This window comes from Lycium barbarum, chromosome 3 (assembly GCF_019175385.1).
Source record: "Lycium barbarum isolate Lr01 chromosome 3, ASM1917538v2, whole genome shotgun sequence".
Taxonomy (NCBI): domain Eukaryota; kingdom Viridiplantae; phylum Streptophyta; class Magnoliopsida; order Solanales; family Solanaceae; genus Lycium; species Lycium barbarum.
In genome coordinates this window covers 15585725-15657813 of record NC_083339.1, presented here as the reverse complement: position 1 = coordinate 15657813, position 72089 = coordinate 15585725, and the positions used below count along the sequence as shown (strand labels likewise).

The 72089-nt window shown below is 36.4% G+C and overlaps 2 protein-coding genes and 3 long non-coding RNA genes across 5 annotated transcripts; 1 reads left to right on the top strand and 4 right to left on the bottom strand.

The window, feature by feature from the left end:
- Positions 1-15204: 15204 nt before the first annotated feature.
- LOC132633758 (uncharacterized) lies at positions 15205-17860 on the bottom strand. The gene is made up of 3 exons (XR_009579788.1): positions 17372-17860; positions 16385-16435; positions 15205-15591 (listed from the first exon to the last, which is right to left on the bottom strand). It is a non-coding gene; the product is annotated as an uncharacterized LOC132633758 (long non-coding RNA).
- A 20093-nt stretch (positions 17861-37953) lies between these two features.
- On the bottom strand, positions 37954-43117 carry LOC132633757 (uncharacterized). Its single transcript, XR_009579787.1, has 3 exons — positions 42804-43117; positions 41815-41889; positions 37954-38253 (listed from the first exon to the last, which is right to left on the bottom strand). It is a non-coding gene; the product is annotated as an uncharacterized LOC132633757 (long non-coding RNA).
- A 9370-nt stretch (positions 43118-52487) lies between these two features.
- On the top strand, positions 52488-56662 carry LOC132630511 (uncharacterized). The gene is made up of 2 exons (XR_009578597.1): positions 52488-53065; positions 56303-56662. It is a non-coding gene; the product is annotated as an uncharacterized LOC132630511 (long non-coding RNA).
- Positions 56663-64429: 7767 nt separating this feature from the next.
- Positions 64430-66017, bottom strand: LOC132630514 (F-box/LRR-repeat protein 14-like). Its single transcript, XM_060346083.1, has one exon. It carries the CDS (start codon positions 66015-66017, stop codon positions 64614-64616), a length of 1404 nt encoding a protein of 467 aa, XP_060202066.1. The 3' UTR covers positions 64430-64613.
- A 2459-nt stretch (positions 66018-68476) lies between these two features.
- Positions 68477-70355, bottom strand: LOC132630516 (uncharacterized). The gene is made up of 2 exons (XM_060346093.1): positions 70217-70355; positions 68477-69617 (listed from the first exon to the last, which is right to left on the bottom strand). Exon 2 carries the CDS (start codon positions 69368-69370, stop codon positions 68477-68479), a length of 894 nt encoding a protein of 297 aa, XP_060202076.1. The 5' UTR covers positions 69371-69617; positions 70217-70355.
- Between the last annotated feature and the right edge of the window lie 1734 nt (positions 70356-72089).

Sequence of the window (72089 nt, the reverse complement as noted above, 5' to 3'; positions counted from 1 at the left end):
GTGTGGCTCCTAGGAAGCTGGGTCATCTCCCTGCCTACCTGTGGGCATGAACACAGTGTCCAAGAAAAAGAGGGACGTCAGTACGAGCAATGTACTGAGTATGTAAGACATGTATCATACAATAACAAGGAACAGATAGAAAAATAAAGGTAAGAAGATAACTGGTGTCTGCTTGCCTCTTAAGGCGAAGTCATGCATGCATGCTCGTAAAAATATCATCATATCATGTGTTGTTGCGGAGCGTGCAACCCGATCCATATATCATCATATATCATTATATTGTCGCGGAACGTACGGCCCGATCCATTACCCATATATCCCGCGTCCGGGATGATATCATAGATACCAGCTGATCAGGTGGCTATGCGTCTATAGCGCCTCACCTTTCCCCATGTCCCCGATGTACATATACATATCATATACACATATAATATATGTAGCATGCATGAGAGCCCAAACAAAAGTGCACCTTATCGGAGTGACGTAAGGTCGTGAACCTTCGATTACATTATGGCGTCGTCCTCACCGTAAATCTCACTTTGAAAGAACTAATATTTTGAGGTGAGGCAACAAGGGCAAATAGTATCAATGAAAGCATAAGCATAAAAATATCTGCATCATGAAGTCATCATCGTCATATTTATCGTTATGGAACGTAACTCGTAAGAAGTTTCCAAAGTTCTTCAAACTTCATCTTTAGGGATGTAAGAAGGTCATGGAAGTATAGGGAAGAAATTATGAAACAAGAGTCATGCCTTTGAAGGAAAGGGGATAGCCTTACATAACGTTTTCGTTTAACTAATCTATCGCTTGCTTATTCTCCTTTGATGCTCACGTTTCTACCTTCAAGAGAAGTCGTATAAACATTAGCCAATCGATTACTTAAACGTGCTTACTAAAGCTAAAGAAAATTGGGTAGCATTTCCTTTGTTTATACTACTTTCCCCATATTCTACATCAACTCCTAAACGTTCCTAACGACATTTGTCATACCCCATTTTAACCGGGTTAAAGTAGAGTACAACATATTGGTGATTCCTATTTTTTGTTTATTTTAAGGAGTCGCCACCTAATTATTTATGGTGAATTAGGACACCTAAAGTTTATTAAAGTTATGTTTAAATTTAACTCTGTTTAAGGTCTGCAAAACTTAAGATTCTAGGTAAGGGTTCAATTAGTCTAAAGGGAAGGTATTAGGCACCCTTTAAGACCCATTAACAATGGTTAACCGACCGGACTTATGATTAGTTAGGCTAAGTGTGAATATAGTATTATAGAAAAGAACGTAGCTTTGTAAATGTGACTAAAAGTTATAGATAGACCTGTAAAAATGCTATTTAAAATAGGACTTGTAGAAAAACAATTATTTGTATAAAAGAAGATTTTAAGTGCTATTAAAAGTAAGACCTACAACAGACTAATAGTTCAATATAGACTATGTAAGGATTGTTTTAATAAATATATGTTTCAAGCGTTGAAAAAGAGCTAAAGTGAAGAAGTTATCCACAGAACTAACTTGCCTTTTTATTTCTCAAAATAAGCTAACATTAGTGTATAATTTGTGATGTTTTGAAAATCCTAAGATGAAAAATGATTCCTTTAACCCAAGAACGTGTAGGCATGCTTATTTGAAAATCAATTACTTCAAATAAATGTTATAGATACTATAAATAGTTTAGAACATAAATAGAAGTGAATGTAATTTGTGGAATTAACTACCCATTACTAAACTAAACCCCTTAATGTCACTAAGGTTCATCTAAATTAACAAACAAAAATGTTAGCCATACAATACACATTAAATGCGCACAAAATAAAATAGAGGAGTAGATGTAATGTAAATGGGCTCAGCCCGTTTGGGACTGCTGGACCTATTTGCTGTTGGGCTTTGGCCCAGCAAATTTCTTTTTATATGTTGCTGCGGATTGGGATGCTGCTGTTACTGTCTATTGGGCCTTGGCCCAGAAGTTATATTTTGCTATTTTTTTGCCGTGGACAGTGCTGGACAGGAGAAGAGTCATGTTGGGCTTTTAGCCCAACGCCATATGCGGAAGAAGAACGAGTCTCTCGGACTCGTATGCGATGGTCATGCATAAAAACAAAAGAAAAGGATTAGTATATAACCCAATAAATAAAATTAGACATATGTAATGCAAATTCAAAACAGGCCAATGGCCTTCAACTAAAACAGGGGAGGGCTGCCTATGATTAGTATATTAAACAAGCAATGGAAAAAGAAGTTAAACAAATGTAATGGGTCCATGTTCGAATTAGATGTCCACAAAAGAGTTTCAACAACCACACGAATAACTGAGCAGCGGCCCACAACAATGCTCAAAATCAGTCACTACTCTTTTAACCCGGACAGGACTCGTATATATCTGACATAATCAACAATATTCGCATACACACAGATTGATCAAACCAGCTTATATTAAGAAACTAAGCTAATGCTAACCCGAGATCGAAGAGGCGTAACTATCAACCGACATGTATTCTAAAGCAAAATACCATATATGCCCAGATTTATATACTAATACATAACATCAGTCAACATAAACTAAACAACTAACATGATGTCATTGGCTTATCTGATCGTTTTGAATTAACGAAAGGTTTTACTTCAGATCATGAGAATTAGAGTATGATATCCAGAAATAGGCTCGACATGATTTATTTTTTTGAACTTTCACAAACGAAACACTCAGACATAACTGATATCAGGATCTGAGACATGTTTATTTCCATCTAACATACTAATCAAACTAAAAATAGAACTAGGCCCAGTATATGATTGCTAATAGAACTGAGCATAGAATATAAACTAGAGACCAAAACGAAACAGCAAACAACCTCGACATGTCATATAATCATTTCGTCGTATATAACCCCAAACAGATTGCATTCGTGTCAAGTTATATTACTCGAACAAATAGAATAAAAGAGGGTTAGTGTCGAACTGTTTTAACCATATACACAGTATACCTAAAATATACACATCAAGGTGTGTATATCGAATGTATGTCGAATGTATACCTTCTTCTTACCTTGATATCCCTGGTATATCCTATGTATATTCGACTTTTAAATAGGTTCTAAGTCCTGTAAATTCAGTCTAAGCATCCAAACTACGGTATACATCTTTTAAATTCATTTTAGCAATTATCATCCTATCCTAACAGCTCCCAAACATCAAACAAACAATACAACAACAAAGAAAATATATAACTACTAAAGATGGCCGAATAAATTAAATTTTTAACCAAAGCCGAAACTAAAGACTACAAGCGATAAATGTGTCGAGGTTTACCTTTTTTGTGCGCAATGAACTGAGGTGTCGGGGTCTAGAATCCTCTCTCGTATTGATAGATTCTAGACTCACACAAATGAATCTGAAGATCTCTGTCGTGGCCAAAGTCCACCGAGACAGAAATGAATGCTTAACCGTCTTAAAGTTAGAATGATGATCAAGTGAATGAAAGTCGTGAAATCTAAGGATTTCTGGGAAATTTGAGGCAACCGAAACTAGTGTTTTAGTAGGGGAATTTGGGAATTTCAGATTGTGTAAACGCTGGATTATTGTTTTTTCTCCGTTTTTGTTCAGTTTTTTTTTTGTTGGATCTCTATTTTATTCGGTTTTGCTCATCAAAAATCCCTTTTTTCTAAAACGATTCAACTCGGATTACATTTATAGGGTTTCATTTGTATTAAAGTAAAGAGAGGAGCGTGGGAGGGAGACGAAGGAGCGGCGTGGGGAACAAGGGGAAGTGGAGAGGAACGTGAGGCGTGGGGGACAGTAGTGAGTGGAGGGAGCGTGAGGAGAGAGGAGAGGGTAGGGGTGCGGCGGTGAAGAGAAAGAGGAGAAAGGAAAGAGAGAGGGAAAGGGGTTAGGGCAACTGAAAGGAAATAAGGAGATTTGGCCGGGTCGGGCGAATTTTGTTGGGCTGGACCGGGTGGAAGGGGTAGTGGGTAATGGGCTGGTCGTGTGGTGGACTGATTTGGCTCAAATGTTGGTCCGAAAATATGGGTTCTTCTTTCTTTATTTTAATTATTTATTGGGGCTTCTAATTTAACAACTAGTACAATATATACCTTGTAAAGACAATTAATAATTAATATGTAGAAAAACAAAGATTTCACAAAGTGTTGTCTTGTAATTAATTTAACGATTCCAAACCCGAAAATGAAACGATGACGAACATTTAAAATTTGTGATAAAGTAATGCTCGTAATGTTAAAATAAAAGTAGCGAAAATAATAGAAGTGAAAATAAAGTATTTAGCTCGTCAGTAAATTTAGACGCCCGAGTGAATAAAATTAAATAAAGGAGGGACAAAATTGGGTGTCAACAACATTCACAATATAATAGACAACAATCATCATTCATCTACATTATCCGCATTTCACAATTCCTCTTCGATTTCTCCATAATTGTGGCCATAGTTCATTATCGCGTTTTCTCATATACGATACTCATTCCATGGTCTAAACTTCATTTATAACGTATTCATAATCACAACACACCAACACTCATGATTCCATCCAACTACTATTCAACCATGACACTATTCACTCAGTTATGACCCATTTTCTATGTCTTTCTATAATTCAAGTGTCCTAGCCTTTCAATACCTTAAATAACATGGTATGGTCATGAAACTTACCTTAGATGATGGATAAACAAGCTTTAAATGGAAATACCCTTCTAGCACCAAAACCCTACTTCACTTCTCTTGGGTTTTCTTGAGGTAGATGAACTTTAACTAAGTTTCATACACTTTGTTTCATGGATTTAGTGGTATTGATCATGGATTTCCTTTGATATTCTTGTGGATGAGTGATGTGGAATATTCTAGAGGTTTCCTGACCTGTAGAGAGAAGTAGCGTGGAAATGAAATGAATTAATGAGCTTGGGTCTCCTTTTAATGACTTAAAATCTGATTCGGAATGAACAGTAGTTGAAGTGCACAGTGGTCGTAAACTCAGTTTACGAGCCGTATTTCAGTTTACGGTACGTATTTCATGGGCGTATTAAAGCATGACAGAACCAGAAAGGTATGCTGGAGGACATGGTGATTTACGAACTCAGTTTACGGGCCGTATTTCATTTTACGGTCCGTATTTTAAGTCGTATTTAACCATTCGAGCATTTGGCAGAAAGTCAAAGTTTTGGAATTTGAAATACGACATGGCAGTTTACGGGCCGTATATCACTTTACGGTCCGTATTTCATTTTACGATCAACTGGGCAAAAATGCAAATCTGCAACTTTTCACATTTTCAAAACCTATAATTAGTCATTGTGGAGCATAACCTACCTCTTATTGCAATTGACTTTGAGATCTCACTTAGGGTCTTCAAACGTCGTTCCCTTCTCATCGAAATATCGTATGCTCGTATTCTTCGTTAGTCTATTCATTGTACGTTCACGGGGAAATTTCTGAGGTGTAACATTCTTCCCCCCTCTTGGAACATTCGTCCTCGAATGTTAAACACTCGGGATTATACGAAAATTTTGCCAGAGTTTCCCCTATAATATGGCACTATCAACCTGTCACAACAACCCATAATACCATTGTCTCACAGGGATACAACACAATATCAACATCTCTATGGCTACACACGACCCAAAAGCATAAAAATAAAACATACATACCTTATATTGTTGACGTTCCATCTTGGACCTTTCCTGGGGGTTGGAATAAATGCGAGTACACGGATTTCATTTTCTCTTCCGCTTCCCAAGTCATTTCTTCCTAGTTGTTGTTTCGCCACAAGACCTTGACTAAGGCTACTTCCTTATTTCGAAGTCTTCGTACTTGCCTATCTAAGATGGCAATAGGTATTTCTTCATATGTTAACCTTTCTGTCACTTGCACATCCTCTATCGGGACAATCTTTGTGGGGTCCCCAACACACTTGCGGAGCATCGAAACATGGAAGACTGGATGGACTGAGTTCAGCTATGTGGGTAAGTCCAACTCATAAATTACTTGGCCCACTCTGCGTACGATCCTGTAGGGCCCAATGTATCGAGGACTGAGCTTACCTTTCTTACCAAATCTCATTATCCCCTTCATTGGCGATACCTTCAAAAATACCCAGTCATTGACCTGAAATTCCAAATCCCTACGGCGATTGTCCGCATAAGACTTTTGGCGACTTTGAGCGGTCACCAGCCGGTCCCGGATGAGCTTAATCTTCTCGACCGCTTGTTGGATCAATTCTGGACCTATTAATTGTGTTTCTCCTACTTCAAACCATCCGATAGGCGACCTACACTTCCTCCCATATAAGGCTTCATAAGGGGCCATCTGGATACTGGTATGATAACTATTGTTATATGCAAATTCAATAAGTGGAAAATGATCCTCCCAATTACCACTGAAGTCCAATGCACAAGCCCGCAACATGTCTTCTAAGGTTTGAATAGTGCGTTCAGCTTGTCCATTGTGGGTGGAATGCAGTGCTAAATTTCACTTGAGTGCCCAATCTTTCTTGAAAGGATTTCTAGAATTTAGCTGTGAATTGCGCTCCTCTATCAGTAATAATAGATATAGGAATGCCATGAAGCCGCACTATCTCTTTGAGATACGATCTAGCATAGTCCTCTACTGAATATGTAGATCTAACCGGTAGAAAATTTGCTGATTTCGTGAGCCTGTCAACGATCACCCAAATGGAGTCGTATTTATGCCGAGAACGAGGTAATCCAACAACAAAATCCATATTGATCGCCTCCCATTTCCAGATGGGAATTTCCATTTCTTGTAAAAGCCCTGCTGGTTTCTGGTGCTCAATTTTTACCCGTTGGCAGTTTTGACATTGAGTCACAAACTCAGCTATATCTTTCTTCATTCCTTCCCACCAATACATTAGTTTTAGATCATGGTACATCTTTGTCGCTCCCGGATGAACGGAATAACGGGAGCAATGAGCTTCTTCCAGAATCTGACGATGCAGTCCCGCAATATCTGGAACACAGAACTTGTTTCGGTACCTGAGCAACCCATCTGCAGAGATCTCAAATGGTGACTTCTCTTTTTGGGAACGTGCATCTCTATAATACCTCAACTTGGGATCCTCGTATTGATGCCTTTTTACTGTTGTGTCGAGGGACGAAGCAGCTGGGTTAAGCACACTAACTCCTGTGCTGCCCGAATCCATTAAGCGAACTCCTAGACTAGCTAGTTGGTGGAGCTCACGAGCTAATTCCTTCATTTCTGATGGAACATCGCCTCGACTACCCATGGATTTACGGCTGAGCGCATCGGCCACCACATTTGCTTTACCAGGATGGTATAGAATATTTACGTCATAATCCTTCAATAGCTCTAACCATCGCCTTTGACGCAGATTCAATTCCTTCTGATGGAAAATATATTGAAGACTTTTGTGATCTGTGTAGATGTCCACATGGACACCATACAAATAGTGCCTCCATATCTTTAGAGCGTGGATGACAGCAGCTAATTCAAGATCGTGAATCGGATAATTCCTCTCATGTTTTCACAGCTGCCTAGAAGCGTAGGCAATGACCTTGCCGTGTTGCATCAGTACACAGCCTAACCCGACACCAGAGGCATCACAATACACCACATAACCTTCTGATCCTTCTGGAAGCGTCAAGACTGGGGCTGAAGTCAACCTGTCTTTCAGCTCCTGAAAGCTCCGCTCACAAGCATCTGTCCGCCGAAATTTAGCAGCTTTCTGTGTTAGCTTCGTCAACGGTGCTGAAATAGAAGAAAACCCTTCCACATATCTCCTGTAATACCCTGCCAATCCCAGAAAGCTACGGACTTCTGTAGGCGTTGTAGGCCTTGGCCAAGTTTTCACAGCCTCGTTCTTTTGGGTGTTGACCCGAATACCATCGGCTGAGATGATGTGGTCTAGAAAAATTATAGAGTTCAGCCAGAATTCACATTTTGAAAATTTAGCATATAACTTGCGAGCTCGAAGAATTCCAAGGACAGTACGCAAATGTTCTGCTTGCTCTTCCTCTGATTTAGAGTATACCAGGATATCATCGATGAATACAATTATAAATAAATCCAAGAATGGCCTGAACACATCATTCATCAGGTTCATGAACACTGCATTGGTTAAACCAAATGACATTACCCGAAATTCATAATGACCATATCTGGTTCTAAAAGCTATCTTCGGAATATCTCCCTTTTTAACTCTCACTTGATGGTATCCTGACCTCAGATCTATCTTGGAAAACCACTTGGCTCCTTGCAATTGATCGAATAAATCATCGATCCTCGGAAGTGGATATTTATTCTTTGTTGTCACCCTGTTCAACTGCCTATAATCGATACACATTCGCAGAGATCCATCTTTCTTCCTTAAAAATAAGACAGGTGCCCCCCATGGAGCTATGCTTTTAATTCTTTCAATTCTGCAGGAGCCATTCTGTAGGGAGGGATAGATAATGGCTCAGTATCCGGCAATAGATCGATAGTGAATTCAATCTCCCGTTCTGGTGGAAGACCTGGAAGCTCGTCCGGAAATACATCTGGAAACTCATTTACTACCGGAACAGATTGAAGAGTTGACGGTTTTGCTTTCGTATCATGAACTCGAACTAAATGATAAATATAGCCCTTGGCAATAATCTTCCTTGCCTTGAGGTAGGAAATAAACCTGCCTCTTGGATATGCGGTGTCACCCTTCCACTCTAAAACTGGTTCTCCCGGAAATTGGAACCGGACCACCTTAGCCCTACAATCTACATTTGCATAACAGAAAGCTAACCAGTCCATGCCCATAATGACATCGAAATCCAGCATTTCCAATTCAATCAAATCAGCTACAGTGTGCCGACCACACACTACAATTTCGCAGTCTCTATACACTTGTCTGGCTAATACTAGATTACCAACTGGAGTGAACACTTCAAAAGGTTTTATTGGCTCGGGTTTTATCCCGATACGACCAGCGACGTAAGGAGTAATATATGACAAGGTAGAACCCGGATCAATTAATGTGTAAACATCATAAGAAGATACTGTCAATATACCTATTACAACATCGGGAGAGGTCTCCAGTTCCTGTCGTCCAGTCAGTGCATAGATACGGTTCTGGGGACCGCTTGAACTAGAGGCTCCTTCCCTGCCTCTGCCACGGCCCGCTAAAACCTGGAAAGCCTGCCCTACGGGGCGCACGGACGACGAAGAGCCTGCTACTGAACCTGTAGGCTGGGCCTCATCTCAGCCGCTCCTCAATGGACAATCACGCATCATGTGGCCAACTCGACCACAGGCATAACAAGCGTCCGAGCCTCGGCGGCACTGGCCCGAATGTAACTTACCGCATTGACTGCACCGTGGTACCGGCGGTATCCTCTGGCTAAAATCACCACGATACTGGGAACTTGAAGCTCCCGAACCCTGATTCGGCCCAGAATAAATAGGGCGGTCAAACTTTCAGCCCGCAAACTGAGGAGGTGCACTGGATGCCAACTGGCCTGAATATTTGGAATATTGCTGCCCCTGGCCCCCTCTGTATTCACTGCTAGCGCCCGCTGATCTAATCCTTTTGTTGTGTCCCCTATCCATATCTCGCTCTCCCCTATGCGGTTGTTGTTGCTCTTCCAGGTTCTGGGCATGCGCTTGAATACGCGAGATATCCATCCCTTCCAGTAGCGAAGCTGTCAGACAGTCTTTAAATAAGTGCGGCCCTAAGCCCCTCACAAATCGATGTACCCGGTCTCCCATGTCTGCTACCATGGCCGGAGCATACTTGGCCAATGAATTAAACCGGAGACTGTATTCCCGGGCGCTCATATTTCCTTGCTTAAGATTCAAGAATCTATCGGTGCGAGCCCGACGAACCTCAGGTGGCAAATAATGCCGAATAAAAGCATCCACAAACTCTTGCCATTTTGGGGGAGGTGTATTTTCCCCTCTGGAAGAAATCCAATTGTTATACCATAAAACAGCTACGTCCCGGAGTCTATACGATGCCAACTCCACGGACTCGGTGTCAGAAGCATGAATAATTGTCAACGGCCTCAGTACCTCATCAATAAATCCCTGTGGGTCTTCATCCGGTTTCGATCCGAAAAATTCTGGAGGGTTTAAGCTCATGAAATCACAGGCTCAGGCACTAGTCACCCTATCACTTGGTCCTGCACTCTGCCGCTGAGCCTGTGCGGAAACTAACTGAGTCAGCAACTGAACGGCATCTCGTAAGTCCTAATTTAGAGCAATAGGGGGAGGAGGAGCTGGGGCCATCTCATGCTCCTCTGCCGCTGGAGGGATAGAAGAAGAAGTGGGAGTGGCATGCGAGGAAGTAGCACTCTGAGCCTCGCTATGTCCCAACTCAACTGGAGGTTCTCGGCTAGTGCCTTCCCCGACGGCATTTAATATTGTGCGAATTTTCTTCTTTCTTGGCGGCATCGCTGAAATCATAACACACAATTAGAATAAAGGAGATCTTACATTATGGCTCTATCGCACGATCTATGAAAAGAAAGACGGTCATTATTCCTAAATGCCCTGTAGCCTCCTGTTTATGAGTGTGGCGCGCAACACATCATAAACAAGACTCTACTAGATACGGCTCGTAGACACTTCCTAGGACTGAACCGCTCTGATACCACTTTTGTCACGACCCGCCCAGCGGGCCATGACGGGTACCCGGAGCTGACTACCGAGCACCTCGTATCGTACCACTATCGTCTTAACCTGTACGTATATAAACTCCATAAAACATGTACGCGCACACACACACACACATATATATATATATATATATATATATATATATATATATATATATATATATATATAAGGTGCAGACACAACAGGGTGGACCCGCCACCAAATAGATGGGGCACATATTGGCCATGTAAGGTGCAGGCACAACAGGAGGATGCTGAGTCATCCTGCATTGATCCGAATAGGGTGGACCCGCCACCAAATAGATGGGGCACATGCAGAGCATGCAACAATGCAGAAGCGAAAACCATGATATTTCCTTGTAGGCATCTTTGCTTATGTGCACCATGCGCTACTGCCTCTGATGCTTGCCCTGTTTGTCAAGGTCAAATTGTTAATAGCTATGAAGTTGTTCTTCCTTGATCCTCCCTTTTCGCGTCAAGGAGTTAGAAATTACTATTAAGAGAAACGCAGTGCTCTTATTTGTGTATGTAATAAGTATGTAATAACGTGATACTTATTTTACTACTCCTATGTATTATGGAGGTTTGAAGATTCTAATGTTTTCGTTTATAGATTGGATTACAAATATAAATTGGTTCAGACATTACAAAAAAAAAAAAAGCTGATATTTTTATATTCTGATCGCGAGTTCCGAAGTAGATAAATTGTAAACTTTTGTATATTGCAGTTTATGACTTAAATGGTGGTCTCTATCGGCTATTTGTGCACTTCCTCACTTTTGAAATGCTGAATAATATTTAGGCACTGTTTGGAATAAAAGTAAGCAATAGGAAATAAAAATATTCCTACTTAAAATACGGAAGAACTACAGTACAATATGTTGGAGTTCGAAAATCACCTACCTATAAGTGAAATTCTAGCTCTGTGTATTAGAGTTTGGAACCTTTAATAAAAACTTCAATATATTATATGAAAGTTTGATTTACTGATTGAGACATTTTAATTCACTTTACTCGAGAAGAAGAGAGAGAAAATTTATCTTTTGGTTCAACTATTTAAACTTACTTTGCAAGAAAAATTACGTTTTAATTCACCGTGCCATGCCATGCTTCCGCTGCGCTGCTCTGAAACTTTGAGTGTTGATTAGGGACCTCGGAATGAAATAGAATAGGTTATTTCATGCAGCTCTTGCTTACCCATCATTCCCATCCCCCACTTAGAACGTTCTCATGAACATCTCCTACGTCTGCTAGAATTCATGTTACACTCGACACAATATTCGTCTCACGGGGTCGCGTAGTCCACGGCGCCTCGAAACTCTTTTCCTCATGCTGAAGATGCGTCGTAAATCACGGTAGTTATGTGTGTTAGTAACAAAAGTCGAATTTTTCCACGTCAATGGTCCGGAATGCATCTGGGTTCTGCATTTCGCAACAGCGAAACATTTTTATAGGGGCGCAGCCGCTGGTGCGAGAACCGCAGCGCAGGGGAGAGGTAACGCTTCTGGGACTCTGCTCGCCGATGCAAAATTGGTGGGGTGATAAATGGTGCGCAGGTGCGAATACGGTGCACCGAAAAGAAGATCGCAGGGGTGAGATCTGGTTTGCTGGAGCGAACGCGCCGGTGCGCACACAGGCTCGCCGCTGCGGGAATAAGAGCAGTGGCCAAAAACAAAAAGATAAAGAGTTTGAAATTCATTCCCCACGACCAACACAAGCTGCCCAAACGACCCATCTCCCTCTCCTACAAACTCACGATTTCCCACTCCCATAATATCTCAACACACCTTCCTACACCTCCCCACTTCCCTTACTCTCAATCTCTCCCAAAAGTCCAAGTTTTGGTTCCAAAATTTTCAAGAAAAAGGGGTCTATTTGAACTTCACTCGAATCTCCCAAATCTCTACAAGGTAAGGTTCCTTTTATGCATTATATTTGTTGTATAATTTTGTGGACTTGGTTCTCGTCGAAATATTTCGCTCGGGTTTGTGCCATTGCTGTGATCTTTGTTGAATAATATGGGTTTGGGATTTTTATGGAAGTTTGCACAGAGACCGGTTTTGGTAGTTTCTTGGTCTCACAACCTTGTTTGTTGTAGTTGGTACATAATGTTGACTTGATCTATGGCAAATTTTGAGTAGTTGGTACATTTGGTGGGTATTTCCCTGGTTGATTTTGTGGGTTGGTGGAGTAGTGATTTTGCTTGCCCAAACACTCATAATATCATGTACCCTAGTCATGCATGTTCATAACAACCTATAATTTAGACAAAAGCTGGTAGATTCTAAGAATAGCCATGTTTAAAACTCAAAATTTTCGCGGCAGTTAGGATTTCTGGGGAAGAAGACGATACTTCGCCCCGGCGTAAGAAGGTCCGCCGATGCGGTCTCGCGCCTGCGAAAGGGGTTGCGCAGGTGCGAACCTTTCTGAGTTTGGGGACTTTCACTGGGGCGAGGACGTTTTCGCTGGTGCACGTTCGCGCCTGCGGAGAGGGTCTCGCAAGGGCAGAAGTTTGCAGGTTTTTCCTGCGGACAGTGAGCTGATTCAGGCCTCTTCCAGGGCCTGTTTCACTGCTTTCTTTGGTTGATTTGCTGCATAATGAATAACTGAGCACCATAAAAATGTTAAGACTAATTGATTTGTGATTTTTAAGGGTTTTAATTCATCAAAATGGCCGAGCTTGGAGATGAAAATGTGAATGTCCACCCCGAGATTGAGGAAGAAGATGATGATTATGACCAATTTAGATTCATGTCGTTATAGTGCCAAGATCGCTATTTTGCCAACATGCTCAACAAGAAACTCTTTCCCGAGAGAGGGATGCTTACGGACGGGGTTGTGGAACGCCTTCCGGCATTTTATAATCGTTTGAGGGTCATTCGATGGAATTGCTTTATCGACCCACCATACCAAGCAAATGAGAATTTGGTTCGCGAGTTCTACGTGAACTTGAAGAAGGTGAACTTCAATGATCCGGTACTCATGATAAGAGGGAAAATGGTAAGGTTTGGAGCCCAAGAAATCAATGTCGTCTATAACTTGCCCAATCACCCTATTGAGCCGATGAAAGCCAAAGAGGATTGTGGAAATGGTCGTTGGTTGGTAGATACTTTGTGTGGAGAGGGTGTAAATGTGCCGTGGTTAAACAAGAGGTCAGGAATCACTAATTATGAATTCAATGCAGAGGCTAGAGTGTGGCAACATATACTTGTGAGGAGGGTCTCTCTGTCTTCAAACACTTCTACTTGTATGTATCCTCGTGCTTTGATCATTGCTTGTACATGGATGGGATTGAGGTGAATATCGGTCACCACATTGTCCGAGATTTGAAGGAGTACACTTATGCTCCTCGACAAAGCTCGAATTTGATGTTTCGGTCCTTGATCATAGAGTTATGCAAGCTAGTTGGGGTTGAAGGGGATCCTGATGATAACATGGTAGACCCTGATTTCATTTGACCCGTGCAGAATTAAGGGCGAAGGTGGTGCGATTTCTGGCAAGAAGAGGAAGGTTCAAGTGAGCACAAGTGATGGTTCTCCTCCTCAACCGGAGGGACCTTTTGGAGAGATCAATTCCCAGCTCAAGGTTGTTTATGATGCGATGACTCAGCGTGCCGAGGGGTCCACCAATGCTGGGCCTAGTGATCTTGCAGGTGAGAAGTGGCAGAAGTTCTTGGAAGACCAGAAGACTCAGGTTGAATTGAGCAAGAAAATGGCTACTTCTGTGAAGACTTTGGAGAAGGCCTACACTGATATGGCCAAGGCCCATAATGATCTCCGGCTTAAGGTTGAGGCAGAGCAGGTCAAAAACAAGAAAACTCGCAAGTTCTTGGTAAGATGTGGCAAGGGATCAAGGCTATCTTCAAATGGGCTAACCCGTCGAAGGAGATTCCGGTTGCGGATCGCTATGATGATGAGAGCTACTCTTTCATGACCGGTGAGAATGATAGGGCCCCGATTGTTCACAAGGAGGCTGATGGTAGCGGAGATGATGAGGCCCAAAGTGCAGCCCAACAAGCTTGATTTCCTTTATTCAACCCCCCTCCCCCCCCCCCCCCCCCCCTTGTAGACTAGCATCATTTGGTATTGTTGGATGTTTGAGACAATCTTTATTTTTCCTTGTTAAATGGTTGTTTTGCTGGATGTTTATTGCCCTCATTGGGCCCGTTAATCGTAGGAATTTAGCTTGAATTGGCATGGATTTTTGTTGTGGAAGCAGGTCTGATTTTGCAGGATCTCACTGGTTCTGCCCAGTGATCTTCGCTGGGGCGGACCATCTTTCGCAGGTGCGCATCTGCCTCTATGGAAAACTTCTCGCTGCGGCGAAACTGGTTGATTTATGCTTAGTTCGAGCTGTGAACTACACTCACAGGGGCGCATACGCAGGAGCGAATGTACGCTCGCAGGGACAACTTCGCCGATGCGGGTCTGCCTTCGCTGGAGAGGAACAACTGGAACCAGAATGTGACTGAACTAGAAATCTTTGTATACTATGCCCGAGACTCGTACCAACTCTTTCCCATACCATAGGACACATACCAAGACCAATTTGTCACGACCCAACTAGGGGCCGCGACGGGTACCCGATACTTGTACCGAGCACCCCTTATCTCGTATCGTACTTTTACTACTAGGTGGGCCGTATAGACTATACCGTATCTTTTTTTTTTTTTCTGTTGCTTAACGCTAACATTAATGGCATAATTGTAGACATGGACTTATAAACTTTGCTAGCACATTATACAACGACGAGGACCACAAAAGTACAAAACATCTGACTGTACATATCTGTCTACGAGCCTCTAAACAAAGTACATCTACATATACAAGAAGGACCGGTTCTACCGTGCCCGAATATGTACACAAAAGTAGTACCAAGAAACTAAGGCTCCGGAACAACTGGAGCGCTGCCACAGTACTGCTGATAGAGCTTCTAAGAGTCAAATCTGTCTACCTGTTGACCTGCGCGGCATGAAACGCAGCGTCCACAAGAAGGGACGTCAGTACGAGTAATGTACCGAGTATGTAAGGCATGAATAATAACATAAAAGAGATATAGCGCATGTCATGAAGTAGAAACACAACCTGTACATATAAGTGCACGTTGGCGGATACCATGCATGCTTAGCGCTGCGGAACGTGCAGCCCGATCCATATGTGCATATACTATAACGTATTGCTGCGGCACGTGCAGCCCGATCCATATATATATAATACTTTGCTTTCTTGGAAAACATTTCTTTTCATATATATATAACATAGAACATATCATATTGCCGAGGCGTCGGCTCCGATCTATTTAACCATATATCCCGCGTCCGGGCATCCCGCGTCCGGGACGATATCATGTACCATACTCCAACTGATCAGGTGGCTATGCGTCTATAGCGCCTTCTCTTTCCCAATCTTCCCCATATACATGTACATATACTTATCGTTCGATAAACGAAACAATTAAGAAAATTCGGGAATAACGGGCCCACCTCGGGTCAAATGAGGTGGCGTACACGATTTACATACGTTACATTTCATGACGTCACTTGTGAGAGTTTTAAGGTAGTCGGGTCCTATTTGTGCAAGTTCTAGATGTTTAGGCAATTTTTCAACATTTCATACAATATTTAATTCAATTCTACTGAATGAAAAGGGGGAAACTTTGGGTGCGGATTTCGGAGAATAGAGTTGTCCCCGAGGCTCGTATCCAACTTATTACGTTTAAGACATGCCATAGAAGGAAGGGTGAATCCTTACATACCTTTTCCGATTCATACACGTCTCCAAAATCAAGTTTCAAGTTCGCCAAAATCTACAATTTGGTCACAATTACCAAATGTTAATTGTAAGGCTTTAAGATTTCAATCTTAACCAATACTTGTCTACAAAAATTTAGGCAGCATCTCCCCTATAAATACACCATCCCCAAAATTCAACTTAGCCAATTTTTTAATCAATATCAATCCGGGAATTCAACCCGGCCAAACTATCAACACAATGACAACAACCATGACTACAAAACACAATATAACACAACTAGTCTTCTTTCCAACGTAATGCAATAGTTTTCATTCCAACTTCACATTTCCAAACCAATCTCAATGTTTTTACATTCATTACTAATCAAGATCATTACAATATAATTCGGAAGCATTTCATATCATTTCTACCAAATATTCACAAGATATACAAACTTTCCACCAAAACCATAATCCATCCAAAACTTCAAATCTTCAATCTACATATTCATAACATATTTCCATCTTCCAATTTCATCAACCATAATCATAATTTGCACCTTAATAATTTCATTTTCATAATTACATAAATCTACCATAAAATCACAAAACTTCTCATAACCACTTAACAACCAATCTTTCATGCCAATATGGACTATTATCCTTCCAAATTCACCAACTAACATAATAATTCACATTTAAAACTCCACTTCTATAATTACATAAAAACTTCATTAAAATCATATAATTTCCTATAACTATTCCCAATAATTTTCCATGCCAACTTGAACCATTTTCTTCCATTTCCAATATAAATTTCACCATAACCACAACTAGAATACAACATAAAATTCAACTCATATTATTTATACAACAATATACATATATGTCCACTTACATATATGCACACCCACTTTGTAAACTTCCATATTTCCATAAATTCTACTCATTTCTACATACTACAACATAAACCAACCTTCATAACATAATAAAAAGGGATTAATTCTTACCTTTTTCTACAATCTTCTTCACTTGACCAAGTTGTCAACTTGAAGAAACAAGTGTTCTTTCTTCCAAAATAATTACACCAAGTTGTAAAGGACCCTTTAATTGGTAGAAAATGATTTTTGAAAAAAAAAAATTTTTTTTTTTTTTTTGGTCTAGAGCTTGGCCGAAAATGGCCTTCTTATTCTTGCTCTTCTTTCTCTTGTTTCTCTCTTTCTCAATTGTCTTGAAACTTCTAAATGTTTCAAGACAATTTAATGATCCTTTATATTAATTATCACATGGGAAATTTATTAATTTTGTGGGCTTGGGCCATAAGATGGCCGGCCACCCCTCTCCTTTGGGCCTTAATTCGTTTTTTATTTTTTTGGGCCAACTCGGTTGATCCCGAGTTGGGCCTAGCCCACTGACCTTTCGACCTTAAAACGTCCATATCTCCTTGTACCGATGTCACCTGGGAACCCACGACCTATGGTTGGAAAGCTAATTCAATTATCTACAACTTCTATTTCTTGGTAGTTTCCAAATTCCAAACTTATAATACCGTTTTTGCCCCTAGAAGTCAGATCACCCGACAACGTTTTCTTAAAAATATTCGTTTGGAGGACTTCCACTTTGATTTGACCCAAGGGTCCTTCTTGAGTTGTGTTTAACTTCACATATGTGATTCATATGACTTTTCAGATGTCCCAAAAAAATCTCGATGTGTGGGCCCCATCTCAGCAAATAATCTGACGTTCAAAAATACGGGATATAACACAATTAGAGACTCAATATGACTTGATAACGACGGAAATCACTTAGATACCAACCTAATCAGGTAGCACGAAAGGAGTGAAAGAACGGATATTTCCTAGATGCCCTATAGCCTCCCGAGGATAGATACGGACGTCTACGTACCAATCCGCGAGAGTCTATTAAACATTGCTCGTGTACACACAAGATCGGTGAACCTAGGGCTCTTATACCAATTTGTCACGACCCAAATTACGAGGTCATGATGGCGCCTACCTTTCCCTACCTGATAGGCAAGCCAACCCAAGTCAACGAAAACCATTTTAAATTCAGGTAAAACAAATGTCGATTTGTCATTGATTCAACGTAAATAAATACAAGTTTTTTACAATAATGCGGAAAATCAAATAAACTTAACAACCCCCCCCCCCCCCAAAAAAAAACTGGTCATAAGTGTATTTCAGCACTACAGAGTTCATCTAATGAAATCAATTCTACACAACAGCCCGTCCAATTATAATTGGACAGGGTATAATGAATAAGAAGAGAATCTCGGGAGCCACGGACTATACCATTAGCTCGCCTTGAAGCATCTCTGACGAACTCCACGACATCCGAAAGCTGGATCCAAATACTGATCAATACTTGCATGGTAAAAGATGTAGCAAGTGTAGTGTGAGTACAAACAACAGTACTCAGCAGCATCGTCGACCGTCCCTAAATGATACGGAGACGAGCGCTGGCCAACACTTACCACTTCCATAACCAAGATAAATACAAGAATCATATATGTAAATAACATTCGGTTATACTTCCTACTGATGTGTCCATATTTTGCGTAAATGCTAAAGTGCAATTAGAACACTCGTCTTTATTTAATATCTACAACCTGAAACTAATGCCTATCTTCAATTTAGATTCCAATATTTTATTTAAGCTGATGACTATTTGATACTTTAACCCGATATAAGCTTCCTAAATCTCCTTCTCTGTGCCTTTTTTTTTTCTTTCAGTGAACTGATTTGCTGCTGCATATAACTCCTTGTATGCTGATATTTGCTAAGAGCTGCCACTAACACTTATTTTTTTGACCTACAAAATTCCAATCAATTAACTTTTTACTTATATAAGTTTTAGTTGTGATAAATATTTAGAACACACAAACACAAAAGCAAAAAGAAAAAAAGGATAGAGAAGAAACATAAACGTAAAATAGTGTTGGGTTTGCTGCTATAAATGAAAAATAGGCTATCAAAACATAAGAGCTTTAAAATTTAGTGGGATTCGTATAAAAATATTTCCCAGTACTAATAGGCAAAAAAATAGGTATCTTGCTATGAACAAAGAAAATCTATAATTATTGGATCAAGAAGTTAAATATAAAAAACGTGCACAATTAAACTTATTTAATTGTGGCGTGAGATTGTTGATATAAATCAAAATGGGAGAACCGTGATAAGCGATAAATAGACCACCTACAATCCTGCCAATAATTGTTCCTTCCTGATACTAAAAAAAAGAATAAACACAAACAATAAAATTTCTTGGGAAAAGATGAAACATAAACATACCGTCTAATAATTGATGAAGGAGCCTCCCTTATGTACAAATAACGAACAAAAACTGCCAAGTCTCAGGCCGATAAGGAACTGTATCTCCATATCCCGTATATACCTGCACAGAGAAATCATATGAATAATCTATAAACTAATTTAAATAGACTGGAAAAATTAAATAAATTCACATCGACCTTTCAAATGTACAGTAAAATCTATAAGAAAATCTATCTACTGCTATTCCAATCAGTTAGTTTAATTTTTACAAAACCAAAAAAAAAAAAAATCAAAGTTTGATGGAAATGCACAAACGTGGTCTTCAAGACCACTACTTAAAAAACAACTGTTCAGTTTTTTTTTCCACATTTTATCAAGACCACTTTCTTTAAAAAATATAAATATTTATTTAATTATTTTTTAATTCAAAAACACTAACTAAATTAACTAATGTAACCACTTTTTGTCCTAAAACTATTCTGTTTTTAATAATATATAGACTAGTCTTCGAACTCAGGTTTGTCTCAAAATCCTTAATATAAAATTTGTACATATTTTTAGATTTTTTTGAGCTATAAAATAGAAATCAAAACATAATAAAAAGGTAACAACTCGTAAGCTGAAGTTAGAAAATGTTGTAAAGCAGAATGCACAAGATTTTAAATTTGATAACACAAACGAAGCTTACCAATTTCTCATGCAGGCCTAATGTTTACCGGTAGTACTGATGTTTGCTATGACTGTAACTCATGAGAAGCTCACTTCGGTTTCCTTCGAGATGTACGACAATCCAAGACTTGGAGAGTGCACATATAGCATTTTATATTTGCCCTGTGAACTATGTTTGGACAAATTCAAAATGTTATTGGACGTAAACATAAGAAAACACAAAAATAATTAGCAGTAGAAAACTTTTAAGCAAATAAACAACAGTCCTGGTGGTTTATGCTTTTCCAATTTGGTCTGGCTTTTGTATCTTTAAAATGGTATAGCCTGGAGGAATAGTTCTCTTTGTTTCGGAAGAGAACTTACTCCTCTTTTAAATTGAGAGGTGCAGGGATGTGAAGGGGTGTTAATTCTGAAACTGATGTTGTAAATTGAGGGTCGTTACTTGTTTAAAGAGTACACTAAGGAGGATAGATAATACAAGAGACTTAAATATTTATCTACAAGGAAGTGCTTTTTGCACGATTTTGTGTTCATCAACGGCAAAATTGTATACCAAATTTATTGCAGTATAATTTTATCATTAATTAATTGAAAGATAAGTTTAATTTTTCAATTAAAAATATGAGGGCTTGCAAGTTTAGCTAGTTGAGTTTTCAGAGAACAAACTGTAGTAGAATGCCATAAATATACAGAGAAAAAGGGACTTGAATTTTGCTCTTTCTAATTCCCTATTACTTCAACTTAATGATAAGCTTGTAACCATTGTCTTTTTCATTTGCTCTCATGTTTAACCGGCCATATTATTTTGAAATCATAAGAATGATAGGTATTGAGGAGAGTTATTTGCATAATTATTAGTTGGGAATAATAATAGTCATGTACCTACTTTAATATGCTGTTTTTTATTTTATTTTTTAGTAGAATGTGTAATTTCATCTTTGTACAAAAATGTTAGTTATAGTAATTTTTGCTTGAAGGATAAAAAAGTCGTTTAATTTTTTAAGGGCATTATCGTAATCCAACTTTCAACTATGAGGCTTCCCACTTTTAGTATACTATATGAAATAGATATAGGGCCCGTTTGGCTTAGCTTTAAAAAAGCAGCTTATAAGCAAAAAAATAAATAAGTTGGGCTACCCCCAACTTATTTTTTTGGGCTTATTTTAAGCACAAAATGACTTATAAGCTGGTCAGTCAAACACTCAAAATAGCTTAAACAGGCTCCTAAGCTGTTTTCAGCAACTTATAAGCTAAGCCAAATGGGCTCATAGACTAGTAGATGTACCTGCGTGATGCACAATTAATAGTTAAGAAAAGTAATCACATTATAATTAATCGCAAGCTAAAATTAGTTGTAAGATAAATGTGACGAGAGAAAATAACATTAATAGTCTGTTTGACCAAGCTTCTAAAATCAGCTTATTTTTTCTAAAAGCGCTTTTCAAAAAAGTATTTTTGGCGAAAAACAATTTGTGTTTGACCAATTAATTTAAAAAACATTTTTGAGCAGCAATTAGTGTTTGGTGAAACTTTTAAAAAGTGTTTATAAGTGTGTTTTTCTCAAAAGTGCTTTTCAAAAAAGTGTTTTGGGCAAAAACTATTTTTTTAGTTTCTGAAAAACTGCTTCTGCTACTCCCTAAAAGCACGTAATTTCTCCCAAAAGCTTGGCCAAACACTTCACTTTTTTAAAATAAGCACTTATTGAAAAAAATAAGCACTTTTAGAGAAAAATAAGCTTGGCCAAACAGGCTCTAAGTTCTTCAAATTGGTACAGTTTAAAATTTTAGCTCGCTTGAAACAAATGAATGCACTTAATATATACGTGCTAAACACACGTCAAATCTATCATTCAAATGGTACTAAGATAAATGATGCATTTTTACGCAGGAAACAATCCCGCACCAAATGTGGTGTGGATATAAATCACATAGATCCAGTAGCATAAGATTGTGACGGAAGATGTATAAATGGAAAAGCCTGTACTTACATACCTCTTAAAAGTGATAAAGGATAGGTGCATAAATAATTCTCTGCATACTATCAAACCTATCATAAAAATTTCAGAATTATAAGCAATAAGTCGTAAGCAAAAACCATGTTAGATTTGTCTGATAAAACCTCTAAGTTCATAGGCGATTCACAATAACATCCTTGTTCAATGATGCATCAAGCTCATTAGATAGCAAAGATACAAAAGAGTTATGGTAGAAACATCATTAAAGGTATTTCATATAAATTTTACATGAAAGGTATTCTGATAAATGAAATGACTAAGATATGGAAGAAACCTTTATCTCCTCACATCACCTAAGCAGCTTTCAAGACTACAAATTAAATATGCAGCAGAATACAGGGTAGAAAAAAATGATTGGAGGACCAGAAAGATAGTGCACGTAACACAATCCGCCAGAGAAGTGGCCACAACAACATGGGAAAAGATGAAACAACCACAAAAAGCACTCAAAATACACCACATCAACATGTGAATCTAAGTAGCCAAACTATCGGAAAAAAAATTTGTCACCAAAGTGAAAAAGAGATAATTCTCGATTAACAAAGATTGTTATGCTATTTCTGCATTTTTTTTTTCCTTATAGCAGATTCCAAAATAATCACATGAAGATGCAAAACATAAGAGTTAAACCTTGCGTTGGAGCTTCACTCAGATGTACAACCTTACCTTGCTTTCCTTTTCAGCCTTCAATTCTCTAAAACATCAGTCCAATAAAGACCTCAAATTACAATCATATACACTAAACTGCTTGTGATGAGTTCTCCCAATATCTTTCTTTAGAATGCAATTAAACAACACAAACACTCAACCCATTAGCAAAAATTTGAAAAATACCCCACAAAAACTGAATATTGAACAGGGAGTGAAAAAGAAAACTAACTTGCAGGTTTCTTGGTCATGATCAGACTGAAACGAACGCTGAGCACTGAAAGGATAATGCATTACCTTCTGGCAATATTGAAATAGTTAGTTAGATGTAAATAATACTCTCCATATATGTAAAATATGTTGTACTTTAGCGTGTATGATGCTCTCATGGATGTAAAGAGAGTATTAATTGACAACTGTACACATTCACGATTTGTTCCAAAATGTATATAAATACTATTCAACAATTAGTATGTGTTATCTATATCTGATTTGCTAATTCCTTCAACACATAAACTTCACTTTTGGGCAATTCAACTTTTACTCCTATTTGTACTTTCAGCAAGGGAAGGCGATTTTTATCAAAACAATGCTCAATTTATGATTTCAAATGAATAAGTTAACATGTTCGTATGATTAATTTTCTTTTAATGAATCACGCATCGCGCGGGTACGTATACTAGTATATTAATAAAATAGAAGCTCAAAGAGGCAAATTGGAAGGAAAGAAGGACAAAATTGGGTGTCAACATTACTAACAGAAGTTCAAGGAAATTATCCCTATGATCCTTATAATAGTGATATATCGTAGATGTTTTCAGGGGAAGTCTGTGAAATATCAAGGGTCTCCAAAATTCAAAATTTCCGTTTAAGATGATTGTTGTAACAATTTCACATATTGTTTTGTGAATAAAATTACCTTACACAAATTTTCCATGTCTTTGATCTGTGAACTTCTGAATTTAAGTTTCTTTAACATTGACAATGATATAGTTCGGAGTAGCTCTTTGCACAATGCACAAAGAAGATTTCATAAATTATTGCAAGAAGTTGGATCACAAATTTATTTGATTAGATAGTACAACATTGACGGATGTAAGTGTTGTTCGCAATGTAATCTGTATAAGTTTAAATAAAGTTTCAACACAATCTGTAAAACACTTAGTAAAAACATATTACACAGTATAAAATACTTAACAGTAAAATACTTAAAACCAGTAAACTACAGAAACTGAAAAATGAACAGAAACAGTGTTGGAAGAATAAAAATATTTTTCAGAATATAATCGAGCCCACTTAGTTCAAAGTGTGTCCTTAAGGAAATTATTCCCCTTAGAGTACTCGAGGTTGATGGAATATCCCCTCCCAGGATAGAACGATTATCTTACCAGAATAGTAGTACTCCAAATTCAGGTAGCGGCGAACCACTCAACGACAGTGTATCACACAGAATAAAACAAGAGAGTTTTGGAGAGAAAGGTTTTATTTTGTTTTTGAGCGCAGAAAAAAACGTTATGAATTCTGGAACAAATCAGGAATTTATAGCAGTTGGACCGGGTCGGTCACAAGTCGCGGGTCAGGGTCGATCCGCATTGGATGTTTTTTTGGTTTTTTTTTCCATTTAATTAATTAAATAAATAAATAAATAAAATTTTGTCCAAAAAGATAATCAATCAATCTTTTCCAAATCCAAATCCGAAGCCGAAGCCGAGCGAGCGACGACGACGGCGCGAGGGGTCCTTGCCCCCTCAACCCTTTTAGCGACTAGAGAAGGTGTAATGTAATATATACACCTCTCTTTTCCTCTCTTTTTCCTATGTGGGACAAATACTTTAACCAAAGCAAAAGGGACCTTTTACATTCCCAAAGCAAAAGGGACCTTTTACATTCCCTTTACTTTTCATCCCATCATTTCCCATTCACCAATATCAAAACCCAACAATCCCCCACATGAATGGGAAATGGCCATAATATAAAAGAATGCGCGGACAAGTGTGATATACAAGCGAAGATTTGACTGCATCTGGATAAGTAGGTTTCCCTTTGAACTTTCCGTAGTGAACTTATATCGAATATACTCGATCAATCGGTAGATTTGATATCTTTGAACCGCGAACTTTGTTGTATACCTAGACAACATAAGTCACACAATCAACCCTTAACCGTTTATGGTTCTCACGGTTGTGTTCGTTTTAGCCATGAACACCGCCTGGTTTCATGAGTGCATAGAAAATGGGCCTTCACTGTCATTCCCCTTTAAAGCGGCTTACACTTAACACTCACATAGGTGATTTCTAAACATATGGTCCTATAGCCACATTATCTGGTCATACACTGCCAGATTTAGATAATCATTAAAAATCTTAATGCTTTATTAACTTATTAACAAGCCATAAAGTTTTATCCTTATTTCTGAACATTGCCTTCATCCGAGAATGGGTTGAGTTATTTGACAATGTTGAACCGTCAGTCACAACTTTGTTTGATCTCCTTGAACCTAGCTCTTGGGATCTCCAGTCTGCTAGGTAGAGTTACCGCCATGATGACTTGTCCTCGGCCTTAACCCCATTCCCATTGATGATCTACTAACTCCCTCTCTAGATAAGCCTTTTGTAAGCGGATCTGCTACGTTTTCTCTTGACTTTACATAGTCAATCGTGATAACGCCACTAAAGAGGAGTTGTCTAACGGTATTGTGTCTCCGTCGTATGTGACGAGATTTTCTGTTATACATTACGCTCTCTGCCCTACCTATTGCTGCTTGACTGTCGCAATGTATACATATAGGAGCCAAAGGTTTGGGCCAGAATGGAATATCTTCTAAGAAATTCCGGAGCCATTCAGCTTCTTCATCGACCTTGTCTAAAGCTATGAATTCAGATTCCATAGTGGAACGGGCGATGCAAGTCTGTTTGGATGATTTCGAAGACACTGCTCCACTCCCAATTGTGAAAACATATCCACTCGTGGATTTAACTTCAGACGATGCAGTGATCCAATTTGCATCACTATATCCCTCAATCACTTCGGGATATTTATTATAATGGAAAGCACAATCTTGAGTATGTTTCAGATACCCCAAAACTCGTTTCATTGCCTTCCAATGTGTGTGATTGGGATTACTTGTAAACCGACTCAGTTTGCTAATGGCACATGCTATATCTGGTCGTGTACAATTCATGATATACATCAGACTTCCCAACACTCTCGCATAGTCCCCTTGTGATTTACTTTCACCTTCATTCTTTTGAAGTGCGTAACTCACATCAATTGGAGTTCTGGAAATCTTGAAATCCAAGTACTTGAACTTGTCAAGTACTTTCTCTATGTAGTGAGATTGTGATAATGTTATACCTTATGGAGTTCTATGAATTCTGATTCCTAGGATTACATCAGCAACTCCTAAGTCTTTCATGTCAAATTTTCTGGCCAGCATCCGCTTTGTAGCATTTATATCTGCCATATCTTTGCTCATTATCAGTATGTCATCAACATACAAACAAACAATGACTTCGTGGCCTGGAGTGTTTTTAATGTAAACACATTTATCACACTCATTGATTTTAAAGCCAAATACCAACATGGTTTGGTCAAATTTAGCATGCCATTGTTTGGGTGCTTGTTTAAGTCCATAAAGCGACTTTACAAGTTTGCACACTTTCTTTTCTTTACCAGGAACCACAAAACCCTCGGGTTGTTCCATGTAAATTTCTTCCTCCAAATCACCATTTAAGAAAGCCGTTTTAACGTCCATTTGGTGAATTTCAAGACCATACACAGCTGCCAGAGCCACTAACACCCGAATGGACGTTATTCTGGTTACAGGCGAGTATGTGTCAAAATAATCAAGACCTTCTTTTAGTCTATAACCTTTGACCACAAGCCTTGCCTTATATTTGTCAATAGTGCCATCAGCTTTCATTTTCCTTTTAAAAATCCATTTAGAACCTAAAGGATTGTTTCCAGGAGGAAGATCAACCACTTCCCATGTGTGGTTATCTAAGATTGATTGAATCTCACTATTGACTGCCTCTTTCCAAAATGCTGAATCAGGAGATGACATAGCCGCCTTGAAATTTTGAGGCTCATTTTCAAGCAGGAATGTCACAAAATCTGGACCGAAGGAAGTAGATGTCCTTTGACGTTTGCTACGCCTTGGATCTTCTTCGCTATGGGCATTCTCCATTGGTTCTTCTCGTGGTCATTTAAATCTTTCATTCGACGACTCGCATTCAATTTTATACGGATAGATGTTTTCAAAGAATTCAGCATTATCATATTCAATTACCGTATTATTATGAATTTCGGGATTGTCAGAATCATGAACCAAAAATCTATATGCTTTACTGTTTGTTGCATATCCAATGAAAACACAGTCCACGGTTTTTGATCCTATTTTCACCCTTTTGGGTAAGGAACTTATACCTTTGCTAGACACCCCCACACTTTAAAATATTTCAAGTTGGGTTTTCTTCCTTTCCATTTTTCATAAGGAATAGTGTGTGTTTTGCTGTGGGGTACTCTGTTAAGTATTCGGTTAGCTGTAAGGATAGCTTCCCCCCACAAATTCTGCGGTAAACTGGAACTGATTAGTAAATTCAATGTCCGATTTTTCCTTTCTGCAACTCCATTAGATTGTGGTGTGTAAGGGGCAGTAGTTTGATGGATGATTCCATATTCTAAACATATTTCTGCAAAAGGAGATTCATATTCCCCACCCCTATCACTTCTAATCATTTTAATCTTTTTATTCAATTGATTTTCGACTTCGTTCTTACATTGCTTAAATGCTTCTATTGCTTCATCCTTACTATTTAGCAAATAAACATAACAATATCGAGTGCAATCATCAATAAAAGTTATGAAATACTTTTTCCCACCGCGAGATGGTATTGACTTCATATCACAAATGTCAGTGTGGATTAAGTCTAAAGGATTTGAATTCTTTTGAACAGACTTATATGAATGCTTAACAAACTTTGATTCGACACATATTTGACATTTAGATATATTACACTCAAATTTAGGCAATATTTCAAGATTAATCATTTTTCGCAAGGTTTTGTAATTGACATGTCCTAAACGAACATGCCATAAATTATTTGACTCCAATAAGTAAGAAGAAGCAGATTTTCCATTAATACTGTCAAAAACCATTACATTAAGTTTGAAGAGGCCCTCGGTGAGGTAGCCCTTTCCTATAAACATGTCATTCTTACTAAGTACAAATTTATCACTAACCAACACGCACTTAAACCCATTTTTTATGAGTAGTGCGGCTGAAACTAGGTTCTTCCTAATTGTTGGAACGTGCATGACGTTGTTGAGAGTCAGCACCTTTCCAGATGTCATCTTCAACAGAACCTTTCCATATCCTTCAACTTTGGTTGTTGCAGTATTTCCCATGTATAGCTCCTCTTCGGGTCCAGCGGGAGTGTAGGTTGCAAATGCTTCCTTAACGGCACACACATGTCTAGTGGCGCCAGAATCAAGCCACCACTCCTTTGGGTTACCAACCAGGTTGCACTCAGACAGCATTGCACACAGGTCATCAACAGCTTCCACCATGTTTTCCTGACCCTTATTTTTCTCTTTGTCCTTCTTGGGGGCACGACAGTCGGGAGCTTTATGGCCTGCTTTACCACAATTATAACAGTTGCCCTTGAACTTTTTCTTGTTATGATCCTTCTCCTTTCTAGAAGGCCTCTTCCTTTTCTTGTTCTTTTTCGGAGCAGCATCTTCAACGATGTTTGCCCCTTCAATCGGTGAACTCTTACGGTACCTCTTCTCAGCGATTTTGTTATCTTCCTCGATCTTGAGACGAATCACAAGATCCTTCAACTTCATTTCCTTTCTCTTGTGCTTAAGATAATTCTTGAAATCTTTCCATGAGGGCACCAACTTCTCAATCATTACAACCATTTGGAAAGCTTCATTCACTACTATACCTTCAGCAATAAGGTCATGGAAGATAAGTTGAAGCTCTTGAACTTGGGTTCCAATGGTTTTTCCATCCACCATTTTGTAGTCTAGGAATTTGGCAACCACAAACTTCTTCAAGCAAGCATCTTCGGTTTTGTACTTCTTTTCAAGTACACTCCATAGTTCTTTGGAGGTCTCTACTGCACTGTAGACGTTGTACAAGTCATCTTCTAAGGCACTCAAAATGTAGCATTTGCACAAAAAATCAGTCTGTTTCCAAGCCTCAGTAACCATGAACTTTTGGTTGTCAGGCATGTCGGCGGCAGGCACGGGAGGGTCCTCACTGGTGAACTTTTGCATACCAAGGGTGGTAAGCCAAAAGAACATTCTTTGCTGCCATCCTTTAAAGTTGACACCGGTGAACTTCGCAGGTTTCTCAGTCGGTGGCACAGCGGTACGGGTTGTAGGAGTAACCGCTGGTGCAATATTCGTAGAGGGAGTTCCAGTCGCAGAGGGAGTTCCAATCTCAATTGCCATTATTTCTTTGTCACTGTCAAATCGACAAACTGTTTTAGTTAATAAAACCAGAATAGCAATTAAATCACAAACTTAAACGATGAAGATTTTATTTCTTCAAATCGCAGTATAATTATGAACTTTGGTATTCCAACGAAGTTTTTATATCTTCGAGTCAGAATACTAATATTCATATGGAGTAGAAAACTACACAAGTTTTAATCTCCTTAAACAGAATACAGATTATAATATTATATGTAATTTCCTTAAGATTGTTCGCAATGTAATTTGTATAAGTTTAAATAAAGTTTCAACACAATCTGTAAAACACTTAGTAAAAACATATTACACAGTATAAAATACTTAACAGTAAAATACTTAAAACCAGTAAACTACAGAAACTGGAAAATGAACAGAAAGTGTTGGAAGAATAAAAATATTTTTCAGAATATAATCGAGCCCACTTAGTTCAAAGTGTCCTTAAGGAAATTATTCCCCTCACAGTACTCGAGGTTGATGGAATATCCCCTCCCAGGATAGAACGATTATCTTACCAGAATAGTAGTACTCCAAATTCAGGTAGCGGCGAAACACTCAACGGCAGTGTATCACACAGAATAAAACAAGAGAGTTTTGGAGAGAAAGGTTTTATTTTGTTTTTTAGCACAGAAAAAAACGTTATGAATTCTGGAACAAATCAGGAATTTATAGCAGTTGGAGGTACTGATTCTGAATGTTTGCAACCATTCAGATCAGTCACCAGGTTTTTGGAGGGAAATTCGAAAATATGCGGGAAGAGAAAAATGGACCGGGTCGGTCACAAGTCGCGGGTCAGGGTCGATCCGCATTGGATGTTTTTTTTTCATTTAATTAAATAATTAATTAATTACATAAATAAATAATTAATTAAATAATTAAAGAAAAGTTTGTCCAAAAAGATAATCAATCAATCTTTGACAAATCCAAATCCGAAGCCGAAGCCAAAGCCAAAGCCGAGCCGAGCACGGCGACGTTGCGAGGGGTCCTTGCCCCCTCAACCCTTTTAGTAACTAGAGAAGGTGTAATGTAATATATACACCTCTCTTTTTCCTATGTGGGATAAATGCTTTAACCAAAGCAAAAGAGACCTTTTACATTCCCTTCACTTTTCATCCCATCATTTCCCATTCACCAATATCAAAACCCAACAAGTGCATGATGCTCATATTTTTGTGCATTCTCAATCAAATGATTTATGGTCACTTTAACATCAGATTTTCATGCAAAAAGGTATTCATCCATGTTAAAACTATAATGCTCGATTTAAAATAAAATTCTTTAGTCACATTTATGTCACAATTAATTGTGTTGAACCTAAATATATTTTGTTTAAGAAGAGTACACTTATGTTATGTTAGCACTATTCAAGATGAACACAACTTAAAGATAAGATTGTTACAATTATCTCTCTCCACTCTTTTTTTCTTTGGAACAATATGCGCATCGCGCAAGTACATATAAGTATTGTTCAAACAAGTATTGCTTGTTTTCTGTCAACTTCACTCCCTCAAACAAGTATTGCTCGTCTTCGATTTCGTCTTTCAGTTCCTCTTGCTTCTTTTCTTGCCTTTTCTTCAAGTATCTTCGTCTCGAAACTTTCCTCAAAGTTCCAATGTCATCGCGATCCAACGCATCAGACCTCCTGATTGCCTCTTCTTCGTGCTTCCTCGATAGTTTTGGCTCTGCCAACTTTCTAGTCCATGCAGCATCTCCCTCTCTGATATGTCGTTCCAACTCCTCCCTTTCCTTTTGGCCCCGGAGAATTTCTTCTTCCGACTCAGAATTGTCACTGCCATCTTGGTCTCTGGGTGTTCGTCTCTTAACTCATCTTTCATCCTCCGCGTTCCTAACCCTCCTCCTGAAATTCTTTCTACTGGTAACCAAAGCCGCATCCATATAGGTCTTTTGCTTCCTCGCTAACATTGTAGTCTCCCTTTCTTTTTGTAAATACAAATTTGGCACGATCATTTTGTAGGATCGCATAGCGTTCATAACATACAATGGAAGACACAAATGATGGTTTCAACACAAACCTGGTAATGAGAGTAATTGGATTGAAAAAAAGGGTTAACAACTTTGTTGTCTCTTGATTTCGTGTAGTACTAAACACTCTTTATATAGACCACCTATGAAATTTTTTTCCGATTTGGTTAAGGTCATAGATTTAGTTGGGGTTCAATTCTAATTCCTATATGGACTTTCCAGGAGTCTCATTGAAAAACAAATCCCATTCAAAATGGGATCCATCACCGCCGAGTACTTTATAGGACTTTAATTCCATGTTTTATCCAATTTCAAATTGAATTCGACTTATAAGTCCTTTTCTTATATACTAGTTTTTGGGCCCCATGTTAATGTGCAATTTTTTAAAAGAATACGTTCGGATTATAAAATAAAGACCAGAAAAAATAAATACTCTGATAAATAATGAATGCAAATCCTTGTTTAGCTAACTCAATATCGGGAAAAAAAACCTTACCCCTAAAAGACTTTGGAATTAACTCTTTTATGTATGTACCTGATAGTAATAATTTCACGGAAGACCATCAAACTATTGCCCCTTTTATTACTTCATCTTCTTACAGCAAATTGTCGCTATGTCATTTACAGCTTATTAAAAATTGGGTTTAACTTTTATACGTTAAACACCTCTCTTTATTCTCAATGTGTTTAAAAGCAATTAAGCAAGTATAAGTGGTAATATAGAAATATAAAAGACTCTTTACAATTGATAAAATTAAGCTAATAATTTGAAGATCTGAATCCACGTAATGATCAGCTTTTGTCCCGAAAATCACTCTAAGAGCAAGTTCCACGCGAGAATGGAAACCGAAGATATATTTAGTAGACTTCAAAATTCTTAAATTGATACGAGCAGAGCCAATGCCTTTTGTAGCGAAGTTCTCCTCCATATATAGTCTTGATAAATTGTATCTCCCTTTCTCCATTTTTATTTTTCTATGTTTGGCTTGACACACTCTAAAGAGCAATAAATAAAATGACATTTTACTATATCACATATTATCATCTAAATAATTGAGATCAATCAAACATATACTAATAAATGTTATTTCTTGAATTTTCAAACTGAACAAGTAAAAATGGGCATTTATTTTTAATATATTGGACAAGTAAAAATGAACGGAGTGAGTACTAATTTTAACTAAATATTTAATGTTAATAAAGGATGAGTTTCTATTACTTTTGGAGAAAACTAAGATGTAACTTAACTGTTTGAATTAATTGTTTACACCAAACAAATAGTGTGAACATTTTTTTTTTTCAAAATTGTTTTTATTACATAGGGATAGGGGAAGGAAAAATGGAAAGGGAATTACAATGTGGGGATTCGAACCCTCACGAACAAGGTGAAAGTTCAGATAGTCAACCAATTGAGCTACTAGATTCCTACAATAGTATGAACATTGATTGCGGTAAACAGAGATTATTTTTATTTTTTTTGATAAACAAAGCTTGCGACACTATATCATTTCAAGAAAGTTTATGGAATACAATTAAACCAACAGATTACCTTAAAACTCCTATATATATAAGAGATGTTTATATTATTAGAAAGATAAGAAAACACAAAGAGAAAGAAGAATATCTGCTTGTTTCAAACGCCCATAATGGTTAAAACTTTACAATACCATGTTTTCACAATTGGAGAATGAACTTTTTAAATCAACTTGAAATGAAATTACAAACGAAGAAGAAAGAACTAAATATTATAAGATCATCACAGAACACACTCTATGATCAGGGGCGGAGGCACGTGACACAAAGGGGTGTCACCCGACACCGCTTGGTTGGAAATACTTTATATATATATATATATATATATATATATATATATATATATATATATATATATATATATATATATATATATATATATATATGTGTGTGTGTGTGTGTGTGTGTGTGTGTGTGTGTGTGTGTGTGTGTGTGTATGTAAATAATTTGGCGAACCAATCCGTCGGTGCGCTGGTTTAGGCCTTTAGGTTTACTATTGAGATCAAGTGTACGAATCTGGTCTGCCCTAATGACTTTTTAAATTATTTTTAGCATTGCTTGGAAAATTTACTGAAGACATCAAGTCTTGATCCTTTGACGCCTACCTAAAAACAAAGTTTCTAAACCAAGTGAACCAGCATCCATCACGTTCATATTGTTGTCAAAAATAAGTTATTGCCTTTGATGAGCTTCTGAGTTGTTGTTTTGTGACTTGTATAAAAAAATGTTTAGTAATATTTCCAATGAGTTTATTAAAGATACGTCAAAAAATAGAAGCTCATCGAGGAGAGTTGCAATTTTAAACATGAATTATGTTTTTCTAAATTATGATGTCATTATAGTGATTTATAAGTTGTTGTCTTTGATTAGCTTTTGGGTAGTTATTTTGTGACTTGTAAAAAAGGTATTCAGTAATATTTTTAATGAGTTTATTATGGATACGTTTCAAAAAATATTTAAGCTCATCGAGGAGAGTTGTAGTTTAATACTTGAATTGTGTTTCTAATTATGATGTTGTTATAGTGATTTATACATTTGTTCACTTCAGAAGTGGCTCAAGGGGGAGATTAGTGAATCCTTCGCTGACCTCTAGAAATTTGAGGCTCCATTTTTTTTAATTAATCATCAATTTCACGGTTTAATCTTCGCTTAGACAATATTGTAGTTTGTAGAAAAATAAAAAAGAAAAAAGTAAAAAGAAAAACTGTCTACTTTTATTGTAAAAATATTTTAGAATTTTACATTAGACTACTCACACCTTCATATTAGTAAATAAATTTTATACAACAATATCCTACAGATCGTATTGCAAATACATGATTAACATCTCATCAACTTAAATTAATCCTTACTAATATAAATAATAGCAATTATATTATTATGTAAAATTAAAGACTTTATGTTGTTAAGAATATACACTATAAACAAAAGTATGAAAAAAATTATAGGCCTCTTATTAAAAATACCTTGGTTCATTTATTTAAATATCGACACCGCTTGCGAATAATTCTGTCTACGCCACTGTCTATGATAATATCACAAGTGATGTCATTTAAGTCAGTTGACGAAAAGAACCACTGGAATGCAGTTTGTAAATAATATTAATACGCATACGATTTTGTAAATATGTAGAGCAGCTTGCGACGATAAAGAGTTGTTGATTTGTTCGCCAAGTAGCTCTATATCGCAGTTCAGGGCGTCGCCGTTCTTCTGCACCTCATCCCCAAATGAAGAAAGCTTTATTTCCTCAATAGTTAAATTCTTATATTCCTTAGTAGCAAGAAACTCTTTTTCTTTAAGTAAAAATTTTAGTTCATTCCTTGCCGCTACGCCCTTCAACAAGACAATTACGGTTAAACCGGCTACTATGGTCGGATGGAAACATATGTATGCGGTTGCTAGCAAATTATCCTTACTACACCTTCGAAAACCATGTAAAGCACTGGAAAGTGCAACAGTAAATGTAGAAAATGTGACGATCAATTTGAGAATATCATACAAATCTTCTTTGATTTTATCGTTCTTGTCTATCAACTTTTCAAACCTAGTTCTGAGCCTATCAACATCGTCACTTGTCGACGATATAATCCCTTTCTCAACACCCATGTCTAGCCTACATGAAAGGAAATAGACGAAGTAAGTTTTGTAAGCTTAAAATGACATAAAAAAAATTAAGTGTAATATTTGTTTTCAAACTCCCACTGCGATTCGGGAAACATAGAAGAACCTGACAGACTTGAATGTCAAGCCATGAAATATACCAGAGCTTAGCATGCTATCTGTATTCATTATATTTAAATGGCTTTTGAGAAATATACTCATGGTTGACATTTCAAGTTTGTCGTTGAACAAACTAGAAATCTGCTTAAACTTCCACCCACATCAAAAAGAAACATGTAAATCTGCTTACTCATGTTATCTCATCTTGCTAACTTTCTAACATAAATCCCAAAATATTTAATCTTTAGCCTTCATGGTATTTGATGAGATAAAAGGTTTCCATGAAGATTAAAAAGCGGGCGACACTAATGAGCTTTTAAAAGCCCTTTTTTGATGAAAATAATAAGGTTTTCGGTTTATGTTAATTTCATTCTTATGATTTTAATTAAAATATATATTGTGTCATTTGGAAGGAAAACCTCATCTCCATTAAAGGTTTAATCTTCTCTAAGTTGTTTATTTTATATGTTTTAATTTTGTTGTGAATGATGTATAAGTTATGGGATGTTTGGCTTGATTATTTTGCTAAGTGGTTTAGCATTTGGTTGTTTAAATATTTGGTGGAAATTCATGTTTTCTTTCTCTATGTTTTGCACATTTTTCCAGATCTCATAATGAAGTTCATTCAGTTGGTCCCTTAATTCATGTTCATTTAGTTTCATGCTTTCTGTTATGTTGCTCATGATATTATAATGGAAAAGTTGCCTCCGTGAATATTTTGGTTGGAAGTGGGGCAGGTATTTGGAAATAGAAAACACTGAAGCTCCTTTTTTCGTGATGATAAGGAACACTGAAGCACAAGTTTAGAGCTTACAAAGTGAAGATCATGTTTGGTTTCTTAATTTAAAGGTTTCTTTGACAAAATTTTGATGGTTCTCTATGGAGCTCTAAATGGTCATAGATATGTTCTGTACAGGGCCCATGTTTATGGTTAGACATAACTTTGATCTTTGATTTTGATCCTCTTCATCCTTGTTATCATGATTTCTCTGTTGATTTGGTCTAGTAGTTGCAATCTGTGAAATATAGTTGTTTGCACCATTTGTATTATTGGAAAGATGGACATGTTGTTATGAATTTAGATAACATGGTGGAGATGCTAGACTACTTAGGTTTCTAATGTAATCTAGATTGCTTTTTCCGTGTACCTTTTTTTTATATATATAAAATCTTACCTTATAAAAAAATAAAGTCCTATTTTAACTTGTCCCATAATAGGGAATTGAGCTTTAAAAGCTAACCTGATTTTCTTCAATTTTGGTCTACCAGACGAGAATTGTCCACTAGGGTGAGCCTACATTTGTCCATTATAGACCTTCAGTGAGCTAGCAACCGATTTTGGAGCAGTAAATAGCAACTGATGAAGCGTAAGAACAGAAGTGGTAGGATCATTGGTTAGGTCTGGTGGTACCTTCTTGCCATCAGGAAGCATGGTTACCGGTAAGAAAAGAAACTACTGTTTACGAGCCGTTTTATCAAGAGAGAATTTTTTGTTAATGGCATTAGCATTGCTTCTAATTCTTTTAATATCACAGTGATAGCAAGATGTGTGTCTTTTTTAATTTAGACCCATTAATTTTAAGTAATAATTTAGCTTATTATATATTGTAGTTCTTTTTATACAATTTTCTACTTTTCAGTTTGGTCCTCAAAAGACATGTAGTCATTGAGGAAAAAAAATTGCACATTTGCCTTTCAAACGGGCTGATTGCCCTTAGCAATTAAACTTATGCTTAGCGGGGCATAAGTTCTTTAAGGGCGGGAGCATAACTTGTGCGATATTACGATGTGAAAAATTTAAACTTATGCCCCTCGAGAAAATTGTTTGCATTGAAGGGCTAAAATTAAAGACCAGCACAAAATAGGGGCAAAAGTGCCAATGACCTGCTAGATTTGATAGTGTTTTTTATCCGAGCATAATAACCTCAAATTATGCTTGTATCCTTTTCTCTTATTATATCTTGTAGAACCGTGTTCTTCAGTGCATATAAATGGTCTGAAGCTTATTTAAGGGTCGTGGGTGCCTCATTAAAATTAATGAAAATTAAATCCTAAGTGGAGGTTCCAACCCAAGTTCCCCAATCACCCAAAGCTTTAAAGTTCCACCTGGAAACCAGAGCACCCAACTGTGTATTTGGTTTCTAAGGAGCTTTTTGAGTTTTTATACCTAATTTTCATATATTTTCTATATAATTATACTCAGTCTGCGTTGGGTTTAACGGGTGTTGGAGCACCACTAAATTGACTGTAAGTTCGCCCCTGTTTTTGAGCATATTTTCGAGCACAACACAAATACCACCTATTTAGAACCAAAATAGGTATATAGACATCTTAGGTATTGGTAATTGTTATGCAGAGGGATAGTTTAACAAATAATCACTTAATTTATATTTTATTGCACTAAAATAATTAAATTATTATTCGTAATCATTCAATTTTGCCTAAGTATCATAGAAAGACATAAACTATATTGTGTTACAAAAAATTGCTTAATTTTTGCCTAAGTATCAAAGAAAGTCATTAATATTTTTCGCCAAAAGTCAGCTTTGCGTAACTATTTTTTAAAATGTCACTTTGTTTCCCCTTAATGACTTCCTGTGATGTCACGCCCCGAACCATGGCCTGGGCGAAACACGGCACTCGGTGCCTTACTGCATGTGACTGAGCGAACCACATGGCTTGCTGAATCATCATGAGGCATAACATGAGCGGAATATAACGTGAATGCATGATGAGCCTTTATGAAACGCAGTAAGTCATAATACTTAATAAAAATACTTGTTTAAACATGAGTGCGGAAATAACATGAATGAGCCAAAATAGCTATACGACTCTGAATGTCTGACATAACATAACTGACTTGTCTAGTCTATGAAACCTCTATCAGGAGTCTGATTGGAAAACATACTTACTGGGACAAGGCCCCCAGCATACCTTAGATGCATAACTAATCATAAAACAAAAGTTGACTAAACCCCGAATGAGATGGGGCTCACCAATAAGCTGATACGAATGTTGTCCTACTGAGCAGATGTGTCGTCCTGTATATCAGTACCTGCATCGTGAAATGCAGGCCCCCGGGCAATAAAAGGGGACGTCAGCACATTGAATGTACTGGTACGTAAAGCAACTGAATGAAATAACATGGGACATGAAATAACATGATAAAAACTGAAACTGAAAACCTGGACATGAACATGAATACATATATTTATATATAACATGGTAAAAATATCATAAGTAGGGAGAGCAATAACTTATAACCGATCCATGGTCTGGTGCTTGCGTCCCACCAGCAGAACACTCAGTCCTTGCCAGGGAACATGAGATTTAATAAAATATGAAAGGATCCAATCATTATGAGAGATCGTCCGGAACATGGGTGGAGCGATCTTCATCCTACGGTGGCTACGTAGTTTCAGGCTATCTGAAGCCCTCCTCGGTAATTAAAGCAACTCCCAAAAACATGAACATGTAAAATAAGTGGCACTTGCTGCCCATGGTTTTCACGAATATAACTTGCTTGTACATGGATATCATGAATTATAGCTTGCTTGCATGAACTTGTAAAACATGTATAGTATTTTCTTGAAATAGCATAATATATCATAAACTAGCATGCATGAACCCATGGAATGAGATATATGGGTTTTTCATAGATTACGGACAGATTCTTAATAATCATAAAGAAATATTAAGAACTCAATGATGGAATTATAACAATTCATAGATAATATAATCATGGACATGGACCTAGGGTTATCATGAGCATAGTATAGAAACCCTAGTTTTTCGTAAAGAATCATAATTTATGGATTATGAGGCGTGGGGAAGAACAATGATGTTCCCACACGTAGATAGTAACTCTACATACCTTAATCGCTCCAAAACTTGAAGAAGAATTCCAAAAGCTTTGAATTTGGAAACCTTGAGAGGATTTTCACTGATTTTCGTAGCTACTGTTCGTGGCTCAAAGAGTACTGTACCAGACCTCCAAATCCAATCTTCACCGTTCATATTTTAGACTTATGTGTTATGAACACTCAGTTAAAATTTGGTCTTGATACAACGGTTAGATTACCGGAAATACCAATTAAATATGGCTGGTCGGAGTGAAAGTCAACGGAAAAATACTAGGGGTTTCTCTAACTCTTTACAACTCTTGATTTTATGGGTACCGGGGTGGATGGATTTATTCTAGTGTTTAGAAACTATGTAACCTTGTATAATTCAGAGGTTCTTGAATGAATGATTTACCTTAGAGGAAACCTCAAGAAACAAGATTGTCAAACCAACTCTTGAAGGTTTCTTGATAGCAAGAATGATTTTCTTGCGGTTCTTGAAGGATTGGAGTGCATAGGTTCTTTCGATATGGAGGTAGAGAGAAAAATAATAGTCTCTTAGGGTATAAAATAGTGTTAGGGACGTTTTTACTTCATACAATAATAAAATAAGGAGTCCCAATTCGAGTAGGAAAAGGCTAAAAACGTAACCCAAAATCTGAAAATTCTGCTCCAACCAGTGATAGTAAAACAGGCATAACTCTTAGCACAGGGCTCCGTTTGAGCTCCATAAGATACCGTTGGAAAGATACTCCAAAGGGATACAACTCTCATGTTTTACGTTTTCTCAAATTCTCAATAAATAAAGGGGTTATGGGTGCTCGAAGTAGGCCTGTTGACCATTTTCGCAAAACGCACAAACTTTCAAATTCTCTGCTAAACTCTAATGATATAAGTCTAACCTTTGTTCTAAGATACGGGGCGTCACATGTGATATTTAGACAGATTGAATGACTTTTGGTTCATGTAAACACCTAATTTTTTACCAAATTATCTATTTATTTTCGGGTATTTAGCTTGGACTTTTACTTTATTTAATTTTTTTTATTTCTTATGAAAATGCCAAAACATAGTTCTAATTTTCAACTTTGTCCATTTTAATTGTATGTGCATTTTAAAAAAATAAATAAATACATACATATAGTATATCGGACTAAGTTTGTAGGGACCAAAGTGTCACGACCCAAATCATGGATCATGCGGGCACCCACACTAACCCTCCCTGGTGGGCGAACCCTTCAGTAACTACCTTAATTTGAATACAACATGCGGAATAAATACTTTTATTATAAGAAATTCCCAAAACCTGGTCTAGACTCATACAAGAGCTTCTAAGAAGTTTACAATTTGAAGTAGATAACAGACTCAAACTGGATACGACTTCTGTTTAAGGATAGAGAACAACAGAAATCTAAGGAGAGACTCTGGGTTGCAAGATCTCAAATAGCTCACCCAAACCCCCTTTGACGAATGTCTCGAAACGGTCGTGAGACTCCGAACATCACCTAAAAATAACTCTACACTCCACAAGGAGTGTAGCAAGAGTAGTATGAGCACAACACAAGGCTCGTAGGTATCATAGGCCGACAATGGTTAGTTCACGCATATAAACAAGAAGCAACTAACAGGTAAGCAGATAAGTAATCAAACACAGTCACAACTCTAGCACATATGAAAGTCTTGCAGTAACGATAGTCACAAGGGATTTCAATATCTCAGGTTATAAGCCTAGGGAGAAATCTATAAACCTCGAGTCCATCAAGCCTCTAAAATAAATACTCACAAACAACAACTCAATAATTCACAAATCAAGAATCAATCAGAGAATGTGCCATGCAATGACATGAATGGCAATTCAAATGGAGTGCTATGCAATGCAATGTCGTGCTATGTAAATGTTATGCAATGCAGTAGTCACCTCTCACGCTCCACTCTCGTACACACATGCTATGGCAATGCCTCATAGTCATGACCCATAGGGGACCCGCGAAGTCCATGTACCACTCGTGCTCTCCGGCAGAAACCTCGGAGGCTATCAATTACTCTCAATCTCCGGCAAATACCTCGGAGTCTCTCTGTCACTCTCAATCTCCGGCAAAGACCTCGGAGTCTCTCTGTCACTCTCAATCTCCGGCAAAGACCTCGGAGTCTCTCAATCACTCTCCTCACCATTAGGACAACATAAAAGTAATATGGAAGCATGTCATGCATGATATCAATCTCAACTATATCACCAATATGCAATAAACAAGTACAAGTTATATTATTGTCCATGGCTCAATAATCAATATTACCCTTCCCTTTCATAACGTGAGTGAGCTAGTATGTGATAAAGATACAACTAGGTGATAATTACATCAAATAGCACATAGAATATGGGATGCATGCCTCACATGAAATCAACCTCAATAATCACCGCAGTCATAGGTTCCATAGATTCATACTAGGAAGTGCAATTCAATATTCAGGTTCTCAGTAATAACCTTCCTCTTCCATATGACCAGTGAGATAACAAGAGAGAGGAAATTATATCAAGTACATGAAATCACAATACAGTGACAAGCTCACATAACAATATCGCAATGATGGCGACGAGCCCACATAACAGTATCACAATAATGGTGACAAGCCCACGTAACAGCTGACAATATCAACCTAGATGGAATTTACCTCCACACCATGCCTAAAGACCTATCATGCTTTCCCCGTCAATCACTACTATCTACGTACGTTTTGCTAACCGGAGTCTAGACATAAAGTAAGCCGTAACCTACCTCAATGCCGAACAGGTGTCAGGAACTTTCACGCCAAAGCTCTTTCCTTCTGAAGTGCTTCCGAACGGACAAAGCCTATCAAATATATAATCTACGTTAGAATAAAAATTCAAGAGCGCCCATATTGTTATACCTATATTCGAAACCCAAAAACGCACTCCAAAAGGTGGCCTTGGGCCCACAAGGGCAGATTTGGAATTTTATTGAAAAATAATTTCACTCATTATCTAAGGATCATATAATTCGGGCGGCATCTCCTCTAAATAATTCACCCCATGCGAACTCCAAATTAATTCCAAATCACAACAACGACACCAACAACCTTATGTACATCTAATCCATAAGAACATAGCACCATAACAATCCTCATAATTCCACAAAATCCAAACTTGAAAATAACGATAATAATAATGGTTAGTATTAACTTAAGTTATATTAGCTTTTATAATTAGAAGTTATAACTAACTACCAGTTATTATAATTACCTGAAGTTATACATTATGATATATTGATATGAGGTAAGATATAATAACCTTAAGATATCCATTATATTACCTCAATACTAAATTACAAGTATATTATACTTGATATAATCATGTATGGGTACTGTAATATAGGTTATCATGATATAATATATATAAGTATATAATATAGGTTATCATGATAACAACCAGCCCACTTATTTTTAACCAATGCCCAGCCCACTTATTTAACCATTAAATACCAATGCCCATTCCGTTATTATATAAGTATATAATATAAGTTATTATATACAATTGTTATTTTTAACCATTAAATACCAATGCCCATTAAGTATATAATATAGGTTGATTATATTAACTTTTATAATTTTTTGTAAGCAGTATATAATTATTGATACAATTTCAATAAATACCATTATAGATAATAACCTTTATTCCGCAAAATCCCGTCCATTACAACATCATTAACCCCAATTTCATGACAAAAAAAAAGGAACGGAATCTTACCTCAAATTTAATTTGGACAGCCCTACAATAACTTGCACCATTTGCACCACTTCATCTTCTTCAACTTAAACTCTAACCTTGCTTCTCCTTTAAGTGCCTAGAACACCTTAGGAAATTAATTTATCTTGCAACACTTGAAGTGGGTTAAGGGCTGCCATGGACGTGAGCTTGGCAGTCATGGTTATTCATAATTCTTTCTCCAAATCAAGATGAAGATTAAGAATTTAATGGTGTTGAAAAGGGGCTGGCCTTGAGCTTCAGAAAGCTACCATGTGTGGTTCTTTCTCTTTCAACTCAACTTTGGTGAAGATGAAGTGTTTCTCTCTCTGGTTCGACTTTGAGCAGATGAATTATGAATTAGGCTTTGTCATCCACTAATCATAATGCTGTCAGCCATGATAACACATGCTCCACTAGGCATGCCATCATTCATGATTAAATTTTTCCATTAGCATGCTTGGTGGGGTATAATAAGTTAATGCACAAAATGATTATGTGCTCCTCCACTAAATGGACTAATTTAATGTCACCTTCTGTTAAATGTTTCCACCTAAAGTAGCACGTTGCAGCACCTTTGCATATACTACTCTTTCCCTTTCTTAAGAAATAAAAGAACCTTAACTATATTTATTTCTTGGTGGATGGTGGGGTCTACCCACTTATACATTCATAATAGTAAAGTTAATATTTATATAGGTAGGTGGAAAGACATGACCTGATATTCACTTAGTGGGAAACTACCTAATATTATGGTTAACCAACTACCTAATATTAATCGATTAATAACTAATATTAGTCTCAGCATTGAAATCAGGCAATATCCCATACATATTAGCCTATTGAAAATTATAGCATATCCCTTTTTGTCTCCCACTAACTCTTAATTAATCAATTACTCAAATAATTACTTATGGGTTTGTCCTATTACTCCCCAAATAAAATCATTATCCAAAATAATCTTTTTACTCAACCATTTAAATTATCCACTCCGTCAAATACCATATTTACCCACTTACACCTTATATGTGTGCAAATAATCTTTCTATGAATAAACTATTCACACACATCAAATACATATATTCTAAAATTTACTCGTCAATTAAATAACCGAATCACCCGTAATCGCAAGCTATAAACACCAAAATTAGACCATGAAAATGGTGTTTTAGGTATATTAGGCCTAAAAGTTCTAAACGACCAAATGGGTCGTTACACAAAGATGGGCTCATTTAGAGATAAGGTTGAAGCCCATTTATTTTTCGGTCAAAAGAGCCGCTCATTTTCGTCAAGGTTGAAAATATTTTGCGCCCAATTTGGGCCAAAGGCATAAAAAAGGGGTAGCCCATATGAGTCGTTCCTTGTCTCTAGATACAAGGATATATAGTGCTAGTTATAAACCCTAATCACTTAACAAGTTCCTCCGGCCAAATTGTTTGTAGCTGGAATTCGTTGTTACTTGAAGGAGATTGATTGTTAAGGTCCGTTTTTCTTTCATATATTTCATTTATGGTGTGTTCAAAGCATAATATGGAGCCTGTTTAATTTGTGTCTGTTAGTTTGATTAAGCTATGTTTTCTTTCTTTTTTTTTTTCAACTTTTGGGTTAAGCTGCATCTTTTTGATAAAAGTCTGCTCCTTGTTTTATTTTTTCTCGTTTATATTTAAAACAAAATCAACCTTTTTGTTTGTTTGTGATTTGTCTATATTGATCCCTACTTGTTAGTTAAAGGTTGTAGTCATGTTTGTTCTTTTCCTTTAGGATAACTTTTTTTAAGAAAAATATAAGAATGGATTTCGTGCACCCTTTTCTCATATTTTGTTGCTTTTGTTTTGGCTCTATGTTTATTTTATTGTGCCTTTGATCTTGTTGAAAGTAGCTAAAGATTAAATATTTTGGGATTTATGTTAGAAAGTTAGCAAGATGAGATAAAATGAGTAAGTAGATTTGATAAACAAAGCTTGCAACACTATATCATTTCAAGAAAGTTTATGGAATACAACTAAACCAGCAAATTACCTTAAAACTCATATATATAAGAGATGTTTATATTATTAGAAAGATAAAAAAACACAAAGCGAAAGAAGAATATCTACTTGTTTCAAACTCCCATAATGGCTAAAACTTTACAACACCATGCTTTCACAATTGGAGAAATGAACTTTTTATCATTCTTTTTCTTTAAGTAGAAATTTTAGTTTATTCCTTGCCGCTACGCCCTTCAACAAGACAATTACGGTTAAACCGGCTACTATGGTTGCATGGAAGCATATGTATGCGATTACTAGCAAATTTTTCTTACTACACTTTCGAAAACCATGTAAAGCACTAGAAAGTGCAACAGTAAAGGTAGAAAAAGTGATGACCAATTTGAGAATATCATACAGACCTTCTTTGATTTTATCATTCTTGTCTATCAACTTTTCAAACCTAGTTCTGGGCCTATCAACATAGTCACTTGTCGACGATATAATCCCTTTCTCAACATCCATTTCTAGCCTACATGAAAGGAAATAGATGAAGTAAGTTTTTTTAAACTTAAATGACATAAAAAATCAAGTGTAATATCTGTTTTCAGACTCCTCGGGAAACATAGAGTCTAGGGAGGTCAACGAGTTCAAGTGAATAAAAGTCAAATTCTAGAAATTTTATATAAAATTTCGAGTTTGTAAGGGTAAAATCAGAATTTATACCCAACTAGATTTCCTAGGCTTTCATGGACCAATAATCCAGGTTTTATTTGCTAACTTCATCACACAAGTCATAACTAAAATTCTTTTACTTATAAATTCCCAATTTGAAGAAATCTAGTTGTAACCCATTTGTGAAATTGAGGAAAGATTAGCATTTGGGGTTGGTTAATTAGCCTAGAATAGGAATCTAGGTTATTAGTTCAAGAATGACATGATTTCAAACCAAGAAATTTCCTTTTATCATCCTTGGGTTTGTACAATTAAAAAGTCTCATTTTTTATTAACTCTAGTAGATAAATCTAGTTAGTGAAGTAATAAATTGGAGAGAGAGTGAAATAAATAGGGAAAAAAATGTTCTCTTATTTCCTTCTAAATTTTTCAAATACTCGCGCGTATTTTCTCATTTCCACATTCTTCACCACGTTCCGTCTCTTTATTTTTTTAACCTTTCCCTCCATAATTCTCAGCTCTTATAAATACTCAATCCTTTTCTTCCCTCCAAAATCTTCTCTACATTATTTCCCCTTTTTCCTTCAATACCGATTCCAACCTTTCTCCTTCATCTCAGACATGGATATTGAGAAAGGTGAAGGAGGTTTTATACCCTCAAGACATGCGAATCTAGATAGAGTTAGGAGTAGGTATATCCAAATCAAATCAAAGTTATTCGACCTACTCAAGTTTATCTTCTCATTATCTACCTTCACTTCTGCCATTACTACTACTCTAAATGGAATATATATGGCCCAAAAGTGTAAAGAGAGTAAGCTTCTAGAAACCCGTATCATATTTTCCACGGATTAGTATTTTTATTTATATTGGTAATTATCGTTTGCAAGTCCATTAATGCAAGGAATGAAGTAAAAGCTCTACTACAAGAAAAACAATTCTAGCTACTAAGGAGATTTGGAATTTAAGTATTAGTGAACAAGATCTGTGTTCACTTGGGAATGATATGCAAAGTAAGGGCGACACCCTCAAATCGGACATAGAGTTGTTGAGCGAACAAATTAACCGTCTTTTATCGTCGAACATTTCTAGGCGTCTCTACATAATCGTATGCTTACTCGTATTCTTGTCAAACATTGCTCCATTGAGTTTCATCTGGGGGAGATTTTCATGCTGGTTAAGTGCATTTTCTCTTTCCTACGATTTGGTAAAATTGTGGTTGGTATCTATTATTGTGTTTCTTTTTATCATTATTCCTTTTTGCTTCAGTTGTAATTTTTGCACATGTAAGTTTGAACTTTTACAAGTTGGGTACTGCCTTGATCATCTCAGGGTTCAAGATTCTCTAAAGTGACAATTGATTATTGAAGATATAATTGCTGGGAGCATTTTAAGTATGTTTTCTGTAAAGTATGCTAATTGAAGTTCCACAGTGGGTTTGAGGAAGGTACTAATGATAGGGATGTAGGTGGACTTACCCCTTTAGTCACTGAAGTTTATCTCCTGTGATTGAAAAGATAAAACAAAGTATAAGGTCTCTCCGTGGATTTTGTGCCAAATCCGAAACCACCACAGGGTAAAGAACACTCCGGCGACCAAACCACTGAAAATTTCGACCCCCAGAACCCTAACATGGCGCTTGTTAGATTTTTTTTTCAAACAAATAAGTATTTTTCTGGCCACTTTTTCGAGAATTTTTTTCTTCCATTCACGTTGCATAGCCAGACATGGATGTTGAATATAGGAAAAGCACGGTTTATATCTTCAACAAGTGCCAATATCGATAGGGTTAGAACAAGGTTTGAAAAATTATTAGCCAAGAATATCCAAATCAAATAAGAATTCGTGCGACCTCAAATTTATCATCACATTGTCTACCTTCTCTTTAGCCCTTTCTAGTGCTCTAAATGATTTTTCAACGAGCCAAAAGTGTGGTGAGAGTAAGTTTCTAGGAGCCACTATCATAATCTTGCACAAATTAGTATTATTCTATATATTCTTAATTATCATTTGGAAGGCGATAACGGCAAAGAAGGAAGTAGAAGCTCTACTGCGAGAAAAGAAATTTCTGGCTACTAAGGAACTTAGAAATTTAATTATTAGGAAAAAAAAATCTTTCTTCACTTGGCAATGAAATGCAGAGAAAGGCCAACACCCTAAAAGGGGATATAGAGCAACTTGGCGAACAAATCAACCGTTATTTATCGTCGAACGGACAAATCAACCGTCATTTATCGTCGAACGGTTCTCTATATATCTGCATACTCGCAAGAATAATCATATTATTTACAAACATCTTCTCCAGATTTTTATGTGAGTAAGTGAAATTTCTCTTTTCTATTCTTTTTATTTTATATTGTTAATTACTTGTGATTTAATTCAGCAGTTTTGTACTGATTTGGTGGTGATGTGATTTAGTTTTGATGATGTTTTGATTCAAAAGAGATTGAGTTGTATTTGTGATTTAATTCAGCAGTTTTGGTACTGATTTGGTAAATATATCATTACTTTGTCACATTACCGAATTATAAAACTTTTGAGCTGAAGATTTAACTGAAGAGCTTAGTCTTCAGTAGCTTGAAAGTTTGAAATTATGTACTACGTGATTCCTTGTTTCTTAATAATATATATATATGATTGACAATTTGAATCTAATTTTTTTTATGCTTAATGAGAATTGTTAAAATATGCATAGGAATAGGATTCGCATATATTATCCTGCATGAAAAAGGATTGGGATACACTACCTATAAATAGGAATCGGTGTAATGTTGTAGATATACAGTTCAGTAATATTTTTCTCCCATAATTTCTCACATGGTATCAGAGCATTAGTGATAAACATTCAAAAAGAAAAAAAAACCATCGTAGCCCATGCCTCAATTTCAGTGATTGTTTTGCGTCACTTTCTCTCCGTTTATTTGGTGCCAAGTCTGAAACCACCACAGGGTAGCGAACACTCTGGCGACCTAATCCCTAATTACTTCATCTTCTTACACCAAATTGTCGCTATGTCATTTACAACTTATTAAAAATTGGGTTTAACTTTTATACGTTAAGCACCTCTTTTTATTCTCAATGTGATTAAAAGCAATTAAGCAAGTATAAGTGGTAATATAGAAATATAAAAGACTCTTTACAATTGATAAAATTAAGCTAATAATTTGAAGATCTGGATCCGCGTAATGATCAGCTTCTGTCCCGGAAATCACTCCAAGAGCAAGTTCCACGCGAGATTGGAAACCGAATACTACATTCAACCATGTTAGAAATTGAATCTATACTGGTGGAAAGGTTCTCCTATCTTGGGCAACCTCTTTGCTTGTAGGATATATTTAGTAGACTTCAAAATTCTTACTTAAATTGATACAAGCAAAGCCAAAGCCTTTTGTAGCGAAGTTCTCCTCCATATATAGTCTTGATAAATTGTGTCTCCCTTTGTCCGTTTTTATTTGTCTATGTTTGACTTGACACACCTCTAAAGAGCAATAAATAACATGACATTTTACTATATCACATACTATCATCTAAATAATTGAGATCAATTAAACATATACTAATAAATGTTATTTCTTGAATTTTCAAACTGGACAAGTAAAAATGGACATTTATTTTTAATTTACTAGACAAGTAAAAATGAACAGAGTGAGTACTAATTTTAAGTAAATATTCAATGTTAATAAAGGATGAGTTTCAATTACTTTTGGAGAAAACTAAGATGTAACTTAACTGTTTGAATTAATTGTTTACACAAAAACAAATCAAAGTATGAACATTGATTGCGGTAAATAGAGATATATTTTTTTTTTTGGATAAACAAAGCTTGCAACACTATATCATTTCAAGAAAGTTTATGAAATACAATTAAACCAGCAGATTACCTTAAAACTCATATATATAAGAGATGTTTATATTATTAGAAAGACCAAAAAAAACACAAAGAGAAAGAAGAATATCTGCTTGTTTCAAATGCCCATAATGGCTAAAACTTTACAACACCATGCTTTCATAATTGGAGAAATGAAATTTTTAAATCAACTCGAAATGAAATTACAAAAGAAGAAGAAAGAACTAAATATTCTAAGATCATTACAGAATTTATAGCACACTCTATAATGATATCACAAGTGATGACATTTAAGTTTGTTGACGAAAAGAACCACTGGAATGCAGTTTGTAAATAATATGAATACGCATACGATTTTGTAGATATGTAGAGCAGCTTGCGACGATCAAGGATTATTGATTTGTTCGCCAAGTAGCCCTTCATCGCAGTTTAGAGCGTCGCCCTTCTTATGCATCTCATCCCAAAATGAAGAAAGCTTTATTTCCTCAATAGTTAAATTCTTATATTCCTTAGTAGCAAGAAACTCTTTTTCTTTAAGTAGAAATTTTAGTTTATTCCTTGCCGCTACGCACTTCAACAAGACAATTACGGTTAAACCGGCTACTATATATGGTCGCATGGAAGCATATGTATGCGGTTGCTTGCAAATTATCCTTACTACACCTTCAAAAACCATGTAAAGCACTAGAAAGTGCAACAATTAAGGTAGAAAATGTGACGACCAATTTGAGGATATGATACAAATCTGCTTTGATTTTATCATTCTTGTCTATCAACTTTTCAAACCTAGTTCTGAGCCTATCAACATCGTCACTTGTCGACGATATAATCCCTTTCTCAACATCCATGTCTAGCCTACATGAAAAGGAACTAGATGAAGTAAGCTTTGTAAGCTTAAAATGACATAAAAAATTAAGTGTAATAGTTGTTTTTAAACTCCCACTGCGATTCGGGAAACATAGAAGAAGCTGACAGACTTGAGTGGCAAGCCATGAAATACACCAGAGCTTAGCATGCTATCTGGATTTATTATACTTAAATTGCTTTTGAGAAATATACTCATGGATGACATTTCAAGTTTGTCGTTGAACAAACTAGAAATCTGCTTAAACTTCCACCCACATCAAAAGACGCATGTAAATCTGCTTACTCATGTTATCTCATCTTGCTAACTTTCTAACATAAATCCCAAAATATTTAATCTTTATCCTTCATGGTATTTGATGAGATATAAGGTTTCCATGAAGGTTAAAAATTGGCCGACACTAATGAGCTTTTAAAAGCCGTTTTTTGATGAAAATAGTAAGGTTTTTGGTTTATGTTAATTTCATTCTTACGATTTTAATCAAAAAACATATTGTATCATTTGGATGGAAAACCTCATCTCCATTAAAGGTTTAATCTTCTCTTACGTTTATTTTATGTGTTTTAATTTTGTTGTGAATGATGTATGAGTTATGGGATGTTTGGCTTGATTATTTTGTTAAGTGGTTTAGCATCTGGTTGTTTAAATATTTGGTGGAAATTTTATGGTTTGACATAACTTTGATCTTTGATTTTGATCCGCTTCATCCATGTTATCATGAATTCTCTGTTGAATTAGGTCTAGTAGTTGCAATCTGTGAAATATAGTTTTTTGCACCAGTTGTATTATTGGAAAGATGGAAATGTTGTTATGAATTTAGATAACATGGTGGACATGCTAGACTACTTAGGTTTCTAATGTAATCCAGATTGCTTTTTCCTTGTACCTTTACAGTATCATCTTGATACTGTTTTTTTAATAAAATCTTACCTTATAAAAAAAAGTCCTATTTTAACGGTCCCATAATAGGGAATTAAGCTTTAAAAACTGACCTGATTTTCTTCAATTTTTGTCTACAAGACGAGAATTGTCCACTAGGGTGAGCCTACATTTGTCCATTATAGACCTTCAGTGAGCTAGCAACCGATTTCGGAGCAGTAAATAGCAATTGATGAAGCGCAAGAATAGAAGAGGTAGGATCATTGGTTAGATCTGGTGATACCATCGTCGGTTGCTTACAGTCGGCGATGCCATCAGGAAGCATGGTTACCGGTAAGAAAAGAAACTACTGTCTTCGAGCCGTTTTATCAAGAGAGAATTTTTGTTAATGGCATTAGCATTGCTTCTAATTCTTTTAATATCACAGTGATAGCAAGATGTGTGTCTTTTTTAATTTAGACCCATTAATTTTAAGTAAGAATTCAGCTTATTATATATTGTAGTTCTTTTTATACAATTTTCTACTTTTCAGTTTGGTCCTCAAAAGATATGTAGTCATTGAGGAGAAAAAAATGCACTTTTACCTTTCAAACGGGCTGGTTGCCCTTAGCGATCAAACTTATGCTTAGCAGGGCATAAGTTCTTTAAGGGTGGGGGCATAATTTGTGCGATATTACGATGCGAAAATATAAACTTATGCCCCTCGAGAAAATTGTTTGCATTGAAGGGCTAAAATTAAAGACCACCACAAAATAGGGGCAAAAGTGCCAATGACCTGCTAGATTTGACAGCGTTTTTTATCCGAGCATAATAACCGTATCCTTTTCTCTTATTATATCTTGTAGAACCTCTTATTATATCTTGTAGTGTATGCAAATATTTGGGCAAATAATATAAACAACGATTTCGAGCCAGTCTTGGACCTAGGATTTAAAGGTCATGGGTGCCTCATTAAATTTAATGAAAATAAAATCATAAGTGGAGGTTCGAACCCAAGTTAGCCAATCACCCAAAGCTTTAATATTCCACCTGGAAACCAGAGCACCCAACTATGTATTTGGTTTCTAGGGTGCTTTTTGAGTTTCTATACCTAATTTTCATATATTTTCTATATAACTATACCCAGTTTGCGTCGAGTTTAACGGGTGTTGAAGCACCACTAAATTGACTATAAGTTCGCCCCTGTTTTCGAGCATATGTTCGAGCACAACACAAATACCACCTATTTAGAACCAAAATAGGCTTATAGACATCTCAGGTATTGGTAATTGTTATATAGAGGGATAGTTTAACAAATAGTCACTTAATTTATATTTTATTGCACTAAAATAATTAAATTATTATTTGTAATCATTCAATTTTGCCTAAGTATCATAGAAAGACATAAACTATATTGTGTTACAAAAAATCGCTAAATGTTTTCCTAAGTATCAAAGAAAGTCATTAATATTTTTTGCCAAAAGTCAGCTTTGCGTAACTATTTTTTAAAATGTCACTTTGTTTCCTCTTAATGACTTCCTGTGATATTTAGATAAAATTGAATTACTTTTGGTTCCTGTAAACACCTAATTTTTTACCAAGTTATATATTCGTTTTTGAGTTTTTAGCTTGGACTTTTACTTTATTTGAATTTTTTTGTTTCTTTTGAAAATACAAAAACATAGTTCTACTTTTCAACTTTGTCCATTTTTATTGGTATGTGCATTTTAAAAAAAAAAATACATACATATAGTATATTGGACTAAGTTTGTAGGGACCAAATATGGGCTCATTTAGGGACAAGGCTGAAGCCCATTTATTTTTCGGTCCAAAGAGCAGCACATTTCGTCAAGGTTGAAAATATTTTGGTCCCCGGCATAAAAAAAAGGGGGTAGCCCATGAGTTAATCTGAGCCATTCCTTGTCTCTAGATCCAAGGACTCACGTAATATATATATATAGCTAGTTATAAACCCTAATCACTTAACAAGTTCCTCCTGCCAAATTGTTTGTAGCTGGAATTCGTTGTTATTTGAAGAAGATTGATTGTTAAGGTCCGTTTTTCTTTCATATTATTATTATTATTATTATTATATATATATATATATATATATAGCTAGTTATAAACCAGTTCCTCCTGCCAAATTGTTTGTAGCTGGAATTCGTTGTTATTTCAAGAAGATTGATTGTTAAGGTCCGTTTTTCTTTCATATATTTCATTTATGGTGTGTTCAAAGCATAATATGGAGCCTTTTTAATTTGTCTCTGTTAGTTTGATTAAGCTAAGTTTTTTTTTTCCCTTTCAACTTTTGGGTTAAGTTGCATTTTTTTTTTTTTTTACACAAGTCTGCTCCTTGTTTTATTTTTTTCTCGTTTATATTTAAAACAAAATCAACCTTTGTGTTTGTTTGTGATTTGTCTAGATACTTATCATTGATCCCTGCTTGTTAATTAAAGGTCGTAGTCATGTTTGTTCTTTTCCTTGTGGATTACTTTTTTAAATAAAATATATAAGAATGGATTTCGTGCACCCTTTTTTCATTTTTTGTTGCTTTTGTTTTGGTGTCTATGTTTCTTTTACTGTGCCTTTGATCTTTGTTGAAAGTAGCTAAAGATTAAATATTTTGGGATTTATGTTAGAAAGTTAGCAAGATGAGATAACATGAGTAAGTAGATTTGATAAACAAAGCTTGCAACCCTATATCATTTCTAGAAAGTTTATGGTATACAATTAAACCAGCAGATCACCGTAAAACTCATATATATAAGAGATGTTTATATTATTAGAAAGATAAAAAAAAACACAAAGAGAAAGAAGAATATCTACTTGTTTCAAACGCCCATAATGGCTAAAACTTTACAACACCATGCTTTCACAATTAGAGAAATGAACTTTTTAAATCAACTCGAAATGAAATTACAAAAGAAGAAGAAAGAACTAAATATTCTAAGATCATCATAGAATTTATAACACACTCTATAATGATATCACAAGTGATGGCATTTAAATTTGTTGACGAAAAGAACCACTGGAATGCAGTTTGTAAATAATATGAATACGCATACGATTTTGTAGATATGTAGAGCAGCTTGCGACGATCAAGGATTATTGATTTGTTCGCCAAGTAGCTCTTTATCGCAGTTTAGAGCATCGCCCTTCTTCTGCATCTCATCCCAAAATGAAGAAAGCTTTATTTCCTCAATAGTTAAATTCTTATATTCCTTAATAGCAAGAAACTCTTTTTCTTTAAGTAGAAATTTTAGTTTACTCCTTGCCGCTACGCCCTTCAACAAGACAATTACGGTTAAACCGGCTACTATATATGGTCGCATGGAAGCATATGTATGCAGTTGCTTGCAAATTATCCTTACTACACCTTCAAAAACCATGTAAAGCACTAGAAAGTGCAACAATAAAGGTAGAAAATGTGACGACCAATTTGAGAAGATGATACAAATCTTCTTTGGATTTATCATTCTTGTCTATCAACTTTTCAAACCTAAATCTGAGCCTATCAACATCGTCACTTGTCGACGATATAATCCCTTTCTCAACATCCATGTCTACCCTACGTGAAAGGAACTAGACGAAGTAATTTTGTAAGCTTAAAATGACATAAACAACTAAGTGTAATATATGTTTTCAAACTCCCACTGCGATTCAGGAAACATAGAAGAAGCTGCCAGACTTATGTGGCAAGCCATGAAATACTCCAGAGCTTAGCATGCTATCTGGATTCATTATACTTAAATGGCTTTTGAGAAATATACTCATGGTTGATATTTCGAGTTTGTCATTGAACAAACTAGAAATCTGCGTAAACTTCCACCCACATCAAAAAGACGGTCCAAAAGTGTAAAGAGAGTAAGCTTCTAGCAACCTATATCTTATTGTTCCACGGATTAGTATTTTTATTTATATTGGTAATTATCGTTTGGAAGCCCATTAATGTAAGGAATGAAGTAAAAGCTCTACTACAAGAAGAAAAAAATCTAGCTACTAAGGAGAGTTGAAATTTAAGTATTAGTGAATAAGATCTTTGTTCACTTGGGAATGATATGCAAAGTAAGGGTGACACCCTCAAATCGGACATAGAGCTATTCAGAGAACAAATTAACCATCTTTTATCATCGAACATTTCTAGGCGTCTCTACATAATCGTATGCTTACTCGTATTCCTGACAAACATTGCTTCATTGAGTTTCATATGGGGGAGATTTTCATGCCGGTAAGTGCATTTCTCTTTTCTACGATTTGGTAAAAATGTGGTCGGTATCTATTCTGCTGTTTCTTGTTATCATTATTCCTTTTTTGCTTCAGTTGTAATTTTTGCACATGTAAAGTTTGAACCTTTACATGTTGGGTACTGTCTTGATCATCTTAGGGTTCAAGATTCTCTAAAGTGACAACTGATTATTGAAGATATAATTGTTGGGAGCATTTTAAGTTTTTTTCTGTAAAGTATGCTAATTGAAGTTCCATAGTGGGTTGAGGTATTGTGTCCCTCATTTGATTAGTGGGAAGAGTGGCATTTCAGGAAGGTACTAATGATGGGGATGTAGGTGGACTTCCCCCTTTAGTCACTGTAGTTTAAAATGTTTCCCTCATTTGATTAGTGGGAAGAGTGGAATTTGAGGAAGGTACTAATGATGGGGATGTAGGTGGACTTCCCCTTTTAGTCACTAAAGTTTATTTTCTGCGATTGAAAAGATAAAACAAAGTAGAAGGTACCTTGCATAAAATGTGGCATAACTATGCTAGATAAGCATGTAGAAATGTGACAGAGGCAATGGGAGATTCTCCCTTTACCTTATTTATGTTAAGGTTATGAGCCATTTTACATTTAAAAAATGTGGCATATAAATTGCAAGTGTATTTTAGCTTCCTATAGTTTATAAGAACAGCATAAAAGTATGTTACCCATCACTGCTTTTGATCTACTTGTCTAAATTGGGTTGGTATAGTGTTTCAATTTTTAGCGACTATTTGGTTCTGTCTTTGTATGCCTAAAAGCTCTATTTTGAGGATCTAAACTCTTCTATTTTTTTTTAAGGATTAAGGCAGGTCAAAAATAACTGTTGCACCTTTGATGAGAAAATATCACTGTTGGGCATTTACTTTAGCTTTTTGGTAAAACCAAAGAACTGATAGGAACGTGTTTATGTTAAGTTCACTTGTGTTCTTCATTTCATCTAGCAAAAGGGATAATTTAGTTAAGTTAGCATGTTGTTCATATTTTTTCCTTATTCTTTTCGTATAGTCTAACATTTAGTCTTGTTTATTGTAGCAGTTGATGATTCCGACGAATATGAATTGCAATTGATCTGGAGAAGCTTATGTTGTGAAGGATAGGATCAAGCATTGTTTAAGTCATATTACCAGAAAAGAAGATGAGTTCGTTTGTGTTCGAATTGGAAAATGTCGGAATCTTTAAGACTTCTGTTCTTTTTATGATGTTGGTTGCCTGTTTAAGACTATTAAGGAAGTTAGTAGTAGTTTGTTTGGTAACTGTAATATGATGGTGTTGTTTTGTTTTGCATGGGGAAAACATGGTATATTTTGTTTGGATCTCTATACTATTTTGTTGTCACACCACTAGTGTTAAACAATGTTCAGTGTTTTCATCGAATGGCTATTCCAAGCTATTGTAGATATTACTCTATAAATGTCATTTCCTTTTTGAGTTGGAAGTACTTACAAAATGTCAGATATGATATAATATCCATCAAGACACTTTAGCCTTTACTTTAGGGTGTTCACTATAATTAACGATAGAGAATCCAACACCAATCACAACCCACACTTTGGGGTCGGCGAATTTGATATTTTGAAATGGTTTAAGAGTCGCTAATTTCATTACAAAGTTCGATTTCGATATTCAATGGTTTAAGGGTCGATTTCGATTTCATTGGAATGGTTTCAGTTTTCACTTCTAGGAAGTCACAAACAAGTCTTTGATTCCTCTTATCTCCTTTTCAACTTTTCACTGTTCATTTCACAAAATTCTGCATATTTTAATTTCTCACATGGTATCAGAGCTTTGGTGATAAACACTCAAAAAAAGAAAAAAAAACCATCACAGCCCCGTGCCTCAATTCCAGTGATTGTTTTGCCTCACTTTCTCTCCGTGGGTTTTGTGCCAAATCCTAAACCACCACAGGGTAAAGAACACTCTAGCGATCAAATCCCTGAAAATTTGGACCCCCAGAACCCTAAGACGGGGCCTTTTAGATTTGTTTTCAAACAGATAAGCATTTTCTGGCCACTTTTTCCAGAATTTTTTTTCTTCCATTCACATTGCACATCTAGACATTGATGTTGAGTAAAGGAGAAGGAGGATTTATATCTTCGACACGTGCCAATCTCGATAGGGTTAGAACTAGGTTTGAAAAATTATTAGCCAAGAATAGTTAAATCAAATCAGAATTTATGCGACCTCCTCAAATTTATCATCACATTGTCTACCTTTTCTTTAGTCCTTTCTAGTGCTCTAAATGGTTTTTCAACGAGCCAAAAGTGTGGTGAGAGTAAGTTGTTGGGAGTCACTATCATAATCTTAACAGATTAGTATTATTCTATATATTCTTAATTATCATTTGGAAAGCGATGACGGCAAACAAGGAAGTAGAAGCTCTACTGCGAGAAAAAGGAATTTCTGGCTACTAAGGAACTTAGAAATTTAATTATTGGAAAAAAAAAATCTTTCTTCACTTGGGTATGAAATGCAAAAAAAGACCTGACACCCTAAAATGGATATAGAGCTACTTGGCGAACAAATCAATCGTCATTTATCGTCCAACGGTTCTCTGCGTATCTGCATAAACGCATGCATAATCATATTATTTACAAACATCTTCCCCAGATTTTTATGCAAGTAAGTGCAATTTCGCTTTTCTATTCTTTTTATTTTATATTTTTAAGTACTTGTAATTTAATTCAGCAGTTTTGTATTGATTTGGTGGTGATGTGGTTTAGTTTTGATGATGTTTTGATTCAAAAGAAATTGAGTTGTATTTGTGATTTAATTCAGCAGTTTTGGTACTGATTTGGTGCCAATCGAAATCACATTCAAGAATTTGTTGCTTTTAATGTTTTGGGTATATATCATTACTTTGTCATATTGGCAAATTATAAAACTTTTGAGCTGAAGATTTAGCTGAAGAGCTTAATCTTCAGTAGCTTGGAAGTTTTAAATTATGTACTACATGATTCCTTATTTCTTAAAGATATATATGATTGACAATTTGAATTTAATTTTTTTATGCTTAATGAGAAATGTTAAAATATGCATAGGAATAGGATTTGCATATATTATCCTGCATGGAAAAGGATTGGGATATACTGCCTATAAAGAGGAATCGATGTAATGTTGCAGATATACAATTCAATAATATTTTTCTCCCATAATTACTCATATGGTATCAAAGCATTGGTGATAAACATTCAAAAAAAAAAACCATCACAGCCCCGTGCCTCAATTCCAGTGATTGTTTTGCGTCACTTTCTCTCCGTGGATTTTGTGCCAAATCCGAAACCACCACAGGGTAGAGAATACTCCGGTGACCAAATCCCTGAAAATTTCGACCCCCAGAACCCTAGCATGGCACTTGTCAGATTGTTTTTCAAACAGATAAGTATTTTTCTGGTTTTTTCTTCCATTCATGTTGCACAGCCAGACATGGATGTTGTCATTTAAGACCAGCCAGTTCAAAATCCAGACATGGATGTTGAGTAAAGGAGAAGGAGGGTTTATATCTTCGACACGTGCCGATCTTGATAGAGTTAGAACTAGGTTTGAAAAATTATTAGCCAAGAATGGTCAAATCAAATCAAAATTTGTGTGACCTCCTCAAATTTATCATCACATTGTCTACATTCTCTTTTGCAATTTCTAGTGCTCTAAATGGTTTTTCAACAAGCCAAAAGTGTGGTGAGAGTAAGTTGCTAGGAGCCACTATCATAATCTTAACAGATTATTATTATTCTATATATTGTTAATTATCATTTGAAAGGCGATGACGGCAAAGAAGGAAGTAGAAGATCCACTGCGAGAAAAGGAATTTCTGGCTACTAAGGAACTTTGAAATTTAATTATTAGGAAAAAAAAAAAAATCTTTCTTCACTTGGGTATGAAATGCAGAGAAAGGCCGACACCCTGAAATGGGATATAGAGCTACTTAGCGAACAAATCAACCGTCATTTATCGTCGAACGGTTATCTGCATATCTACATACTCGCATGCATTATCATATTATTTACAAACATCTTCCCCAGATTTTTATGCGAGTATGTGCAATTTCTCTTTTCTATTCTTTTTTTTTATATTGTTAATTACTTGTGATATAATTCAGCAGTTTTGCACTGATTTGGTAGTGATCTGATTTAGTTTTGATGTTGTTTTGGTTCAAAGAGGTTGAGTTGTACTTGTGATTTAATTTAGCAGTTTTGGTATTGATTTGGTGGTGATCTGTTACTGATTTAGTGGCGATCGAAATCACATTCAAGGATTTGTTTCTTTTAATGTTTTTAGGTAAATGTACTTAGATTTTATTAATGAAAGATTGTTCTGAGTTATTTTCCATATTCAAGAGTTTTTGTGCTGAAATACAAAATCAATTTGGTGTCTCTTTTCATACATTTCGTAGTGATAATGCCTTAGAATATTTGTCCTCCCAGTTTCAGCAATTTATGACTCACCGAGGAATTCTTCATTAGACATCTTGTCCATGCACTCCTCAGCAGAACAGGATAGCAGAGAGGAAGAATAGGCACCTCATTGACACTGCTCGCACTCTTCTCATTCAGTCTCATGTTCCGCTGCATTTTTGGGGCGATGCCGTTCTCACATCTTGTTATTTATCTAATCGGATGCCCCCATCATCCGTTCAGAATCAAATTCCTTATTCAGTAGTGTTTTCTCAGTCGCCTCTATACTTTATTCCCCCTCGTGTTTGGGAGCACATGCTTAGTTCATAACTTAACCCCTGGGAAAGATAAATTAGCCCCTTGTGCTCTCAACTGTGTCTTTCTTGGTTATTCTCGTGTTTAAAAGGGATATTATTACTACTCACCTGATCTTCGTCGATACGTTATGTCAGCTGATGTTACATTTTTTAGTCTCGACCTTACTTTACATTTTCTTCTGATCCTTCTGACATATCTGAGTTCTTACCAAACCGACTTTTAAAGAATCTACTGTTACTTCTACATCTCCATCCACAGTGCCACTAGTCTTACCCATGTCGATTTTTGAGGAATCTACTGTTACTTATACATCTCCACCCACAGTGCCACCACTCCTGACTTATCATCGTCATCCACGTCCAGCATCAGGCCCAGATGATTCATGTCCTGCACCGGACCCTGCCCCTACTGCGGACTTGTCTCTTCCTAATCAACCGATTGCACTTCGAAAAGGTATACGGTCCACTCATATTACTAACCCCCATTATACCCTTTTAAGTTATCATCGTCTATCTTCATCCCATTGTGCTTTTGTATCATCATTGTCCTCTATCTCCGTTCCTAAGTCTACAGCTGAAGCACTTTCTCATCTAGGATGGCGACAAGCTATGATTGGCAAGACATCTCGCTTTACATGCTAGTGGTACTTGGGAGTTTGTTCCTCTTCCTTCAGGTAAATCTATTGTTAGTTGTTGTTGGGTTTATGCAATCAAAGTTGGTCCGGACGGCCAAGTTGATCGGCTTAAGGCTCGCCTTGCTGCAAAGGGGTATACGCAGATATTTGGGCTTTATTACAATGATACTTTCTCTCGCATGGCTAAAATAGTATATGTTCGTCTTTTTCTATCCATGGCTAATGTCCGCTATTGGCCTCTTTATCAGTTGGACATTAAGAATGCTTTTCTCCATGTTTATCTTGAGGAGGAAGTTTATATGGAGCAACCAGCTGGTTTTGTTACTCAGGGGGAGTCTAATCTGGTGTGTCGATGGAATCGGTAACTTTATGGTTTGAAACATTCTCCTCGAACCTTGGTTTGGTAAATTCAGCATAGTAATTCAGGAGTTTGGCATGACTCGCAGGGAAGAGGATCACTCTGTGTTTAAATTCTGCTCCAGACCTGTGTGTGTGTTTTTTTTTTTTTTGTGTGTGTTATGTTGAAGATATCGTTATAACTGGCAATGATCAAGATGGTATCACCAATTTAAAGCAACATCTCTTTCAGCATTTCCAGACTAAAGATCTCGGCGGAGTGAAGTATTCTAGGTATTGAGGTTGCCCAATCCAGGTCATGTATTATTATTTCGCAACGCAAGTATACCTTAGACATTCTTGAGGAGACAGGAACGATAGGATGTAGACTCATTGACACTCCTATGGATCCGCATGCTAAACTCCTGCCAGGACATAGGGAGCCACTCAGTGATCCCGAAAGATATAGGCGGCTGGTTGGTAAATTGAATTATCTCTCAATGACTAGACCTAACAATTCTTTTTATGTGAGTGTTGTAAGTTGGTTTATGGATTCTCCCTGTGATAGTCATTGGGATGCAATTGTCTGCATTCTCGATATATACAATCGGCTCCTGAAAAAGGACTACTCTTCCAGGATCGAGGCCATGAACTTTTCCTAAGTATCATGAAAGTCGTCAAACTTTATTTTGTAACCACAAGTTACTCAATTTTATCTAAGTATCACAAAAAATCATTAAGAGGAAACAAAGTGACATTTTATATGATATTTACGCAAAATTTACTTTTGGCGGAAAATATTGACTTTCTTTGATACTTAGCCAAAATTTTAGCCATTTTTTATAATACAATGTAGTTTATGTCTTTCTATGATACTTAGGCTAAATTGAATGATTACAAATAATAATTTAATTATTTTGGTGAAAATAATAATTTAATTATTTTGGTGCAATAAAATGTAAGTTAAAGTGACTATTTTTCAAACTATCCCTCTGCATAACCATTACCAATACCTGAGATGCCTATTTTGGTACTTGAAGTCGCTGTTTATCTTATTTGCACGACATCAAAATACTCAGAAATCAACGCTGGGAAGATATTTGCATACAACATATTAATGCTTCAGACCATTTATATGCATTGAAGAACAAATTCTACAAGATATAATAAAAGAAAAGAATGCAAGCATAATTTGAGCCTTAACGATATGCTTTGATTAAAACATTATCAAGTCTAGCAAATTCCTCAATGATTACTTGTCTTTCTTGTTCCATCGTCAAGTACAACATTATAATACACTTTGATATCTATAAATAATTAAATATCCATTCACAATCACGGAATCACCTTTAATAAACTGTGCAATCAGTAAATCCACCCGACAAATATGTATTCATATGTGATATCATGAATACAGTGCCCCAGTTATATACAAATGTGTCCAAAACGAATGCCACTATCGTGATTTAGAGAAAAACAAAGAAAATGTACTAGAATTAAGCTAAGAGCAAAAGGAATTTTAGGAAGAAACTAAACATATTCTCATTGCATGAGCTTCATTAATAGTGAGATACAAATACCTCTGAAAAGTAGAAAATTATATAAAAGGAACTATGCAGTAAACTAAACTATTACTCAAAACTAATGGGTTTAAATTTAAAAAGACACACATCTTGCTATCATTGTGTGATATGAAAATAATTAGAAGCAATTCATTAGCCATTAACAAAAGATTCTCTCTTTTGATACAAGAGCACCTACACAGTAGTTTCCTTTTCGAACCGTTAACTAACGCTTACTAATGGCATCGCCGACTGCCCTACAGCGTACCACCAGACATAACCAATGATCCTACCTCTGCTATTCTTATGCTTCATCAGTTGCTACTGCTCCGAAATCGATTGCTAGCTCACTGAAGGTTTTCTCAAAAAATACCGTCTTTAATGGAGAAACCACGGTCGGTCTTTATTAAAGCTACTGACTCTTATGGATCTATGATGGACAAATGTAGGCTCACTCCTTGTGGGAAGATTCTCGTCTGATAGACCAAAATTGAAGAAAATCAGGTCAGATTTTAAGCTCAATTCCCTACTATGGGACAAGTTAAAACAGACTACTCAAAAGAGAAAAAAAGACCGGAGCAAAAGAGATCTCACTTTCGACGAATGAACTTGACTTTTCTATCCAGATTGGAACTAGACCAAAATTGAAGAAAATCAGGTCAGATTTTAAAGCTCAATTCCCTCTTATGGGAAAGGTTAAAATAGGACTTTTGGACTACCCTCATGCATTTATAGATTTCAGACTATAAAGAATATTTTACCGACATCTATTTTAAGAGAATGATGACCATTGGAGGTTTGCCGACGAGAATTCGCAAATGGACTTCGGATTTTTAGCCTAAGTATAGATGGAAGTAGGTTTAAGAAGACCATTACCAACCTCAGTGTGGGTTGGTTTATTAGATGAAGAGGGTAATCGAATGGGAGGTTATGATCAAGTTGTGTAATATGAGGGTATGCCTCGGTGTTGTCTACAATGTGAACATCAAGGGCACTCCATCCATGATTGCACTCATATTGAGAAAAACAAAGGGAAGGGAAATAGAGAATTGTAGAACCTAATGAGATGCACAAGAAAAGAGACAACATGAAAAAATGCTTCCACTTCAACTCAACTTCTCAAAAGGGAGAAGACTAAGAATTACACTTTTACGACTACTGATATCCCTCAAAAGGATGGTAAATCAGAAGCATAAAACTCTTCAAGCTAGTAAAATTATCAAACAAGTCTATAGAGTTACCAAATATAACTACTCTGTCCCTCCAATCATTAATGACATAGCAGAAAATGAGACTGTAAAAGAGAAAGAGGCCCTAGTGGAAAGAATTCTTCTACTATCTCTCCTAATAACCTGCAGATTATTGACAGAGATACAGTGTAACAAGATGGACCTAAAATTGAAAAAGTGGTTTGTAAGAGAGGCTCCTGTAGGAGGATAAGCTGGGGACAATCCGAAAGGGGGTTCTATCACCATTAACCTTGGTAATGCATTAGATTCCCTTCAATCAGAGGAAATAGAGACTGGTATTAAGGACCCGGGAGACCCCCCCCCCCCCCCCCCCCCAATGAAGAGGAAAAGGATGATACTAATAAATAACTCTAGGCATGATGTTGAATTCTCAGATTCTGATAAGTCACATGATGAGAATTCCAGAAGGAAAATGTTCAATTTTTCAGCACAACAGACAGATGACTATATGATATCTATGATTGGCCTAAATCTTGGGTCTCCTGGCTCGTAATGAATTGTATCAGCAGTGCTCAACTAGTTTGGAAACAATCTGATAATAATCTCACAGCAACTTCCGTCATTCATGTATCAATTTCATTTCAAACATGTTGTAGAGAGAATTCAAGTAGGGCACCTTTGATCCACAAAGATAAACAAATAATGGTAGAAAGTAGTGACAAGAGGCTTCATAGAGAATGGAAGAGACACTCGGATTAACATTTATTATGCAACATGCGGAAAAAAGGGAACTTTGTGATACAGATTACAGAATTGTTATGAAACAAAAAGAAATGAGCGACTGTACAACAGGTCGAATTGACAGCACAACCTAACCTTTACAACATCTGGTAAAATATCTATAAATGGAAAAGCTTAGTACATCCATGACAAATCTTGCTTGAAGGTGACCGACTTTGCAGCTCCTTGAACACCCCTTTCTGATATCTGTGGACAATCCTCCACAACCAACAACTCTAACTTGTAAGACCCAACAAGAGGCTTTAACCCATCATCAGTCACTCCCAAACACTTCCTCAAACGTAATATACACAATTGAGGAATTTGACCAGCAAGCTGCAAGCCCTCATCCGTGATTTCTTGGCACCTTACAAGTTCCAAGATTTGGAGATATTGTGCTGAACAAAGAGCTTGCATTCCAACATCATTAAAAGAATACACATGGTCAAGAGCAAGTTCTCTTATTGGACACATTTGTATTAACATAAGTATTCCATTTAATGTAAAGGAAGAAAACGAGGGGAATTCCCCGTCAGAGAAAGACAACCTAACCGTATCAAGCAGGGAGCAATTCTGAGCCACCGCCTTTAGACTTTCATCTGTTAACCGCAACGGATTGTTCTGTAACAGAGGAAGGGAGAAGTCTGATGGGACCCGGAGAGAGATTGATCGAAGGTTGCTTGATTTTTGGGCCAAACACACTATGTCACAGTCCCTTACCCCAACACACATGTCTAAGTGAATCTTTTCCAAATTCTTGCACTTCCCTATTACGCATGCAAGCCCTCTCCCGGGGCTGATAACACAGTTCACTAAGCTAAGTTCAAGCATGTTCTCACATGGGACCCATTGCTTTTGCCACCGGTCAACTGACAAACGGTCATAAAGCTTCATGTATCTGTAGTTGGCATCAACCTCAAATTGCAGTCTCTTCAATTTTCTCCAAGTAGGTCCAAGCTTAATCAAATCACCTTCTCCAATCACCCTACAATTCTTGATGCAGAGATCTTCAAGCATTTCATGTTTTCCGAGATATTCTAGCCACTCCATACTACCAACATTCAGACATCTAATCAGGTGAAGAACACTGAGGGCTTTGCAGCCCGCAACAAGGGACAAGATGCCACAACCGGTAATTCTCGGAGCAAAGTTCAACTTCAAGGATGTAATTTTCGAACAAGAAGCCAAGTAACTGAGACCAGCATCTGTTATGAAAGTACAATAACTTAATGTGAGGTCCTTCAGAAGAGGGCAGCGACTTGAAAGGATGAGAAGGCTGTTATCGTCCAATTGTTTCCCTAACTTAGACATCCAACCAGAGTAAATAATTTCCAGTTTCTCCAAGTTAGAGAATCTGTTGCATAGAGCAGTTAATGCATCGCAGACAGGATGTAAACCACAGCCTACGCGCATAGATATTCTTAGCACATTATCCAATTTGTGGAAGTGCTTGCAAGTTAGGGATACAGAGTTTCTATCAGCAGTGCTTGTAATCCTTCCCAAAATATCCAAAAGTAATTCAGCTGGTAAATTATCCATCTGGATCAGATTTCTATATCATCAATCCGGTAATACAGTAACAACCTGAAACGCACAAAACTAGTTTTAACAAAAAGAAATTTAACCTACAAAATCAAATGAAAGAGATCCCGGGGGAAGGGGGAAGGACTCCATAGTATCTCTTTGGAAGAACTCCACAAAACAAAAATAAATAAAACCAAGAAAACTATTGAAATTAAACCAACTAACATTATAACTAGGCGGATCTGGATTGAACCAGCTAAAAAGGAGAGCATAATGTTAAAGTCCCTGTTATTTGGAGAACCCCCTTTCTCATTACAGGGAAAACAAAGGCGGGAATCAGCCTGCCAGTTTCAGAACATAACACTCAATTTTCTACATGCCAATTCAATGAAAAAAAAAAATGGGGGAAAAAGATCAACTTCTGAAATTCAGATCAGATACAACACAATTAGCCATCAAGTATATCGGAAACAGCCACCCCCCCCCCCCCCCCCCCCCTCTCTCTCTCTCTCTCTCTCTCTCTCTATGAGGTAGGGCTAAGGTCTGCATACACTCTACCCACCCTAGACCCCACCTGTGAGATTACACTGGGCATGTTGTTGTTGTAAAGACAAAAAAAAAGGATAAAATCAAGCATAATCTAAAAATTAAACCAATCATTAATTAAGATTAAGCTTACCTTAACAAATTAAAAGAAAGAAAAAATTCTAAGTCCTTCCTATTCAGGAAAAAAAACCTTTCCATTACAAAAGGGAATACAAAACAAGCATCAACCAAATATTCACATTTCTACATGGAAATTCACGCAAAAAATTACAAACTTCATTATGTATAGATCAGAATAACCTGAACGTAAGATTTCAGAAACTAATGAAGAGATCAGATGGAGGGAACTTGCGATTGGTTAGATGGAAATGAACTACGTACAAAATAACTTTAATCGAATCTTTATGCGTTGAACAAGATTGGTGGGCTGCTAACCATGAGAAACAGGCCACCTTTCAAGCTGCCTTGGTGTCCCAGATTTATTCTTCTAGCCATTCTACAACATTTTCACTTCCCACATGAAAAAGCATTTGAACATTGAAAACTCTTCAGCAATATCTGCAATTTGCTGGATTGCATTTAAAGTTCTCTTTAGAGATAGACACCTTAACTTGGCCTAAACTGGCAACTAAACCCCAACTCTAGACACCTTAACTTGGCCCCATAAACATGCTTTTCTGGGTTTGCATTCTCCAGTTGTGCATTCTCAAAGTTTGGTTGTTTACGGGGCCAACTTAAACCAAGTTAAGGTGTCTAGATGTGCATTTTCAAAGTTGTGGTGTTTAGTTGCCAGTTGAACCAAGTTAAGGTGTCTATCTATGTATTATGCCATTAGAAAATGATGTTGATTCTCCTCGTGATTATCTCCCGCGCTCGCACTCAACACACAGACAAAGATGATCAAATATTTACTGTTGACATGATAACACTCATAATCGTTAGTTAACAAAGGTATGTTTTTTGTCTTCTTAACCAGGATGAGTCAACCTATCTTCAAATATAATCATAGAAAACATCTAATCACAGGTCTTCTTTCTAGAAACAGAAATGCATTATAAATAGACACAAGCTCTATTGTTCTAAGTACGGATTCTTCTTCGATCATCAAAATGTGCAAGAGACACGCTTCACTTTTTCTTTTCACCAACTCTAGCAGCTCCCATCCTAGTAAGAAGTTAGACATTACAAATCTCAATAAATCCTTCATGGAAAACCCACATAAACATTTTCAAGTAAAACTCACTACAAATCAAAATAAAATCATACTCCCAAAATATGATAAAAAAAGAACAGCATATCTCTTAAAAGAATAATCTGATTTGAAAGCTAAGAGCCATGAACAAATCGTAAAAGAATCTAATTCTCTAGACTGCATTCACAATTTCTAGTTAAACTTGCAATAGACAAATAAAAGGTCTTAAATGAATAATTATTACAACATACCCAGTGTGATCCCATAAATGGGGTCTAGGGAGGATAGGGTGTATGTAGACCTTAACCCTACCTTGGGTAAGGAAGAGAGGTTGTTTTCAATAAGATCCTCAGCTCGAGAAAAGCGTTTCAAAACAGGTTTGAAATATACAAGAGAAAAAACTATGTTGAAAAAAAAATGAAGAAGAGAGAAGTATTAACAACAAAATAGTAAAGATAACCAAAGTAAAAAGGAACAACAGCAGTAGAAAAATTGAGGAATACGATATTACTAGCACAATAGTAGTGAGATTGATCAGGGGAAGGGGAAGCAAATAAAGTGTTCTAAACTAGCAAATCATAATTCGTGATCCTATTAAATGTTCGAAAGAGATGCGTATAAAATGCAAGAGAGAACAACCAAAATTGAACCTAGGTTTAACGGGAAAGGAAAGCCTACCAGGGAAAAAGTAATTACTGTAATTAACTTTCAGATTGAAAAACTCACCTGAGAAAAACTATGTAAGATAGAAGACGTCATCAGTCATCAGAAGAATGTACTGCAAAATCCTCAAAGGTGCATTTTTGAAGTCCAATTGGGGCAGCCTCAATTCTCTAACCCTACAAGATTCACCCGGACTCGGACTCGGACTTGGACTCGGACTTGAACAAATCCCAGTTTCGTTTTCATATGGCCATCTAAAATGAACTCTATTTAAATCTAGCTTCTTATACAGATATACAACTGAATGCTTATCCCTAGAATCACTGCTCGTCTTAGTCTTAAATAGTGTCCAACCTACTCCAAGCAAAGACTTGGAAAACCGATCCATAGAATCAATTCTAACCCCAGTGTTCTTCGAAACCAACGAAAGGGTTGTGACATCCCAATTATTGTTGCTCGAATAACTACTGATATCGTGAAATGGGTTGTGATTAGATTTCAAGAAAACCAACTTGAAAAAGCCCTTTGAGAGATTAGCGAAGAGGCGCAAGTTGGACAGAGACGCAGTGGCGAGAGATGGAAAGGGAAGCGGAGCAGCATCGTTTGATAAGAGGGAAGCCGATGACCAAGACAAAGACACAGATGGAGATGAAGAATTGGAGTTTGTGTGTGTGTTTGGCCATGAGAAGATGATGTGCGAAAGAGATGGGTTTGGGAAAAGATCCATTCCAATATCTCTAGCTAATGTGGCCAGTCTATATGAATCTTTCACCAATTCCCTGGTAGGAACAAAGAGCATCAAAGCGATCTTTTCTGTGCTAGACATGCTGCTTAGGGCTATGTTTTCATCAAACTTTCTCTCATGGTCAGTGTGATCACTCTGATGAAAGGGTAGGCTAACAAGGCGGGTGGGATTGGCAATGGCATCTCCTGAAACCAACGAGCGTACTAGCTTTAATGGAAGCATCACCCCACCCCTCTCTCTCTCTCTCTCTCTCTCTCTCTCTCTCTCTCTATCTATCTATCTATCTATCTCTCCGAAAAAGAGAAATTCTTTAAAGTAGCGGGGTTGTTTGGATGGTTGTCACATATTGCTTCATAATGAATAGTATTGTATCGTATTGTACTGTATTGTTTGATGAATACAATGTTTGGATAAATCGTATTGTTTCCCCTCGTAACATAATGTCAGATCAGCAATTTGAAGGATAAACCTACAAAAAAAAGTAGGGTACGGTGTAGAGCTATCATAAAAAGGTCCAGTAAAAGATAATATATAATTACATTAGATAATAAGCAAAGACAAAATGAGAAAAAAGATAAAGGTAACAATGTGATCACACACCAAATGGGTCGTTACATAAAATGGGACTTTTCGTCGTTACCTAACGATGAATTTAACGATACGATACAAAAAAAAAAATTAAGTAACAATCAAAACAAACATTGTATTTAAACTAACAACACAATACAGTACAATAGGTAACAACCATCCAAACAAGTTGTGGGGTCTGGGGAGGGTAGAGTGTATGCAGACCTTACCCCTACGAGGTTGTTTCCGATAGACCCTTGGCATAATGATTTTTTGTCCTAAATGAATAATAATTATTTAAAAATAAAAATATACTAGTACAATATTTGGAAAAGATATCTGATTCAAAAGCTCCAAGGCAAAAAGAAAAAGGAAAATAAATAATTGCTACTGAGATTTAAGCAAACATGGCCAAGAATGTAAATTGTCAGAAGAAATAGGTACAGAAAATCCCTAAATCAAGAACTTAAAAAGAAAAGAAATTAAAGATGTTGAACTCACCAGAAACTAGACCCAAAGAGCCATAGGAACCCCTACCTGCAGATGGTATCTGAATATATATATATATAGAGAGAGAGAGAGAGATGAAAAAGGAAAGAGAGATTAGAGTGGATCCAGATATGGCATGAACAACAATGATAGAGAGACGAGCAATTCAGTTGAAGGTATACAGGAGACACCTACATAGTATAGGGAGATAAAACGACAAAAATGGTCTCTTATCTTTGTGTTGTATGTTCAAAATAGTCCCTTAAGTATCATTTAAGCAGTTTTGATTCTTTGAGTTTGATAAAAGTGAGCATTTTTTATTTTCATCATATATTTACCAAACTTCAGTTGTTAAAATTAATCGGATCTTATGAAAAATAGAAAAAAAAAGTTAACGGGAACTTACATTTCGAAGTACAATTTTTGTAGTTTATGTTTTTTAATCTATTCATGAGTTTGTTGTGACTTTTGAGGTTTAGTTATGTATATTTTTTGATAAAATAACTTTTGTTTTCAAAGATTGACAAAATGTCACTATCTTCTGAGATGGTGGGTGGCGTTTGGTGTTCAGTTTGGTATTTTAAAAGTTTAATTTCGGTATTTTGATAATCGGTAATTAAAAGTAGATATCAAATATTGAATTTTCCGAGTTCGATATGGTTATTTGGTAATTACGGAAAAGATACTTTTGACAAGATATGTTCATAAATTGTCCACCATTTGACATGTTAGTTTTTAGAGAAATCACATATAGATGTTAGATTTCCACTCTCAAGCCCTAACATTATGAATTTAGCGTCGTAGGTCAACCAAGACATCCAAATCACTCGTTAATGTTACCCAGATATATGGTAAACAATTCATTAGCGTGGGCGTTCGGTATTCGGTTTAATATTTTCAAAGTTCGATTTCGATAATTAAAAGTCGATACTAAGTTCTATCCGGTAAATCTAATTTGGGTAAGGTAAATTTCGGTTTGGTTTGGTAATTCGATTTTTGGTGATTTATGCTCACCTAAGTAGCTAGTATTTGATTACTGGTGGGAAAAGAAGGAAATTTTACATGACATAGGTAACATCTACGAGGTACTTACTTACTGTAGCTATACTTTAAATTAATTACCTACTGTAACTATACTATGTATTTAATTACCTATCCTAGCTATTATATACTTCGCAGCATCCTAGGGTTTCAACTGTGAGGTGACAAATCAATTTCTCCCTAAATCAATTCCTCTCACTTTCTTCAGGTTTTGTATGTCCCCGATCTCTATTCAGAACTCCATCTGATTTTCTTTCGTAGAAGCTTTCCATTCCACCGCCACTATGCCGTCGTCTAACGACGGAGCTGACGTCGCTGCCTGTGGCAGATCCTTTCATCATCTTTGCTGCTATCTGGCCGGAATCCATGGCGATCCGGTCAAAATTTCTCAGATATGAGTGTATTTTATTTCTTGCATTTCTCATAACTGGCCGGTTTGAGTGTATTCTTCATTTTTTGAGTGTAAATACAGTGCATTTTTTGTATCTTCGTATGTATTCATGTATTTCGAAGGATTTTTTTTTTTGGCAAATCCCTGTATTTTTGAATTTTTGTTGTTTGAATACAGTGAATTGAATGCATTGTAAATGTAGCTACGAATGAATATAGTGAATTAAATACAATGGAATATCCCTTTATTTTTTTAATATAGCCGAATTGAACAATGTAAAAGAAGCTACAAATGAATATAGTGAATTGAATAAAAACGCAATACACTCTATGACAAAGAATTAGTAGCTACGAGCCGTAATTAGCAAAATTTGTAGCTACGGATTGAAAGAAGCATACAAACAATAGCGGTTTGTGAAAATTTCTCAAAGTAGCAACTTACAATGGGTCCGTA

What these genes read in the sequence shown, in the direction of transcription:
- LOC132630514 (XM_060346083.1), bottom strand. Translation starts at nt 66,017, where the DNA reads ATGGATAATTTACCAGCTGAATTACTTTTGGATATTTTGGGAAGGATT.
- LOC132630516 (XM_060346093.1), bottom strand. Translation starts at nt 69,370, where the DNA reads ATGCTTCCATTAAAGCTAGTACGCTCGTTGGTTTCAGGAGATGCCATT.